This window comes from Lytechinus pictus, chromosome 5 (genome assembly GCF_037042905.1).
Source record: "Lytechinus pictus isolate F3 Inbred chromosome 5, Lp3.0, whole genome shotgun sequence".
NCBI lineage: Eukaryota > Metazoa > Echinodermata > Echinoidea > Temnopleuroida > Toxopneustidae > Lytechinus > Lytechinus pictus.
The window spans coordinates 10,077,252-10,136,742 of NC_087249.1; the positions used below are offsets into that span (position 1 = coordinate 10,077,252).

Consider the following 59,491-nt stretch of genomic DNA (forward strand, 5'->3'; position numbering starts at 1 on the left):
TCCCATTACAAGATCAACTCTCAAAACGAAAGCTGAAACAACTAGATCAAGTTATGAAAACTCAATAACTGGCTCCTTCGATTACATAACCAAATCAGTTATCTGAGAATCCATAATATAATTATAATAATTTCCCGCCGATTTTGTGATTATTTTGGTGGGAAAACTGTTAATCATGTGAGGTTTATCATGGAGGTTTATCGTGAATTATCTAACATATTAAGAGATTTAGGAAGGAAAAGTTGGATACATACCAAAATATGGCTTTATTCCGTCAAAATATCAAGTGTGTGTAATTCCCAATGACATTGGTTTATTTCGTCAGAAAAAGAAATACCCAATACTCTTGGAGACTATACTAGTCATAATATTGGCTGATAACCATTATGAAACCCATGGCTTTCAACAATTCCTGCTAGCTCAGTGAGTAAGGCGACTGACTGGAGATGTCTTGTTCTGAAGCAAGAGGTTCGACTCCAAGTTCCAACCGGAAGTGAGAAAAAAAAGGAAAAGAGAATGAAAGTAGGGGATTTTGGAGAAGTATTTTCAAAACTTGAATAGGGACATAAGGAAATCATTCCTAAAAAAACAGAGATCAATGGTCAATGGTATCAGGGAGCAATAAGCGGAAGGGATGACCAAAGGGGATGGGGGCACTCGAAAAAGAGTAGGCACCACCCCTTCAGAACTCCCGTCTGATCAAAGATCCCTGCGCCACGGCATAACTTACAAGAATACGACCACCCATGCGCAAAGATGATAAAAGAGCAATAAGCAGATAAAAATTAAATTGAATTAAGAATAAGCCAGTGAAGCAAAAGGAATAAAGCAATATAACTGACGTACACTCTTAAATCAGTAAAATAATGAGAAATTTATAAGCAATTGAATATGGCGATCACTAATGCTATGGAGCTCTCGGCAGTGCGACAAAGATGTGTGATGTCACAGGTGACCAACTTTCCGTTTGATGGACTATAAAATACCCCCAAAATGTCTATTTTGCTCTATCTTATGTGATCTCTTCATCCTAATGTATTCTTTGAAAATCTGTATTGCATGCCCTCCTATAGAAAGAATACATGATCTACTGATGGATGTCATAAAAGGGCAGTTTAAGTGAAATATAAATTATTAAACTGGAAAGTTGTTCACATGTGGCATCACACATCTTTGTCGCAGTGCCAATTGGAGGATCTACATTACAATAATTTCCAATGCTCACAAATTTCGTATTATTTAATCAATCTTTCTCAAACGTTTGTTGTCCTGTTTCTTTGATTTTCCTGTTTTCGTACAAGTTATCTTGTTCCAAAGGTTTCATTTTCCTTTAAGGTCGGAGATTGCTGGTATCAGTAGAAATAACTGGAGACACTTTCTATGGGTCACAAAGTCATCAATTCTGTGTATATTGATTTGTGTAAAGCAGGTGAGATTATTAAGAGTCATTCCACTTCAGAACAAAGAACTAAGTTTTCTCTTAAATTTATGTTCACTACAGATGGTATATAGAGCACTATTCACAAGAACACAGACCTAGAAAAGAGGTTCCATCTGGCAGAAGTGGCCCAGCCGGAAGCGCAAAATATGGAGATAGATCAAGAAAAAGCTGCCGTCATGCTGGAGGATGAACTCAAGAAATTCAGGTCAGATGTCCAGAACATGCCCAGAAACCATTGGTAAGTTGTGCAGTATTTATCATTATTATTTAGATGCATAGGGTTTTAGAGGCGCAGATATTTTTTGACGTCTGACGAGGTTGTTTCAAAGAGACAAAATGTTAAAACTGATTTTTAATGTGTATGCCTATGAAAACCATCCAATATTTTCCATATTGGATGAAATGAATATTTTGCCCTGCCCATAAGATTATCATTGGTTAATAAATGATTGTGCGCATGAAGCTATTGTTACGTCACAATGAAATTGCATTGTGTATTAGTTGCGCTTTTCATAATTATGCAGATGACGCGACAGTACAGCTAATTTATGTGCTAATAATAAATGATTATGCCCATGAAGCTATTACGTCACAATGAAATATCCTCGTGATTTACAGGATTGACATAAAATGATGAATGAAAACATTTTTTTGGCTTTATTAATTTATGTTTAAATTTGTGGGGGTATCTAAAATATATTGGATGACCAATTTTCCTGGGATGCATTGAAATATTGTTACTCGCTGAAGAACAATATTTGTATGCATCCCACTCAAGGCCATCCAATATTTCCTAATTGTCTTCACAGTGTGTCCCAGAAGAACGAAACTTAAAATTATATAGGATATTTTAACATAAATTAATAACATAAAATCTTCCACTTGTTGTAACTTTGGCAATAAGCCATTCATGTATGAGTTAGTAAAAATGAAAATCTAAAAATGGGATGCCCCAAAATCATTTCAACTTCAAAAAAAAAAAAATGCCTCAAAAGGTTTGATATGATACTTCAATCAAAGAAAAGGATCGAGGGATAATAAAGTTCTGGGGTGGTATTCTGAGATCCATTTTATCTCAGATAAAATTAAATATTTTTTTATCTCTATTAAAATCAATGAGATAAATTACCCTTAAAATCTCAGTATTCTGAGAACCATTTTATCTCTGTAAGACACACCTATTTTTGAAGCAATATCCAATGAGAAACATTGTTTTATAGCAGTCTCATCTCATTCAACCAATAAAAATCCATTCCGCCGGGAGGTGTGGCAAAGGTGCAAGATTGCGGCAATTTATTGAATTCAATATGCTTGCACTATACGCTAACGCGTCTCTCCAGAAATTTCTTTTAGAAAAATGACAATACTCTCATCCTTTTTGCGATGACAATATCACATCATTACAAGAATCATTTCAAAGACAATATTAGCAAGAAAAATCTTATGAAATAATTTCTCATTATAGGGGAATAATGTTAAGGTATTTCTCTCAACGATTATATAATTTTTCTTTATTTTTGTTCAAGCATTTAGAGCTAATTCGCTTAGAAACAAAGCTGAAACGGACATCACAGAGATAAAAGAGCCCCCACCCTATTTTAAGTAACTTTTATCTTTTCTTCAAAGTAACATGGGCGCAAGCACATATATATGTGTATCAATTGCTTGATATGCAATTGATGTATCTATGTAGGCTCTGCTCTGTGGGGTATAATCTTTAGATACACAAGATAAAAAGCTACGCTAGATAAAATTTGATATTTTATCTAAGAGATAAAATGTCATCTCAGAATACCAATTTCATTTTAAGAGATAAAATAAAATATTTTAAAGATAAAATGACCTCAGAATACCGCCTTACCTTTTGTCTAGTGGATCCGTCATACATGAACTGTCTGGTTCCAGTAGGGCAATGGATTAAAATAATGCTGAATTTCAGTGATTTTAGCAGATGAAGATGTTTGCATGGTAGTTGTCTGACTTTGCAACGCTCTGTTTTGTGGATGATCAGCACAGCATAAATTCTTTGTTAGTTATGGTTGGCAGTCCATTTGTTTAATGAATCAAAGATGAGCATTGTTTAAGGAAATAGGACTTGTTTTCCTAAACAATTTTCTATAAAATGGAAAACAGAAAATGCTTGGTATTTCAATATCACAGTCATTAATCCTGCACATGAGACTTACAGAGCCATTTCACTTCAGAATTGAGAATTGAATTTTATTGTATTTTGATATTTGTCTTTACAGAGGGCATATAGTGCTATTCACTAGAACAAGTCCCTGGAATCAAGGGTTCATCTGGCAGAAGTGGCCTAACGGGAAGCAGGGAATATGTAGCAAGATTAGGGAAAATTTGTTGCCATGCTGGAGGATGAACTCAACAAACTTGGGTCAATGGTCCAGAAAATGCGCTGCAATATGCCACCAGAACCAGTGGTAAGTTAGGCAGGTTTACAATTATTGTCTACAGAGTGCATCCCCAGAAAATAATGAACCCAGAATTATCGATGCTTTAGCCTATCCTTCGTAATCAGTATAACAGGGATATCAGGGAAAATTCACTTTTTCCAGTCAGGAAAAATCAGGGAATTAGATTTTTGAAAATACATCAGTTCAGGGAAAAATACCTCAAATGAGGGAAAAATCAGGGAATTTTGATCGGCCCAAAAGTCGGAAGCATGGTGGTCATTAAGACTCTTGTTTTATTTTGTTGCATATCAAAACAAAACCCATTGAATGACTGGTTATGGTGGTTTTTGTCTCGCCCACCAGAGGTGAAGGCGATACTTGGAGATCCAAATGTCGTCCGTCCGTCACAAGCCTTATGACACATAACTTTACAACCGTATGTCACTTTTCAACCAAACTTGGATGGTAGATGGACTTGGGGGACCTGCATGTTATGCTGCAGTCGGAGGTCACATGGTAAGGTCAAAGGTCATTTTCAGGTCAACGTTAAAGTTTACATGCAAGACTCTTATGACACCTAACTCCGCAACCGTAAGTAACTTTTCAACCAAACTTGGATGGTAGATGGACTTGGGGGACCTGCATGTTATGCTGCAGTCGGAGGTCACATGGTAAGGTCAAAGGTCATTTTCAGGTCAACATTAAAGTTTACATGCAAGACTCTTATGACGCCTAGAAAGAAAGAAACAATCTCAAGAAGGGATACCCCAAAATCATTAGGTGGACGGTATCTGAACTTCAAAAAACGAAATCACACATCACAAAAATTTAATATCTGCTCTGTGCTGTGTTCTGTGCTGATTTAAAAATCAGGGCGATACCAGCACTAAAACGTTGACACCAAAATCACCCAATGTCTTTTTTATCATCTCAAACGGATGTCTCAAAGCGTAGTGTTCATATAACATCTAGGCTGTGTCACACAGAGCTTAGCAATTGAGTATCTGAATATAAAAACGGCCCAAGTCCAATTTTTGGCAAAATTGAGTTAAATATGGGAAATTGTTCCTTATACAATGACTCATCTTGTGTATTAATGATAAATCTGAAATCATCTCAGAAATGCCTTTTATAATAAAGGAGGAAAATCTGGTATGAGTGTAAGAAAAGCCGAAGTCAGGACTTTTCTTACATTCATATCATAGCGCCCTCATTCCTTTACTACTTACTACAGAAGTCTACCATGTATATGAATTTAAGAATGCCAAGTCCATATGATTCTAAAAACGACCCAAGTGAAAAGTCATGGAATTGCAGTTACCTCTTGGCTATGGCAGCTTTCCAGTTTGCTGTGTTTCGCAACTCTCATACTCTGTGATCATACTCTGCTATTATAATTGGTGTTCATGATTTCCATTTTTCCCAGTTTTGTGACATCCCAAATTCTACATAACTCCTGGGACGTCATGGGAAGTCATGGAAAGCAGCAATTTAGTCATGGAACAAAAGTTGCAAATATACATACATGTATATCTGGGGAAATGAACATTATGCCTTAAATTGCAATATTCAGATGTCTTTGCTAAAAGATATCTAATGTAAAATACTAAATAAGCAAGTGAAGTTTTAAAGTGTTGTATATGCCAACTCGTTGAAAAAGTGTTTCTGTATAATCACACTGAATTACCATTAAGTGCATTTTTCCCAATGCAGATATTTCTGAGAAAAAGGAATGTTGTTCAAATAATGTGGAGCCTTGTGGCCCAGTGGATTAGTCTCCGGACTTTGAAACAGAGGGTCGTGGGTTCAAATCCCAGCCATGGCGTAGTTTCCTTCAGCAAGAAATTTATCCACATTGTGCTGCACTCAACCCAGGTGAGGTGAATGGGTACCTGGCAGGAATTTATTCCTTGAAACGCCGAGCGCTGGGAGCTAGCTGCTTGAGCTACAGCCGGGGTAATAATATCCAAGTCCTTTGGAAGCGCATGGAGACGCTATTCATAATGTGTTATGCGCTAAACAATAACTGACTATTTTTTTTTTTTCTTTCACTTTACTCTCGCAGTCTTATCACTTAGTGTACAACATGGATGCACCCCAATCTGATGTTAACCATCTGCCAACTAAAAATGAGAGAGATAAGTCTACCAGAGACAAGGAGATAACAGCATTCTTGAAGTCATCTTCTCCTAGAGGGAGTGTCTGGTTTGAAAATTATATACTGGTATATCAAATTGATTAAACCAATTATCAGTTTATTCAGAATTTGTTTTATCAAATATGAGACTGTATATATTCATTTTTGCTGTATGAACCCATATTTATACGCCCGTCCTAGACAGGACGTATTATGGTATCACGTTCAGTGTCCGTCCGTCTGTCTGTCCGTCCGTTAACTTTTCCTTGTAAATGCGATAACTTCCGTTTGACTTAACCTAGTCTCATATAATTGATTTTGAGGTCAAAGGTCAAGGTCACAGTGACATATTGTCATCTTACCCTTCTGCAGTCCTTGTAAACATGATAACTTCAGTTTAACTTAATCTAGGCTCATATAATTTGGTGTGTATGATATTAGCATAGATCCAAGGAAGCCTATTTATTTTTTTAGGTCAAAGGTCAATGTCACAGTGACATGTTTTCATACTACCCTTCTGCAGTCCTTGTAAATGCGGTAACTTTAGTTTAACTTAACCTAGGCTCATATAATTTGGTATGTATGATACTAGCATGGATCCCAGGAAGCCTATGGATTTTGAGGTCAAAAGGTCAAGGTCACACTGACAGGTTTCCATCTTACCCTTCTGAAGTCCTTGTAAACGAGATAACTTTAGTTTAACTTAACCTAGGCTCATATAATATGGTGTGTATGATACTAGCATGGATCCCAGGAAGCCTATGGATTTTGAGGGTCAAAAGGTCAAAGGTCAAGGTCACACTGACATGTTTTCATCTTACCCTTCTGAAGTCCTTGTAAACAAGATAACTTTAATTTAACTTAACCTAGGCTCATATAATTTGGTGTGTATGATACTAGCATGGATCCCAGGAAGCCTATTGATTTTGAGGTCAAAAGGTCAAAGGTGAAGTCACCACCTTCCACTTTTCTTGCTTGAACAATAACTCCATTTTCCCCGTTACGGGCGGGAGTATTATGTGCTTGCCTTAGCGACACTATTGTTATGTTTCTTATGATGACTTTTGTGCAGTTCCATGCAGCAGGTCCAAGCTATTATCTCTTTGCTGACATGTCATTGTTTCTGAATTGTATCTGTTGTTTTATTATTGGATGCATACTATGGAGGTGTTGTGAGAGCTGATAGTTTGCATGCACATTGCCTTGGACTTAGTCTACATATTGTATAATTTTATTTGTTTTTGAAAATTTCTATTGATTATGTATGCTAATTTATGCATAATTTGTATACTTTTTGCCTTAAAAAAAAGGGTCAAATTGTCCAAATTTTTGGTGTAGAAACTATTCTTGGTGTTGTTATCAAATGTTCGTGAAAAAAATTGCGATATCAAGACAATATTTTTTTAATTAGTTTGAAACTGCAATTTCCTTTTTGTTTTTTTACTTGCTTTTCATTGATTTTTGTCTCGTCATATAGCAGAGCGAGACTACATGTATAGGCGCTGATTTTCTGATGGCGGCGGCTTCATCAACATCAAATCTTAACCTAAGGTTAAGTTTTTTGAAGGACATCATAACTTAGAAAGTATATAGATCTAGTTCATGAAACTTACACATAAGGGTGATGAAGTATTTCTGAATATCATAGTGAAATGACTTGTCCTCGAACTGTTTGAGGGATCAGTTCTCACCTTTAAATCTGTGTCACTCAACCCAGGTTAAGACAAAAACCCACTTTAGATAGGTCTAGTATTATAATTGAGTTAGAAAGTGCTTTCATATTATTTGATATTTTACTTTCCTTTTTATTGTCTCGCCTGCATAGCAGAGGGAGACTATAGGGGCCTCTTTTCCAACGGCGACGACATCGTCAACATAGAATTCTTAACCAAGGTTAAGTTTTTGAAATGTCCTCATAACTTAGAATGTATTTGGACCTAGTTCATGAAACTTACACATAATGGTGATAGTGTATCACTGAAGATCCTGCTTGAGTTTTAGGTCACATGACCAAGGTCAAAGGTCAACAAACTTTGACCATGTTAGGGGGTATTTGTGGAATTGTCATAACTTTAAAAGTTTATAGGTCTAGTTCATGAAACTTGGACATAAGAGTAACCATGTATCCCTGAATATCCTGTGCGTGTTTCAGGTTACATGACCAAGATCAAAGGGTCATTTAAGGTCAATGAACTTTGTCCGTGTTGGGGGAATTTGTTGAATTGGCATCAGAACTTAGAAAGTTTATGGATCTACACATATAGTTCATGAAATATATTCTACGTAAGGGTAATCGAGTATGAATGATTGTATTGCACATGTCATAGGTCACATGATCATAGTCAAAGTTCATGTTGGGTCAATGGACATAGTATTTCATTATCATATGAGTGTTTTCTTTTGTGAGTAATCAATAGCCGTTTTCAAAGTCAGCGCTGCTGTTATATTGAATCGCTTAATGCAGGCGAGACAGCCAGAGGCGTTCCACTTGTTATTGTTTAGCAAAAAAATTCTAGGAATGTTTCACAAAAAACAAAATCTGACCTAAAGTCAAGTCATGCTGAAGCATTAACATGCTCATGATATTTGATATACACAGTATAATCGTAATCAATCGTAACTCTATGGAAATCCATTAGTTTCATAATTTTTTCCACAGGAAATTTGCAAAATGTCCTTCGTGAACGAAGGATAACTCACCAAATTGTCAAGAAATCAAGATACATGTATACATTCATATCTAGACATTTTTTTTAACAAACATGCATTTTATATGTTAACTTTGCTGGCTTTCCATAGTTGCAATTGATAGGATTAACCGCAACTCTATGTAAGACGGGGCCCTGTTATTTTCCACACGCAAGTAGAAATTTAATCACACTTAACTTTTTGTGAAACACCTCTTTAATTTGTTTCTTAAGGCCTCCGCACACCTTTCGAATGGTACACAATCTGATTTTGGAGCAAATCACATATTGTTAACTTTCTGAAATGTGAATAACAACTACCTTTTTTTTCGAGGCTTAAAATTAACTGTGAGTATACTAAATAATTTTGGCTGATTTTAAACCTTTATTTTTTTATTAGTAAAGGCCAAATTGACTTTAATTTGTAGTAAATTGTATGATTGCTGTGACATCACTTCAACTAGATGTTCATTTTTCAATGCAAACGATGATGCTAGTATAGTCACATATTTCAATATGAGTATTGGTAGGATGACTTTGTACAGCAAGATGTCACATGTACCCAACGTTTTTCTCGGAAATCGGGTCGCAGAACAATCAAAAGGTGTGCGGTGGCCTTTACATCTATGTCAGATAGCTTGGACCTGCCCTACAGTGTACAATTGTCTGTGCTATATACTATACTTGCTTTGTATTCGTGAGGTGTATTTTTTCCTTTTAAAAAAAAAATTGTAAGACCAGCAGCCTGGAAGACTTATTCAAGTTGCAGGACCATAGCAGTTGACCTCGATTGATGGTGGTAGGCCCTAAACCTTACAAGCATGGCTTCCTGTCTGGTTTGAGCTGAGGTCTTCTTGCCAGAATCACACAATTAGTGACATCACTACCAAGAGATCTATTTTTCAGTGTGCAGAGAAGGACACTGGACAATGTGGTGCATGGTATACAACTTACCACAATGTAAGTGCTTTAATTATGATTTTGTGTTGCCTAAAGTATGTGAGACAATGCAATAGGTTTCCCAGTAATTTATTGAGGGCAATAGAAAATATTGGGCGGCAATTTTACCCATATCAGGATTTCTGTCTTTCTTTATATACCTCCCAGTACTATTTGTGCCAGCTGTTGCTCTAACTTTATCTTTGTTTCACATTGTTGCAACATTATACATTCCATGACTGATTTAATGTGCTAAGAATTTAAACAATTTTTATAAGAAATTTATATATACAGACATTGATCCATTTTTTTTAGCTGTAGAGCAATGAAAGAGCAATGTGAATTATTTTGCAATATATACTCCTTTTCTGTATGTGTCATTTCAATTTGAAATACACTGTACAGTATTATTCCACACTTACTGCGGTCATTTTACCATGTACCTACATAAACCTCATGTTTGTGCTAATGCCAAAGGCACCACCAAAAACATAGCGTTTGTACAAGTGCCGAGTGTGTATCCATCATGACATCATGAATGTGAAGAGATAATGTGGACTGCACGAATGTTTAGATATGTGATGATAGATGGTAGGACCTAAAAATTGGTTTGTCTGCCCAAATCTTCAACTTCGGATATAAAATTTTCAACAATTTTTATGAGGGTGTGCACTTCAATGTTTTTTTCCACAATGTGTAAAAAAAAATGCTCCTTCAATCAGAGCAATATACATGTATGAATCTTGTTTCAGAAGTGCAATGTCAAATTTTTACTTCTAGAGCCTTGCCAATGTAGTGTTTCAAGTTGACCCATTATCCATATTGTATTTGAAATATTGACGGAGCAGTTTAGCCAATATGGCTTTGGAGCTAAGTGGCATTGATAAGATCGATCAAAACCTGGTTTGCTCTCCATATGGAGCAGGTAACCATTTTTTCTGCACAAAGAGAAGACAGAGGAACTGGTGATGAAAAGAGTGCTGCTGACTTTCAGAAGTTTATTTCAGTTGCGTGTGTCATCTTTATATTTGGTGTTTGGAATTGGGTAATGTTGCGATAATCTTCAAGTACTGTGTGACCACAGGGAATGGTGTTCCTTTCAGCTTACGCATGATATCCAGAGCTCTTCAAGACCTCTTTACAATTCACACGCCTCTTGGACTCACAAATGCTAATATCTTGTGAGAGTGTTGGCCTCTTTCTGGTGGCATTAGAGGAATTCTCAGTGGATCTAGTTCCAGTTAGTAATTTTTGTCTTTTCCAGCCATTTGATATTTTCCTGTGTTTATTGGATTTTCCCGGATTCATTTGACTCTGATGGAATGAAAGGCAATCTGAAGTCTTGGTATTATAGATTCAGAGACAACAAAGACTATTTTTTGCTCCTCATGCGTGCCGATCTTGCCACCAAAAGGGAATACATCTGATACATTTTCTGGCTTTGTAACTCTACTTTTTAAACCACAATCTACTTGTTTGAATTCTATAAAGGCAGATTCTTTAAGTCTTTGTCAATATTCATTTTCTGTGTCCAGGAGAAAACGCTCTTTCTTTGGAATGAATTTTGAATAGATTTCCTGTTCAGAGGAATCTTCATCATGTTCAGGCATTCAGAAATGTAATCCCTAAAAGTGAAGGGAACTTTCTGGCCCGTATTCTCATGTCAGGTTTAACTTAAACTCAGGCTTAAAGTTGTGGTTGAAGTATGGATAGCCAGTTACATAAATCACTTACAGTAGAGATATCATATTTCAGCTCATTTGGCTCTCAAATCATTCATAATTGTCTAGGAAGTATAAATAGATGATTGTTTTCACCATTGAAGAATCAGGAAAGAGCCCAGCAAACATCAGAAACATATAACTTAATAAAAATTTTGACACTTTTGGCTTCCCATAATTTTAGCACAGAGTTAGACCATGGTCTAAGACAGTTAAACCTGACTTCAGAATACGGGCCACTGTGTTTAACCCTACATAGCCCAGGCTATTTTGAAATTACATAGACAGTGGGTTGTCATCAATTTTTTTTGTCAATGAAAGTTGTCATCTCTATTTTCAGTCATAAATACATGAAATCAATAGCTTGTAAACAGCAAAGGTAAAAATGATGATACATTTATTAATTTTGGCTACATACAGAAATTGCAGTGAATTTTTCAAATTAAATCACAGGTTTTAGCAATTTTGGATCTGATATGCACTTACAAAACGTTGCCAAACTTTGTAACTGCATACCATCGCATTGTGAATTTTGTCTTAAAATTTGCATAAGAAATATTTCATTAAATGTGTCCTGATCTTTACAGATTGATCACGAAAAATATCATGTGGGGCTAAAAATAAGCCCCACCCCCCTACCCAGGCTAGATAGGGTTAAGGTACATGCTGAACATTACCAGTTACTGGAGAAGGGCCTCCACTCAATGATCAATTTGCGTATGATATGGTGCTATTTAAAAAATCTCTTAATGCGAATTGGTGAGTCTTTCACTTCCTTGCAGTGATCATACAATGCATAATTTGCAGACAATCGTAGAATTAGTTCCTTCTTGCTTATGTAGTTCCAATTATCATGTCAGAGAAGCTTGTCAGCCAGGTCCTGAAGCTTGACATGAAGTGATGCTAGCCTGCTCATTCATCCATTTTCTGTCTGGGTAGGACAGTGATTGGTAGATTTTTCCAACAGTGTCAATGTGGCTAAAGAAATGGTTTCCTATATCCAGCGGGTGCCGTGCGGTCCGTCAGATTTGAAAGTGCATGTTTTGGTAGATTTTCCTAACACTCCCATGACATTTTGGCAAAAGAAGTGGTTTTCTCCATCCAGTCTGGAACAACTTTGGGCAAGTCTATTGGGTGCTGTCTGTGAGAGTTCTCATTTGGTTCCTGATGACCATTCGGCTGAAGAAATGGTTTCTTATATCCATGGAAAGATTTTTTTGGAAATTTTATTGGGTGCTGTCTCTGAAATTTGACATTTCGCTTCACTACTATGGTTCATGCATTGTATTGTAATGATTGATGGGGAATTATAAACCATTGTGGGATATGAACTGGACTCCCTCAGGACAAGCCTATGTTGAAGTCCTAACCTCGTTAGATCTATCTATCATTGTCGGTGCCTCGCCTGATCTCTCAGAGTTCATGGTGGCATGATGGATACAGAATGCACGCAAACATTTGGTTCTTGTATGATGGTGAATGAATAGATTAGCTTGATAGGGGAAAACTTAATTATTTTTCCTGTTGGTTTCTATTTTGATAAAATGCAGTATTCATTGAAATTCATAGAAATGAAAATGCATCATGTACAGAAAAAGGTTTATTTATTTGCAGAATCGTAATAGATTTGCTCTTTTAAATGAAAAGCTCCCCCCCTAAAAAAAAAAAAGAAATAGCCAATCAAAATGTTTTAATGATATGAATTTAATAATAAAAATCTGAAATGTGAAAAAACGATTTGTTATACTAAAAAAGGATTTTATCCTCCCAAGTATAAACCATAAACAGAACACTGTGCGCTTAGAAACCCGTAGCAAGTGCCTTTTAAATGTTATGTATTTTTATTATGTGAAAATTTAAACATTGTAGTGTCAGTCATGGATAGTTAATGTTGAAAGGATGTGAAATGGATTGAAAATGGGCAGATACAGGGAGCATTTCATGACAAGTTTTGTTAGTGATTATCACTAATTGGCTCTTAACCAATCAGATGCAAGGAATTGGTGGTGAAAATCAGGGACAAACAATCTTCATGAAATGCCTCCCTGGATGAATAGTACAGGGAGGTATGGGAAGAAAGCACAATCAATGGAGAAGGGGGAGATGGTTGTAAGGAAGGGAGCAGATTAAAGGAAATGAGGTGGTGTTTTTTTCCAAGGGTGAATGAAAAGACTAAAAAGGAGATTGATAGATTCTTCCGGCAAGGAAGAGGGAAGGGGAGTAGTTGGGAAAGAGGATGGGGGGTGGGGGGGGGGGGGAGGAAATTTCTTTTTGTGAATGAAAGTTCCCCATAAAAAAAATGAACTGTTGCCCCCAAGAACATAATCAATTGGAAAGTTGATGCATTGTCTTGCATACTATTGGCTACACAAAATATTAACAAAGCACTGTCATGGAAAGTTGTATACCATGCATAACAGTATCCAGTCCGCTTCTTTGTGCACCAAAAAAATAGGTCTCAAGGAAATGTCACATATTGTGTGATTTTGTCAAGAAGAGCCCAGCTCATACGAGGCTGCTTGGTCATTTTGTGAGGGATGGGGTTTGCCCCATTGAATCAAGAGGTCATTAGCTGCTATGGTATCTTGTATATTGAATTAATCTTCTGGGCTGCTGGTCATTTTTTTTTTTGCTGTTTTTTTCTTTGAAAAATTCAATAAACGTTTTTGGAAAATGAAAATTCATTGCTGTTCAAATATGCTTACTCTGTCCCCTGTGAATATCATCTATACACCTGCCCCCTTTTCATCTATTATAAATCCCCCCTTTCCCCATGTAAAATGTGGCTTTGTTCCTTAAACCCCCTTGGCGGGCCCCATTACATCTACTATTACTGTTATTTTGCCATCCATCCAGTGGTGTAATGACCCCAAAAAATTTTAAGGGGGGGTCAGAAATGGTGTATGGGGAAAGTTTTTACTTTACCTCTTTTTGTCAATTTTTTTTTTGGAGGGGTCCATGGTATACCATTGGATGGCAAAATTACATTAATAGTATACACGCATTACACATCTAGGGCATTAGTAAGAATTACAAACACAGTGTGCCTTTGGGAAGGTTCTAACATGCCCAAGGCAGAGCTGAGGGTATTATGACCGTCTCAAAGGTAACAAGTATGTGTAATTATTCCAAGCAAAATGATGTGTATTATTTGTTTTATAAGATCATAGTGATGTGGATCCTTGTCATTTGATAAGCCACCCTCCTCTCAATAGGATTTTTTTCTTTATTTTCGGGGGCCACTTTTCACAACCTACTGCCTAAATCTGCAACATTGGACAAGCTTTAACATCGCAGTGAATGGAGGAATCTTTTAGGACTCTCGGGCATTTTAATAACGGCAAAACTCCTCCCAAGTCCAATTACCACCTCAAAACTCCATGACATAACTGGTCATGTGATTGAAATCAGCCAATCAAATGATAAGGATCCATATCACTATTTTATATTAAGTTTTATGCAACAGGACCCAGGGCCGTTATTCTGAATATTGTGTTATCTTAGCAACCCTTTTGTTAGCACGTATGTCATTTCCTCGCACAGTGAAGTTCTTTATTCTGTGAATAGGTCTTATTTGTTAAGTAACCACAAAATACCATTTAAAAAATTTTGTTTGGGTAAATAACACAGAAAATGTCATACAAAAGATAAAACAAATTTCAGATTACCGGCCAGCTTTTAGGTTGTCATGGCTGCTGTAAATATGCAGAAGGTAATCAAAATGTAGAAGGCTGATGTATATATATATTCAAATTGTTAAAATATAGGTTTCCTTTTTTTTCAAAGGAAATTCCTAAGTAGGACTGTATTTTCCTGGTACACTTTCCATCTTTTTCAAGTTTTCAGAAGAAATATAAAATTTCATTTTTATGCCTTCACTGAGTGATTTGTCACTGAATATTTTGGTGATCACTATAAAGGAATTTGCTTTTTATTTTCAATGACCCTCACGATTTGTTTCTGCACTGTACAAGCCAAATAACCTTCAATTAGCCACCCCCACGCGCCTCTTATCCAAATTCTTGTCTCTTTAGAAATGTTGCAAAATGGATTGAAATTGATGCAAACTTTTATTCCCTTAACAAATGATAGTTCATGATTATAGTAAGTACTTCGTTATCCCCTTATTTTTGTGTCATCAAATATCACAACCCAAATGAAAGTAAGCCCCAATTTTTTGGTTCATCATCATCCAAAAGAAAATTCATGAAGAGTAAAATGTTTAGTCATTGGTGAATGCCGCAATAACAAACACTTTGCAACATTCCAGGTATAATTAAAATTGAAAATATGGGGTACATTGTCTTATTTTATTTCACAAGAGTGAACTTCAGAAAAAGAACATGATTTTGTTGAAAGTTTTCAGGTTTTTTTTTTTTTTTACATTTATCATAGGGTTTGGATCTGAGGATAAATCGGAAGTTTGTTCAATTCCATTGCAGAAGTTATTAGATCAGGTTTTTCAATGTAAACATTCATTTTATGAAGTTCACTCTCATCTTCTTTGTTCATGCAGTGCAAAAACTCCGGTGTTGATTTAACACCAGCCCGGAATCTATATATGTCCACACCAGAGAAGTATTGAAACAACACCAGTTTGGAATCAAACCGATGCTGTTTTAATATTAATTGGTGTTGTTTAAACACCTATCTGGTGTTAGACCAAAACGAAAATGGTGTTGTTTAACACTTCTCTGGTGTGGTCATATATAGATTCCGGGCTGGTGTTAAATCAACACCAGAGTTTTTGCAGTGTGTGCCAAAAAAAAAGAACTGCCGAGGAAGGGAGAGAGGGAAGGAGAGGTGAGAGAGAGACAGGGGGGGGGGGGAGCGTGTGTGAAGATGTGAGGGGAATAAAACATGCAAAGGGAAATAAATCAAGAAAATTTGTCATAAAGAAGGTAAATGGGATGGAATTTTTTGACACGGGAGAGTGACAAATCCATGAATTTAAACGGGTACGCCGGGCTGAAAATATTTATATCTTAATAAATAGAGTAAAATTCACATAGCAAAATGCTGAAAATTTCATCAAAATCGGATAACAAATAACGAAGCTATTGAGTTTTAAACCCAGGGGGCCACCTACATTGACGAGTGGATACCATGCGCGACCAAAAAACACGTAAAAATTATGTCTTTTTCAAGATAGGGCACATTACGTACGTAACGTGAAAAGGGTGTCAAAAACACATAATTAATGAAAAAAGTGTATCTATTTCGCTTGGAAAGCTACGTGTTTAGGGTCAAATTTGAGGGGATGATAAAACAAAATTAAAATGTTTTATAAAGGATGTCCTTTTTGCTCCAACACTACGTGTTTAGAGTCCGATTTGCGCGACGTGTGGAAGGTAGGGCCGTCCTAAACCAAGTGATGTGTAAAAGTAACCGACGACCGACGGACCCGTGACATATAGCTGTACTTGTTTAGGGGTTCATTTCAGGGAATACTTGTCAAGAGTATCGTTTTGTTTCCAATACTTGTTAAGGGTAGGGTTTCACACGCCAATACTTGTTAAGGGGTGCATTTTCAGAATATGGAAAATACGTGTTTAGGGTGCTTTTCGAGACCCCATGGTCGCGCATGGTATCCACTCGTCAATGGAAGTGCCCCCCCCCCCCCCCCCGGGGTTTTAAAGTTTAGTAATATATTGTAAAAACAACTATATACACATTATCATGAATATTCATTGAGTGGGCTGATGATGTCACATCCCCACTTTCCTTTTTCTTATGTTATAACATGAAATCATAACTGTTTCATTTTTTCATACATGTGTGAATGATGTGTCTCCTTTATAATGAAATAAGTTGCAGCAATGAATATCTAATGCACTAAATCAGTTGTCAATCCAATTTTTCAGTTCTTGGTAGAAAAAAAATGGAATAAACCTAATTTCATATGATAAAATACAAAATAACAAGTGGGGATATGATATCATCACTTTGCTCATTTAATGTTCATGAAGACATGCCTAGAACTGTTTCATCGGAATAATGCAAATCTTTAAAATGCCAAACTTAATTATTCCTTGTCCGATTTTGATCAAATTTTTAGTGTTTTGTCTGATTTTCCTTTATCTGTTGAAATCATATGATTTTTAGCCTGGAGCATCCCTTTAAGTTGGATGTAATGGGAATAGAGTAAAAAGGGTAAGAATATTTTCAATGAATTGAAGTGGGAAGAGGTCAAGGGTTACCGAAGTTGAAATGCAAAATGAAAAAGGGGATGAGATATATAATAGGGCGGTCAAGATAATGGCCCTGAATGTGAAAGGGTAAAGAATTGACGAGGGGATTGATGGGGGATATTAGTAAAATAAAGTTTGAATTTGAATTAATAATGATGGACAGAAGAATGAACGGTTATTAGTTGATGATAGGAAAGATCGTCTTACGTAAAGAAGTGAGCTGAGGGAGGGGTATATAATTTTAATGGGTCACGAATGAAAGTTGAGAAGATTTACAGGGAAGGGAAGTGTTGAAATGATTAATGCTAATAAGTAGATGTGAGGAAGTATATAGATACAGAGGGTAAGAAATACGATTCAAGAAAACTCTTGAGCAATATCATGAATATAGAAGTAAATGAGAAATTGCAGAGTTTAGTGATGAAAATACAGCAAATATGAAGAGAGGTATCGTGAGAGAGAGAGGGAGATACTAAAAAGAGGATGAGACAGTAGGAGGGGTGAGAGAGGGATAAAGGTTTTTTAAGGAACAGGAACAAGAATAAATACAAGAAGCCAAAAGAAGGTGTAACACGATCATTTACTAATCAATCGTCCTGGGTGTTGTTCCATAAAGCTGTTTGTACACTATAAACACCGTGGTGTTCAAACTGATACCAGTTGGTGGTAATAGAGGACCACACCATGAGGTGTTAAAATTACACCCTAGAGATTGAACATAACACCAAAGAGTGTAAATGCAACAGCCAAATGTGTTGTAATAACACCTATAGGTGTTAAACTAACACCGTCAATTTAACACCGATGTAAAATAACTGGCGTGGTCCTCTACGCCGGTTAACACCACATTTTTTTGCTGTGTAAGTTACGAATGACTGGAACACGTTTTTAGGTGTTAAGTCAGCTATACATTCAGATATATCATTTTAGCACAAGAAAGGGTCGCCAGTTTCGTAACTTACAAAAGGCAGTGTGCAACAACACTCCAGACAACAAAAAACGAATTCGAACATTTAGTGCAAATATCTTCTTCTTCTTTTTTACAGGAACTTGTAGGTCCTACTAATTCGAATTACAAAGTGCAGAAAATAGACCCGTCTTAAAAGGTTGCGGAAGACACCAGCAAGTGAATACATAAAACATGTAAAATGAAACATTTTTACTTCTCGAATTCTATGCATAATTTATTTGTAATATTTTTGTTGGTCAAATTATAGCTTACCAGGTGATAATTCAAATTTTACCTCGCAAAACGCATTTTTTTTTTGGCGCTTTTATGCTCATGGAGTAGAGACGGTAAAAAAATATTTTAAAAGTTGTCTGCGTTTTTCATAATTGTTCTAACAGATTGGGAGAAGAATCAATTGAACTGCCGGCAATAAAAGCCAGTTTTTTTTAGTAACGGTAGCAAATATTTAATCTTATGAGAATCTGAAACCCCCAAAACAAAAACAAAAAATATTGCGAGTGAGCAAGGAGATTGGGCTAAAAAAAGTGAAATTTTAAACTCCTAGAACTTTATAAAAGATGCATTTACCTTTTGTATAAAAAAGATTCTGCGTTCTTTTCCCCATTTTTTTCTTGAGTTTCGGTGCCTGCTCAAATCGCCGCCTGTAAGTTACTTTTTTAGAACTGAATTTTCATCTTTTAAGAATGATGTAAACTCGTATTATGCCTATAAAATTGCAGATTTTAACAGGGCTGCAAAATTATGCGATCCGAGCTGTACAAAACATTACCCCTTAAAGGAGAATAAAACGCTTGTACATAACTCGTAGAAAACAGAAAAATCAACGAATAAGATCAATGAAAGTTTGAGAACATTAATGGCAAAACAATACGAAAGTTATGGGTATTTGAATGTTGAAATCACTTCTTTTATGGAGATCCTCCGATTGGCAATGCAACCATGATTTGTGATGTCACAGGACAAATCTCCCTTTCGTTACACTGATAATATAACCCAAATTAAAACATCTATCTTAGCCCATTCTTACTATTTGTTAATCTTAGTTTCTCAAACTTTCATTGATTTGTTTTCTGTTTTCACACAAGCTAACTCTTTTCCAGGGTGACATTCTCTTTTTAAAAGTATGTAAAGACTAGATTAATGCATTCACCTACAACCAATCGATAATGTGCCAGGAGCGGATCCAGGAGGGGGGGGGTCGGAAAGTAATTTGTGGGGTGCTTGTCAGTTTTTGTTGAGATCAAGCGCCTTTCATTTTGTGAGTGATGCCCGGGGGGCCACTTACATTGACGAGTGGATACCATGCGCGACCAAAAAAAACCACGTAAAAATGATGTCTTTTTCAAGCTTAGGGTACGTTACGTACGTAACGTAATAAGGGTGTCAAAAACACACACAAAATGAAAAAAGGGGATCTATTTCGCTAGGAAAGCTTTGTGTTTAGGGTCAAATTTGATAGGGTATAAAAAGACAAATGTTTTTTTAAGGATGTAAATTTTTGCCCAAACAGTCAACACTAGATCTACATGTTTAGAGTCCGATTTGCGCGAGGTGTGGGAGGTGGGGCCGTACTAAACCCAATGATGTAGGTCAAGGTAAAACCGACGTCCTTTGACATATAACAAATAAAAATATCGCTGTACTTGTTTAGGGGTTCAATAATTTAGGGAATACTTGCCAAGGGTATCGTTTTGTTTCCAATACTTGTTAAGGGTAGTGTTTTACACGGTAATACTTGTTACTTGTCAAAGAACAATTATGCACAATAAAGTGATGTGAAAATAAAAACGTCGTTGATGTCACTCATCACTATTTCTTTTTACTTTTTGTAGTGAAAGATTTGACAAGAGAGTAACGGAATCATAAGATAAAGGTTGCAACCATGATAATCCCTCACTTTCAAAAAGGAATCAAGCCAGGGGCGGATCCAGGCTTTTTCGAAAGAGGGGACACATATAAGAGGGGACACATATTCCCGAGGAAAAATTTGACAAAAAAAATGTTTTAACCAAAAATTTAAAAAAGCTGACAAGCAAAAAAAAGGGGTATTCACTTTCAAAAGGGGAAGGGGGCACACTTCTATTTTAACGGCATTCTTACATACAAATTCTAATTGTGCCTCTCAAAGTGGGGGGGGGGCGGCACGGGCCGGCTGTGCCCCCCACCCTGGATCCGCCAGTGAATCATGCATTGTATCACATTATAATGAAGAGAGATATCTCATAAAATACCATACAAAAGAAATAGTGAGTTGGTGATGTCATTGTGCAAATAACTGTTTTGTGAAAAATAAGCCCCCCCCCAAAAAAAAAAAAAAATTAATGCGTCATAACTTACTTATTTTACATCAAATTTTGATGAAGTTTTAAGCGTTGTGCCAGTTTCATTTTCCTATTTCCATGTAATTATTATTTTGCTTGAGGAGTTGCCGACCTGATAGTTTAATATACCGTCCCGGGAACATTTCCGTTGTCATGGTTGTGTAACGTAAAGGTCGTCGATCTCGGGACGGCTAAAGACCAACTGGATCCTTGATAACCCCTAAATGATGTGACTGCATCGGATGAACTTTCAAACCAAGGTATCAACATGCTATAGATTCGTCGATCAAAGTCCACCATCAACGTTCTACTCCTCGTAGTATAGTAGAGGAGTAATTTAGAGGACTTTTGATTAAAGGAAAATGAAACCCTTGAAACAAGATAGCTTGGGCAAAAACAGAAAAATCAAAGAAACGGGTAAACGAAAGTTTGAGAAATATTGAATGAATAATAAGAAATTTATGAGCATTTGAAGTTTAGATCATTATTGTAGTGTAGATCCTCCCATTGACAATGCGACATAGATGTGTGGTGTCACATGTGAACAACCTTCCCATTACTTTTCTATATATTTCACTTAAAATGCCTCTTTTATCACATCTATCAGTATATAGATATAGTATATAGATCACATTTTCTTTCTATAGGAGGGCATGTAATACAGATTTTCAAAAAATACATTATGGATAAAGAGTTTGTATCACCCTAAAAAGAGCAAAAATTGACATTTTCAGGGTATTTTATAGTTCATCAAAGGGAAAGTTGTTCACATATTACATCACAAATATTTGTCGCATTGCCAATAGGAAGATCTCCATATAATTTTGTGATCGCAATATTCAAATGCTCATAACTTTCTCATTATTTGTCCGATTTTTTTCAAACTTGCTTTGATCTTATTCTTTGATTTTTCTGTTTCCACAAAAGCCAACTTGTTTCAAACGTTTCATTCCCCTTTAAAACGAAAGAGGTACCAGTATCCGAATTTCGGAACATAAAGGAACCCCACATTTACCACATCAAACGTCTGGCAGTGCATCTCTGCTACATGACATCCCCTTTGATCACTATTAGATAATATGTATTTCCTCACACTATTGGATGATTTGGAGCTACAATAGAGAGTATCAAGTCACCTTTAGGTTTACACTATTTTTGAGAAGGAAAAACCTGTATTTTAAAAGGTCAAGTCCACCCAAGAAAATTGTTGATTTGAATAAAAAGAGAAAAATCAAAACTAGCATAACACTGAAAATTACATCAAAATCGGATGTAAAATAAGAAAGTTATGACATTTTAAAGTTTCGTTTTTTTTCACAAAACAGCTATACACGACTCGGTGACATGCAAATGAGTCAGCTGATGATGTCCATCACTCACTATTTTTTTTTGCTTTTTTGTTTGAATTATACAATATTTCATTTTTTTTTACATATTTGACAACTTGATTAGGACCAACTTGACTGAACCATATAGTATTAAACAATGCTCATTCCACATGTTCAGGGAGGAATTAATCGTTGTTTCACTTGACAATGAGGAGAAAATTAGAATATTTCATATTTCATATAATAAAATACAAAAGAAAAAGTGAGTGGATGACGTCATCAGTCTCCTCATTTGCATACCGTCCAGGATGAGCATTATGAAATTAAGCGAAACTTTAAAATGTCATAATTTTCTTATTTTACATCCTATTTTTATGAAATTTTCAGGGTTATGCTTGTTGGATTGTTCTCTTTTTATTCAAGTAGACATTTTGTTGGGGTGGACTTGTCCTTTAAGCAAAACATTACATTTTCTTAATTTTAATTTTATTTCTCTTTTTGTTACACTCTTGTCGTTTGTTCATGATAAAACTCATATTACAAACTGATGTTTGTATCTTTCTGACAAACTATCCACAAAGCATGAGGAAATCTGTAAAAGAAGAGAGTAATATTATCATATTTCCAGTATGAGAGAGTTTTTATACCCACAAGTTATGAATGCAATATTATACAAAACCACCATTTACGGCAAACCTTTTTTTATTCAACCTAATTCCTTTAAAAATCAATAAAAAATCGGGCGCTCCTTTTGGGCGTCCCAGCCTGTAGGGACTACATGTAGAAGAGATGCAATGTCAGACATTTACGTTTGGTAACTTGGGCCTTTTTTCCACATACTTGTTCCAATGTTCAGATACTGATACCTAGTATAGTTCGTTTGATAAAAAATCACCTTGCTGTCTGATTATAAAACTGGGTCCTAGCTCTCAAGTTTGGCCAGTCAACAATGACGTCAGACCTCATCTCACCGTAATAGATAACCACATCACATCCGGATGCCTTCTAAGCAACATTCTCCTATTCGCCTGACCCGCCATCACCTCCTGGTGAAATCTTTCCAAGTTCCTCACTAACCTGACTGCATGCATGATTGGCGGTTCGATCCACTTCCAATTCTGGGTCAGGATCGAAGGGGTGGAAGTCTTGGCCGACACCAGTTAATTCTTGCGCCGATGTAAAAAGAAAAGAGAACGAGCGAAACAATCTTATATTATTATGTTCCGTTTCTCTTCTAAATTTATATTATCCAACAAAATAACAGACCATGTAGGGCCCATTCTTCTAAGGTAACAGGGATCTGCAGCCAACCACAATAAAAGTTTCCATGATAGTTACAATAATACCAAATCAAACATAATTTGGACTTCTGGTATCAAATTAAAGTTGATTCATATCGACGCACACCATGCTGATTACATGTCTGTTGATATTTCTGTAATACAGGGGCCGCGGAACCGGGGGGCTGGGGGGCTTCAGCCCCCCCCACACTTTTTTCCATAACCGTGTACAAAAACGTAAAAATGACCATACGATTGTGATTTTTAGCATGGTCAGCCCCCCACTGTTGGCTCAGCCCCCCCCCCCACTTTGAAAACCGTTCCGCGGCCCCTGTCAGTACTATGAAAAAAATATTTATGTTTCGTAATTGTATAATTCACAAAATATTATTTTTCAACTTGCTAAACGAGATCTTTCCAAAAAGTTCCAGATCTCAATCCTACAATGATGTCAGTCTTTAATAAGAACATTTTATAAATGAAATACACTAACCGCAGAATCCTTAAAAAGCTGAAAAAAATTCCATGCTTTATAATATATACATTTTCTCTTGCTAGTGATACTTCAGTATGCCTGACATTGCAGCTTTTCTGTTATTACCAAGGGGTGCATGCTTGACTCGGGCATATCTATACTTACCATTGTCCCTTTAGCTCAACAGCAATTGGGTGATATCACTGCAGGAATGAGATCTGGGACTCTGGTTATAAGAAAAGTCCACCCCAAAAGTTGACCTGAATAGAAAGACTAAATCAAACAAATAAAACGCTGTAAACTTCATCAAAATCGGTTTTAAATCAATAAAGTTAACTTTTACAATTATATATACATGTACATGGTGATTAGCAATTGGGAGAGTTGCCGGAGAGTTGAAATTGAAATATTACAATTTTTGAATGTTCTAAAAAAGTGGTATTTCCCTTTGATATAGAAGTAAAATGAAATTAAAAGTCCAGTGAAATGTTGAGTAATCGTTAAAAACTAATAATTTGGCAGTTATTGAAGTTGTTTACCGGTATATATTTCAACTTCACTTATGCAGAATCCCTCACACCGGCCTCAAAGCATTTATGAAAATTTAGAAAATATAATTGGTTAAGTTCTGCGTGTGTGTGTGTGGATTTCTTTATGTATTTTTCTTATACACTCTCTAGAATTTCTCATTAGGTGCAAGGTAAAAAGGGCAGAGGTAAATGTGGCATGCAGAGGTAAAAATAACAGAGATAAAAATGGCAGAGGTAAAAATGGCAGAGGTAAAATGGCAGAGGTAAAAATGACAGAGGTAATATTTGCAGAGGTAAAAATGACAGAGGTAATAGTGGCAGAGGTAAAAATGGCACTATGGCAGAGGTAAAAAAGACAGAGATAAAATGGACAGAGATAAAATGGCCAGAGATAAAAATGACAGAGGTAAAAATGGCAGAGGTAAAAATGACAGAGGTAACGGTGGCAGAGGTAAAAATGACAGAGGTAATAGTGGCAGAGGTAAAAATGACAGAGGTAATAGTGGCAGAGGTAAAAATGACAGAGGTAATAGTGGCAGAGGTAAAAATGGCACTATGGCAGAGGTAAAATGGCAGAGGTAAAAATGACAGAGGTAACGGTGGCAGAGGTAAAAATGACAGAGGTAATAATGGCACTATGGCAGAGGTAATAATGGCAGAGGTAAAAATGACAGAGGTAACGGTGGCAGAGGTAAAAATGACAGAGGTAATAGTGGCAGAGGTAAAAATGACAGAGGTAATAGTGGCAGAGGTAAAAATGGCACTATGGCAGAGGTAAAATGGCAGAGGTAAAAATGACAGAGGTAACGGTGGCAGAGGTAAAAATGGCAGAGGTAAAAATGGCACTATGGCAGAGGTAATAATGGCAGAGGTAAAAATGACAGAGGTAACGGTGGCAGAGGTAAAAATGACAGAGGTAATAGTGGCAGAGGTAAAAATGACAGAGGTAATAGTGGCAGAGGTAAAAATGGCACTATGGCAGAGGTAAAATGGCAGAGGTAAAAATGACAGAGGTAACGGTGGCAGAGGTAAAAATGACAGAGGTAATAGTGGCAGAGGTAAAAATGACAGAGGTAATAGTGGCAGAGGTAAAAATGACAGAGGTAATAGTGGCAGAGGTAAAAATGGCACTATGGCAGAGGTAAAATGGCAGAGGTAAAAATGACAGAGGTAACGGTGGCAGAGGTAAAAATGACAGAGGTAATAATGGCAGAGGTAAAAATGGCACTATGGCAGAGGTAAAAAAAGACAGAGATAAAATGGACAGAGATAAAATGGCCAGAGATAAAAATGGCAGAGGTAAAATGGCAGAGGTAAAATGGCAGAGATAAAATGGACAGAGATAAAAATGACAGAGGTAAAAATGGCAGAGGTAAAAATGACAGAGGTAACGGTGGCAGAGGTAAAAATGACAGAGGTAATAGTGGCAGAGGTAAAAATGACAGAGGTAATAGTGGCAGAGGTAAAAATGACAGAGGTAATAGTGGCAGAGGTAAAAATGACAGAGGTAATAGTGGCAGAGGTAAAAATGACAGAGGTAATAGTGGCAGAGGTAAAAATGGCACTATGGCAGAGGTAAAATGGCAGAGGTAAAAATGACAGAGGTAACGGTGGCAGAGGTAAAAATGACAGAGGTAATAATGGCAGAGGTAAAAATGACAGAGGTAATAGTGGCAGAGGTAAAAATGACAGAGGTAATAGTGGCAGAGGTAAAAATGGCACTATGGCAGAGGTAAAAATGACAGAGCTAGTAACGGTGGCAGAGGTAAAAATGACAGAGGTAATAGTGGCAGAGGTAAAAATGGCACTATGGCAGAGGTAAAATGGCAGAGGTAAAAATGACAGAGGTAACGGTGGCAGAGGTAAAAATGACAGAGGTAATAGTGGCAGAGGTAAAAATGGCAGAGGTAAAAATGACAGAGGTAACGGTGGCAGAGGTAAAAATGACAGAGGTAATAGTGGCAGAGGTAAAATGGCAGAGATAAAATGGACAGAGGTAAAAATGGCAGAGGTAAAAATGACAGAGGTAACGGTGGCAGAGGTAAAAATGACAGAGGTAATAGTGGCAGAGGTAAAAATGACAGAGGTAATAGTGGCAGAGGTAAAAATGACAGAGGTAATAGTGGCAGAGGTAAAAATGACAGAGGTAATAGTGGCAGAGGTAAAAACGGCACTATGGCAGAGGTAAAATGGCAGAGGTAAAAATGACAGAGGTAACGGTGGCAGAGGTAAAAATGACAGAGGTAATAATGGCAGAGGTAAAAATGACAGAGGTAATAGTGGCAGAGGTAAAAATGACAGAGGTAATAGTGGCAGAGGTAAAAATGGCACTATGGCAGAGGTAAAATGGCAGAGGTAAAAATGACAGAGGTAACGGTGGCAGAGGTAAAAATGACAGAGGTAATAATGGCAGAGGTAAAAATGGCACTATGGCAGAGGTAAAAAAGACAGAGATAAAATGGACAGAGATAAAATGGCCAGAGATAAAAATGGCAGAGGTAAAATGGCAGAGGTAAAATGGCAGAGATAAAATGGACAGAGATAAAAATGACAGAGGTAAAAATGGCAGAGGTAAAAATGACAGAGGTAACGGTGGCAGAGGTAAAAATGACAGAGGTAATAGTGGCAGAGGTAAAAATGACAGAGGTAATAGTGGCAGAGGTAAAAATGACAGAGGTAATAGTGGCAGGAGTAAAAATGGCAGAGGTAAAAATGACAGAGGTAATAGTGGCAGAGGTAAAAATGACAGAGATAAAATGGACAGAGGTAAAAATGGCAGAGGTTAAAATGGCAGGGTTAATTTGGCAGGGGTTTAAAATGGTAGAGGTAAAGGAAAAGTCGCTACGTACGGAATAGTTTCAATACCTTTCTCATTGACAACATAAATTGCTTCTAGACCACGTAGAGGTACATATAATATATATTTGTTTCTATCGTGTTTTATCACGGGTATACAGATGGGGCTCGGGGACATGGACCCCCCAAAAAAAGAAAATTAAATAAAATAAAAATATAAATAAATAAAATTATACATGTACCAAGAAAATGGGATGGAAGGGATGGAATATGATATTATTTTTTTTATATGATGTTCAAGCCTATCACAAAATCAGACTTTTGTATGGCAAAGCCTTAATTTTTTGGGGGGCGGATGGGGGCTCATATATATCTCTATTTTGTATAGGTTTGACCAAAGTACACAGAATTTATACGATTGTAGGAAAAACAAAATGACTCCACTCGTATCCATATTGTGTCCACATGAAAACACATTTTACAATATTTTGTAGTCGATTATTTATCTCATGATTCATGTCATAATACGTTAATGACCATTTCTAGTCGATATCACCATGAAAATACTTTTTAAGGTTAAATATGCTCAATGATATTGTTAGGGGCGTAGATCCATTTTTGGATGACGGGAGGGGCAAAAGCGAGAAATTGTCCAAATTTCGGCGCACTCTGCGCGCTAAATTAACACAATTTTCACAAAATAATGATCAGATTATAGTTATGTTTTATATTGTATTTTAATGCCAGGTTTAATGGTTCTATAGCAGTGTATAATGCTTTTCCATGCTGTTTAAAACGTACATTTGCATTGCATTTTGTAAACATTTCTAGGTGTCAAAATTATTGGGGGAAATTTCCCCATATTCTCCCCACCAGGCCAGGATCGACACATCCATATCGCTAAGATATTAGGCCCCATTCATAACTGAAATCACGATTTATTTCAACATGACTTCTTAATTGTACTCGACCAACCCTTCTGGTAACTTTACCATTGTAGCAAACTGTCATCACGATGGCTAAGGGCAAATAAATCACAGGCTTCCCACATTGGCAATGTTATATTAAACCTACTTATGAAACAGACTCCTTGATTAATGTACCTCTTACAATGAATGCACAATTTCATTTATAAGGAGAACGACACTTTCACTTCCGAAAAAAATCTCATTATCATCTTCATAATTATCAAAGGAAATATCTCTTGAGGCCGCCACTTCCCTTTGTCTCATGAGGGTGCATGTACCACAACCAAATTCGGAGAAATATTTTATCTTTCTTGTGAGATTTCCCCCAAAGATTGCATAGTATAACTGACTGACTGACAAACACTTATGGTTTCCCTTTTGTTTTGATTTTATCGGTACTTGGTCTTGGCAATTAAAGGTCCCTTTACAAACATCTATTTTTTAGCCATTTTAAACCTTCCAAAATGTTGAACTCTCGTCTGCTTTGTCTTGCGTTAGTCAGCCTGTTTGCAGACTTGCTGTACTTCACCAACTTTCTTGGATTGTGGAGTCACTAAACCAGCAGGTTAAAAATAAGATATTGTACGATTTTTTGTGATAAAAAGTTTGTTCGAATTGTTAGAAAATAACCGTATTTCACATGTTTCACTTACCTGGTTTTCACCACAGTGCACTTTTCATCTTTCCCCTTGATATAGGCACAATTTCGGGAGAAGAAATCCTGGCTGGTATACAGTTTGAGAACAAATATCCGGTGTTTAAATTCTGTTGTCGTGTGCCGCTTTGGTCGGACATTTAAAATGCCATTGTTGTTTCCAAAGGCGGTCCTACTTGCATTCCTTTCGGCAAAATACATCCACATTCACCTGCCTATCAGCTACTAGTATTCAAAATGTTCCCGCCATTGTGCGCTCGATCGTTTCGCCCAAGTGCGTAACCATGGGCGTTTGCATGTCGTGATTGCCTGCGTCAATGTCGTTTATCACTTAAAAGACAGGTCCACCTCAACATAAAGTTGATTTGAATAAAAGGAGAAAAATTCAACAAGCATAACACTGAAAATTTCATCAAAATCGGATGTAAAATAAGAAATTTATGACATTTTAAAGTTTCGCTTAATTTCACAAAATAGTTATATGCACATCCCGGACGGTATGCAAATGAGGGAATGACATCACTCACTCACTATTTTTTTTGTATTTTATTATATGAAATATGAAATATTCTGATTTTCTCCTTATTGTCCTGTGAAACAAACTTGCCCTGAACATGTGTAATTAGCATTGCTTAACGTTTTACGGTTCAGTCAAGTTGGTTCTTATTGTCAAATCTGTAAAATTTGAAATATTGTATAATTCAAACAATAAAAAACAAAAGAAATAGTGAGTGAGGGTTATCATCAATTCTCTCATTTGCATGTGACTAAATTGTGCATATAACTATTTTGTGAAAAATAAGCGAAACTTTGAAATGTCATAACTTTCTTATTTTACAACCGATTTTGATGAAATCTTCAACACTTTGCTTGTCTGATTTTTCTTTATTGATACAAATCAACATTTCCTGAGGTGGACTTGACCTTTAAATACTTGATTACTGGAAAGGGGGGGGGGGGGGGGCTTCAGCCTGCCAAAGAAAATTCAACCAGGGTTTATTTCAAATTCAATAAAGGCGATATTACGTGAATTTAAAAGTTATTTTCTCTCTAACTCCATTTCTCGTAAAATTACGTTATGCATTTGGTCGCATTTCATAAGTTGGGTATATGCGAAAAGGGTGGCGGATGAACAAATTTCCACGCAGATCCGTGGATAAATTGTACCTACATCTCAGCCCCATGACCAAATTTGTTATGTGATGTCTCATTTTGAAACTAGAACTAAAGGCTGAATATATTGCTTTAAAATTAGATCAATACAATATCAGCAACAAAAACTACAGCGCATTAAGTTTGAAGTTACAGGGGTGCATGGCGGAGCCGGTGGATGCGGTGAATGATAATCATGTTGAAATGTGATGCTTGACTCACGATTTTTGTTCATTTAAAGCAAATTGTTGCATGGGTTAAATGCGGCTACTTTACAAGATAAAGTTCAATTATTGTCAAAAAACTTTTGGAATTATTTATATACAGTTAAATTATTAATGATCTGCCTAATTAATATACTCGATTAAAATGTTTGCCAATAATACAACTTTTTTCTTAATTTCTTTTAATTTCACTTTAATTTGCACTTTTTTAAGTTGATGTACATTTATATACAAGGTATAGGCATGTAGGTAGATTATGTTAAGTTGATTAAACTTAATTAAGTAACAACTTAAACATGTAGGCCTATTATTATGTCATAATATATTTTGATATGTATACTGACTGTCAGCCTCGTATTTAGTTTAAATGCAAAGAACAACTAAACTTGTATTTTTGCAATTTATAAGCTTTTTTTTCTGTCCATGGTACAGTGACTTTGCCAGTCATGTAAGTGTGACAGTCATTTGTTGTTGTTGAATAATTGCGAAATTAAACATTAAAAGTAGATGTAATTAATATGAATTTTTTCATCTCATTTCATTTATTTATTTCAAATTCTCATGAAAAACATACAACATACTGACGTGTAAACGTGTATTATTTTAGAAGGGGAGCGTGAATGACGAATCTTTGGAGAAATTATATGCAGTTCAAATCAAAAGCATTTATTCAAAGTTCGAGTATAGTTGAGTAGATATTACTGAAGAATCAAAATAAAGCAGGCGATGGAAACAAGTATTCAGAAGTATAATAGTTGATATTTAAACTTTAAGTCTTGAAGTCAGTCAGTATATCTGGATGAGTGTGGGTCTAGTAGTCGATGTCTCTATAATAATCAAGAGGTTTTATTTAAATAATTAGTTTTGGGGTGTAACAATTTAAGGTGGGAGTGATCTAAATTTCTTCTGATTGGTCTAAAGGTAACTGTCTATCAAACTTTCTCTGGTATAAGGGTGTTGTGATACTCTGTTCAGTGACTGGGGCTGGTATTATGAGTCATACTTCTTCTTAGAACTTTAGTTCCTCGAAGTTAGCTGACGTCACTGAGGGTTGGTCTTTTATGGTCAGGGTTTAGGAGTTAAATTGTATTGGGGGTTTTGGAATTCTAAGATGACATTGGGAGAGTTTTTAACAAGTGAAGGTGAATGACTGAAAGGATAACAGGAAGTTAAACTACATACTACATAACAATACAAATCAAAGATAAAGAATACATTGAATACAAATAAAGATACAAAAATGGAAATACATAAACAAGAGATTAAATGAGAAATTGGTTAGCCAGCATAGGCCTCTGGCCTTTCTAAGGCCGGGCTCCCAAAACTATGATAATAATCATAATCATAAGAGAGAGAGAATGTACTGTAAACATCTAAGAATGTGGGTGGGTGATGAGGCAATTACAATTATTTTCAGATTTATTTATAGGCGCCAATAAGGTATTTTTTCATAGCTGTTTTTGAAAGAGGCAAGATTTGGGCATCATTTTGATTTCTTTAGGTATTTTTTGTCCCATAAAATAACTCCGGCAGCATAATTGTACAGATTTTCTAGAAGTTTCATAGTTTAACAAAGGTAAATATAAATCACTAGATTGAATGGACATTTTCAGTCAGTTTAAAATATTTTGTGAATATGGGAGGAAGCAACTGGTGCTCAAACATATGCATAAAAGAAGCTATTTGTAAATTGTATAAATGCACAAAATTGTAAGAACTTTAAACTTGTAGAATAGTTGTCCAGAAGGCGTTCTTGGATGGGATGCTCGTAATAATGCTCTTTTCTGTACTGAGAACAAAGACTCTATTTAAACATGTTTTATAGCACAGCTACCCCAAGCCATCGTGCAGTAAGATAGGCCTAAATGTGGTAAAGTTGTTGCATTATCATGATAAATTAATATATATATAAAATTTGACGTTGTATAAATGTCTTATTCTAAATATAACACTAATAGCACAAGATATTTTTTGTAGAATTACTTCTACATGAGAAGACAAAGACAGGTTTTCATCAGAACGATTCCAAGAAAATTAATTGTACAAACTTGTAATATGTTTTTATCATTCAAGTCATATCACTACATAAGATTATTAAAAAGTTTCTTATTTTTTGTTTTGAATATCATATAATTTGTCTTTGAAGAGTTAATAACCCGAATTTTACAAGGGACCACTCTTCGACCCTATGTATTTCTACATTCAGGATAGAATTTAATTCGACAATACTTTTACCCGACAACAGCTTTACCTTAAAGGTCAAGTCCACCCCAGAAAAATGTTGATTTGAATAAATAGAGAAAAAATATAGCATAACGCTGAAAATTTCATCAAAATCGGATGTAATAACTAAGAAAGTTATGACATTTTAAAGTTTCGCTAAAAGTTTTCACAAACAGTGATATGCACAACTCAGTGACATGCAAATGAGACAGTCGATGATGTCCCTCACTCGCTATTTCTTTTGTGTTTTTTTAATGTTTGAATTATACAATATTCAATTTTTTACAGATTTGACAATGAGGACCAACTTGACTGAACCATATAGTATTGAAATGTACTAATTCCAGGGAGGAATTAATCGTATCACTTAACAGTGAGGGTAAGGTTACCCGGTATATTTACTCACTGCATGGACCTAAAAACAAGTCAAAACACATTAAAGCCCTATGCAGTGCAAGGTTTAATAGTGAACCCCAACCAGAAAATAAACATATTTAAAGTTCTGCCAAGTTATATTTATTTAATTGTGAAGTCATGTGATAAAATATTACGTTCAATAAGTTTGTTTCTCTGGGCTTGTCAAACATTGTAGTGTTGTCTCAGTGCATTCAACAACTCGGCATGAAGGAGTGCATTTTGTGGTGGAGTTCACTGAATTTTTTAGCACAACTGTGCGTGCTGTACAACATAAATCATGAAAAAACCTGAAAAAAGGCTGAAATTGGAAGTTATTGGGGCCGTAAATCAGGCAAAAGCCTGAAGACTGGTATCACTGAAAAGAATGGGTGCCGGAAGGGGGGGGGGTGGGACTGGACAGGGAGAAATACATCTAGAAGTAGGAAAATAACATGACGAAAATCTTGCTTCTAAACTTTAAACCCCTTTTGCTTTCCACCACTACTGGACAACCAAAGGTTCCGAAAGCCTAAAGAAAACAAAGGTAGAGAGAGAGATAAGCATGTTTGAGGGATCAAGGAAGTTCCATATGCCTAGTGCATACCGCAAGGAAGGTCAGTTTTTAGTTAAAATTGTTTATATCGCCATTTCTAGGTTGTTTTGGAGAATACATTAGTTTTAATGATAAATGAACGTAATAGAGGAAGAAAATGTGGTAAATAACTATTTTTTTCTTCACCGCAAGCTTCAGTTGACATTTCACATGCAGTATTCTACAATGTTGTATCACTCTGGAGTGAAGGCTATATAAAGGAAACTTGTGTGTGATTTGTTATTTTATTCAGAACTTCATTCATATGCATAACATTTTGTTACAATGTACTATCAGTAATACAAAAAAAACATAAAAATCATAACAAAATATATACATTAATACATTCAAATTAGTTATAAATAGCATGATTTATATTCATCTGCAGTAATTCAGGTATTTGTAACTTTCATAAGACCAAAAATGACATTCTCTTTTCTAAAACAATGTAATGAATGCTTTTTTTAACTTACCACATATTGCAATGAATTTTGTTATAAAATTACAAAAAAATTAATCATATATTCAATTTCCTATTTCATGATGTTAATTATTTTGTCTCATTCATTTTATTGTCATATCTTCATGTAAATGTTGATATTTGAGACATTAAATTACAAGGTGAGACTGTAATGGGTTAACTTTCCAACTTTGGTATCGGCATGGTGTAACCGTCAGTCATAGTCCTGCCCTTTCATTAGGGGTTCCAGGGTGGGGGGGGGGGGGGTGGGCCAAAGATGTTTCAACGATAAAATTGACATGTACATGTAATTTACTCAGATATATGACTCCTCCTTTTTATTCATGAGGACTTTACCTTGTTCTATATGCACATACCTCGTTACGTTGCTACCAAGAAAATAAATGCTCCTGTGCTTTTGACACAAATTTGATTCAACTATTGCCAAATCAAATTAGCACCCGACATCACACCTATTTCAACTTGCCCGAAATTAACATTTTGTACTTCTTCAGATAAATCCTCTCTCCCGTCTGCATATTGCATATTGATCATAAAAGTTTATAGAAAATATAATATTCATTGATAGTTTCATGGCGTTGATCACATATTTTGGCAAGAAAAAAAAATCACATAAGCCACTCTTTCCCAAACTCAGCCTCCAAAGAATTTTTTGTGCATTCTATACAACCCCATTATATCATATACATGTACCTTATTACGTTGCTACCAAGAACTAAAACACTCCTATGCTTTTGATTTATTAAAATCTAAATCAGAAATAGAAAATATATTCATTGATAGTTTCATAGCATTGATCACAAAATTTGGCAAGAAAAACAAATCAGATCAGCTCCTCTTTCCCAAACTCAGCCTCCCAAGAATTTTGAAAGATCAATTTTTGTTTAAAGGAGAATGAAACCTTTGGAATAAGATAGCTTGTGTGAAAATAGAAAAACCAAAGAAACACATAAACGAAAGTTTGAGAAAAATCAGACAAACAATGAGAAAGTTATGAGCATTTGAATATTGCGATCACTAATGCTATGGAGATCCTCACATTGGCAATGCGACAAAGATGTGTGATGTCACTTGTGAACAACTCTCCCCATTACTTTAGTATATATTTCACTTAAACTGCCTCTTTTATCACATCTATCAGTAGATCATGTGTTCTTTCTATCAGAGGGCATGTAATACAGATTTTTAAAGAATACATCATGAAAAAAGTGTTTATATCACCATAAGAAAAAACAAAAAGACACATTTTAGGGGTATTTTACAGTCCATCAAAGGGAAAGTTGTTCACATGTGACATCACACATCCCTGTCGCATTGCCAATGGGAGGATCTCCATAGCATTAGTGATTGAAATATTCAAATGCTCATAACTTTCTCATTATTTGTCTGATTTTTCTCAAACTTTCTTTGTTCTTATTCTTTGATTTTTCTGTTCCGACAAAAGCCTACTTGTTCCAAATATTTCATTCCCTTTTTTAAAGCTCCATGTAATTTCAAAATAGATGTGTCCATTATCAAAATGTTCACTTATTTTTTCCTGAAATAACGAAATAATAATATAACCTTTTATTTACCCAGGCTAGTTACTTCGGTTAAGAAACTGTTCTACCAGCAGACCCTGCATAACATACATGTATGTTCCCTCTCAAATAAACAATAAGCACCAAGCTAGAAGGCAGAAGGTCAAATTTTTAAAAGTCTTTGGTATAACTCAACCAGGGGATTGAACACATGACCTTGAGTTCATGAGGCCGGCACGTAATCACTTGACCAACATGCTCAGTCTTCATCCCCTTCATTTCATTCTACTGAAAGAAATTTGATGTAACATTTTCAGGGTGAGGTTCCTACATTAATGATGTCTGACAGACATTGTATACATGTGCAATTAAAGTAAAGTCTGCATTAGTCAAATTTTCATGAATAGAATATTAACTTTAATTCAAACATTTATTGCAGGTAACTTTGCCATTCAATGGTAAATCGCATTTAATCCTTGATTTTGATTGGCTGTTGATCATCATTACCATGGTAGTTACCATTGGATGGCAAAGTTACCATGAGAGTAACTTTTATGCAAAGGGGCACAGATCTTGAAAGACATATCCTATAAGTATTCTTCTCTTCAAAATTAAATTTCTCCTGGTCAAAGAGATGCTACTTTTGTAACCGTACTTTACCCTGTGAGTAGAAATAGAAACAACAAATCTTCGCAATCCTATCTGTTTTTGTTAGAATTAATCAACGGTGAATGCTCATCATCATAGTCATCACCATAGTCTGGTATGGCCGCATCTTGGATGCTTCCGGTAACCTGAGAATCGGCGACCCTCTCTTCTCTCGGTGAGTCTGATGAACCATCGTCATGGAAACACTGACACGGCAGGAAGGACAAGTCGAAGAGGTTGTTGTAGAGCGCAGTCCCGATCAGAAGAAACATGAATCCATCAACTGTGGAGAGAGAGAGAGAGACATGGCAAACGATCATGAATTAACAAATCTACACACCTCTAGATTAAAGATAAAAAATACCAGTAGTGGTAACGACCTCAAAATGAGTTCGAAAAGAATTCAATAAAATTACCACCCAAGTGTTTATATGTATAAATAGAAAATATGTGCCAAATGGCTCAGGAAGAAAATGCGAAATTGCTGAGAAATTAGCAAAATATGCACAGAATTCCATCAAATGTCAGGTATTTTTCCAAGCAATATTAATACACAATCCCACATATGCCATTCTGTGTTATTGATCATCAGAATTATCAGTTTTCAGCCAAGATTTCATGATATCAAAAAGATAAGTTTACACTAATGTACCAGATGTAGATCAATGATAACATTGTGACCTTGATTTAAAAGACTCTCATGAAATAATAGCTTGTTGCAATTAGTTTCTTTTACCTTTAATAGTAGAAAAGAAGGACACATGGACTTTGATTTTCCCCATCACCCCCCATGTGAAAAGGCTTGTAGGCAATACATTTTTATTGGTTTCAATGAAAAATGTACTTTTAGAGTTAACAGAAGTTTCAGAAATCGGAAAGATATTATCTTAAATCAATTGTTTGGCATCAAATTTAATTCACACTTTCATCTTTATTTTAACTTTATTTTCATATATTTTTTCTAGACACCACATGAAAAAAACCCAGCAATTTGTGAAAGTAATGAAAATACTTTGTTATTAACTTGAGGAGCAAAATATATGATCAATTGATCACTTAAAATGAAGGCATATCTCAACAACTTATTCAAGCATTCGACAGTACAATACAAACATTGAAAATCTGCATACAACATGCATCGAATGATCATTTTAGACAGTTCGAAACATACTTACTTTTAAGAATTCCATACGTAACATCAAAAGGTTCGCCAAACGAGGGATCAAATGCATAGTATATAACAAGACCCACTATCCACACAACAATGGTCCTACAAGCATCTATTAAGGTTCGGTGGACAGCTGTGTTAAAGAATAAGCAGAACAAATTTATTGTTCAGAAGTTGGCACAACTTTGAGAAGTTGGGCAATTCCATCCCAGAAAAATTCGCCATTTTCATGACTTTTTCAATCTGCTGGCCAAACAAATTAAGAAAGACAACTTGTATTGGGAAATACAAGTACTTGTAGGTAGCCTTGTACAAAAAAGACAAGCAACAAAAACATTTTTGTTTATGAATGAATTAGAGGTGAAAATGTTGCATGTCATATGGGACATCTCTGCATCCAGTATGACACGCAACATTTTCTCCTCTGATTTACCCTTAAACAACAAATTTTTGTTGGTTGTCATGTTTTCACAAGTTTACCCACTAGTACTTTATAATTACCACAAAACAAAGTTTTATTGTTCGAACATTCAGCCAAGTGACCTGAAACTGTTGTCTAAATTTCCAATATGACACCATGGAATTGCCCAGTTTCATAAGAGTAAAAGATGCTAATTCTATGGTAGAGGGGTATATATATATGATTGTTTAAAATATGTAAATTATCAATACAGCATGTTTTATTCGTACAAGATGGTATTTAGTATGTGGAAAATAGAGCCTGGTCATCTGAACCCCTCTCACACTCTCACAGCAGTTTGGGGGATGCAGGAAGGATCAGCCCAAACCCCGACCCCCCACCCCCATCTAGGGCATTTTTAAGCAACTGTTTTGTCCAACACTTAGGAACTGCATGCCCAGATGTAAATGAGTAATGTGTGTTCATCATTTACATTGGTGTCAATGTAATTTAACAGCATATTTTCTACAATATCTTTCCACAGAACGATAATTTCTTCCCCAAATTTTGCCTGAACGTGCAACATACAAAGTGTGTTTCAGAAACAACAATAACTCAAATTTGACTGATGTGTCACTTGCTTTCTTTTGCCAGAGTTGGGCAGTGCATGTTATCATTACCTGTTAGTGATTTTGTAACAGAAAGTCCAAAGTAGTTGTATCCTGAAATGGAAAGAAGATAAAGTAGACAGAAAGCCAGCAGCCTCGGACTGTTGCCAATTTGAAGCATAGCATCTATGCTGTCCTCGTAACGACCCGTGTATGCATTCTCATCAGGGATGAAGTATAATATAGGAAGAACAATCTGCAAAGAACAAGATAGAGTTTTTGTGATTCGATCCGAAAAGTTTGAATTGAACTTGATGCCAAGGCATTGAATGAAGATTATCTTCCCTATTTTTTAATCTTCTGTTTACTTTAAAATACATTTTGCAATTCATCGGCTCTCTTGTAAACCTAGAAGCCTATTAAATTTTTTTTTTCAGGAACAGGATTTGTTACAGATAGAGTAAAAAAAATATATGTTCATCATCATTGTGCCAATCAATGTCTCAAAAGTCTTGTGCATTACTTTACAAGCAGCTTTGTGAAGCACCCCCTCTCACCACCCTTGCTTGAGTCAATTGCTTCAGCTGTGAGAACCCAGCACTGACCACACTACAAATCGGACGCATCTGAGAATGAAGCAACAATGGTACGCCAGGCTTCGCGATCTGACATGAGAGTTGGTAAATTATGTAACAAATTACTTGTATCCTTACATATGTAATCAACAAAATTTAAAGGTCTCCGTCCTCTCGTTTTGTCGAGAGAGGTGCAACAAACGTACATCAGAAGTGACTTCCTTTTCACTGCGGAAACAGTGACCAGCAAGTCTCATACTACGTTTAATTACCGTGGTGGAGATATGTGGAAGATCTCCATAAATTTCATTTTTTGTTTTGTGATCTCTCCAACGAATATTTTGTACCCTCATTAAAAGTCGAGTATATGTGCCATCAAGTCTATCTTTTAAAGGACTTCTTGATTGTCCATGTTTCTATATACCATACAAAAGGATACTTTCTACACGTGCCCTAAACAGGAAGAGTTTTATCAACAGAGAAATATTTGATTCCCAAATCAAATGCAGCTTATTCCATGCAATAGCTTAACATGATCTGCATATCCACTTCTTTAAGCTTGGCCCTTTCCCTTGTCAGTATTGGCCCAGCATTTGTAGTAAAGGCCCGGTCCCACTGCACTTACGGATGCAAAGCGGATGTCAAACGTAAACGAATCTTGCCATCCGTTGGAAAATGCTATGCATCCATTGTGTACTCATTGCATACGTGCTTAATATGCTCTATATCCATCGAGCATCCGTCCACTGTGATTTCATCGTTCGCCCATTTTGTCCACTGTCTGGAGCGGATGAAAACGGATGGAGCCACCCCAAAATTTTGCTTATAAATATGTTGTGTCCATCGGCCAGTGGGACCGGGCCTCAAGTTACAACCATCATACAATCCCTGATACTACAGTCACACCAAGGAAACTGAATCCAAATTGACCGACGATATACCACTGATATTAACGTAATAGCTTTGGTCGGTCTCGAGTTGGATCATTTGGTGTGACCGGACCATAATGGTCTGTTAAAATGAACACTTACCAATCCCAAGATGAAGAATCCAAATATGCCCTCCATTCCTACCACCTGGAAAATAAACAAAATATTACTTTATTGACATGTTGTTTGTTTTGTGTTCTTCATCAAACCATCCTTTCATTCTGTCATTCTATCATGCTATTAATTCATGCCTCATTATCTCAACTACTGTTTCCATCTCCGTTCATAAGCTCACTATCATCATGTTTCCACCCCTGACCAGTTGTGTAAATATTGACCATGCTGTATTACCTCCACATACACAAAAGTTTGAGTGACATCATCAAGTTATATTGAAATGAAACCTTAGCCTGCAAGCACAGACTCATATTTGACACTTTCACCAACAGCAGGTCTAGAGTAAAGACTAGACGCCAAAGACTCTGTCTGTGCTTGGGTAGAGCCAGCCACACGGTACATAGTGAATGTAGTCTCACTACTTCAGACTCTGGATTATGGACTATGCGAATTGCGAAATCAAAGGGTCTGTGCGTGCAGACTAATGAAACCTATGGCAATAAATTTCATTGGCCCTTAGATCACTTGTGTGCTACATAAACATATCATAAAAATGACCATATGATTGTGATTTTTTCTGCATGGTCAGCCCCCCCCCCCCACTTTGAAAACCGTTCCGCGGCCCCTGCACATGACTATACTCTCATGATTGTATCACCATATTTCATATTGTGTTAACATAACGTATTTGTTACTATCTACACAATCAATTTTGAAGCAAGACAAACCTTAACTATAATTTTTTATGTGTTATAAGATTAGCCTCTACTGTGATAAATAAATAATATAAAATAATAAATAGACATCTGTAAGAAATAAAAAAGGCCATTTTGATGAACTTGAAGGAGCACTATATCCTCGTCTGTCCCCCATAAACCAAATCTCCTTAACCTGAGAAACAACCAAAAAAGACATTTCTTAACATTTTTCTAGAGACACATTTCATACCTGTAGTGGAGGATAAGCTCTCTTTTTAAGAAAGATTTCTTCAATAATCATCTGAACAGCATTCATCACTTGACCTCCTAATATTAACAAGATTCCTGGAATATAAAATAACAGTAAAAAAATGTCATGAAACTGGGCTTTATAGCATGCCCCTGCTAAATAAACATAATTAAATAATATAAGATTTTTATAGCGCATGTATTCACCTTGCTAGGTGCTCAAGGCGCTCCTATATTACCCCGGCTAAGCTAGTCTACCGATTCTGGTGCGCACAGCTTTTTGAGGAATTACTTGCTGTCGGTACCCATTTACCTCACCTGGGTCGAGTGCAGCACAATGCGGATAAATTTCTTGCTGGAGTAAAACATGCCATGGCTAGGATTCGAACCCACGACCCTCTGTTGGAAAGGCGAGAGTCAGAACCACTAGATCACGACGAACCCACACTAAAGCGCTAAACATTCTTTGCTTTTAGATGTTAGAGCTACGAGCTCCTAAATCGCATCTTTCTGGAGATGGTGATGATGAAATTTATAAAGTAGTCCAAAATAGACAGAATCACATCTGATTAAAATATGACTGCAACAGATCATACAATGCATATATGCACACAAATACATACAATACATTTTTCATAATTCAGGTTTACAAACCTCTATCTTTACTAAACTGCAAAAGCCCTATGCTAAAACCATCATATACATACACGTACATACATGACTTTCAGATTGGTATTTTCAAACTGCAACATATTTGTTTACACCATGTTTCAAGAACCTTTTTTTATCTTAATTTGCTAACCACTTTAATCAAATACTGAATACATGCTTCTATTCTACTGTATTTACTTACCTAAGACAGTTTGACCTACTTCTGAAGTTCCTTCCTCTGCAAATATTGTTGACATGCCAACTAACACTAGTCCAAACTAAATGAAAAAAAAAACAAAAAAACTAATGATTCAAAATAGGGGATGAAATACATAGAAAATATGTATAGGATTCTGACGAAACAATATCATGAATTAAATAAATTTGTTTACAATCTCTCCTCCAGAAGAGAAATATATCACCTAATTATCAAGCTTGCCTTCACCTTTCATGAGAAATGTGATACATAGAAAATTACCAATTAGTGCTGGGCCATATTTCAATATCAAAATTATGCAATATTGAAAAAATATTTAATATTCAATAATGGTATTAGGATAACTGCAGTAACATGATATGAACAAAATATTTTTGGTTATGAAAAGTTAACCACAATTCAATGACCAGAATGATGTTCTGTATTGCTTAACCCCAACTTAGAACTTTGTATTAAGTTTGTACCCAAATACCTCCTTTTCTGGCACAAGCTCCGATGAAAGCCTTACTTTCATTTCCCCCTTCCCTACTCTCACAGAATTGCAGCTCATAATGAATTTTCAGACTCTCCGATATATCGTGTTATCAGCGATATTTTGCTGGCGATTATTGAGTAACAATGAAATCTAAATATCGGCCAGCACTGTTACCTGGTACCCATCAAATAGAAATAAAATTTTACAATAGACATTTCAATTATGTGGCCTTCATTCTGAAGTCCACTTTATTTTTAATAGGCCATTGTCTTACTCTGCTAAAGTTATGGGAAGCTGAACACTGTTTACCCCATGCTTTAATGGTGAAGAATGTTATTTATTCTTGACAAAAAGTTATGAATAATTCAAGTTTCAAATGAGCTGATAAATTGAATAAATCGAACCAGTAGAGTTCAAGATTTGTGTCACAATTTGCTATCCATATTTAAACCATATTCTGTTCTAACAAGTCTATATATTCTAACTCTTTATACTCTCTTCATTTTTTTTTTTTTTCTTTTCAGGTTCTGCATTTGTGAACTTGAAACTGGATCAAAGTTCTTGCATTTCAGGGCATAATTTTAATTTTTATGATTGAATAGTTCATGTTGCTATGTAAGGGTTTTATGATGTTACATCTTGGCTATACACTTGAATGGATATCTTTTTGTCATATTCCTCATTCTTTGGTTCCTTTAAATGAAGGAAAGTTAAATTGCTTTAACTTTCTACTTTTAAGGGGGAGGTATGTCATGTACTTGTGCAATTTTTGTTAGCGCAAGAGGGCGCTCTGCGTAATAAAAGGAGATCCAAGGTAATCTTATGATTTATTGTCTTTATTTCCCTGTTTTCTTTTATATTGTTGATGGAGTAATTGTGATATAGTCATATCAGGAAGGGCATTTTCTGAAGCTCCCCCCTGATATGACATAATTAAATCAAACCAGAATTCAGAATAAAGGCCTACGTATCTTTCTGCTGTCCTTTATAGCACTAAGTATAGAATGCTACACATTTACCCTGCCAAGATAGAATATTGTATTTAAACAAAATGGTGCAATTTCTTACTTCTTTTTCTTAAATTTGTTTGTACTGATAACATACCCTTTTTATATCCGAATCTAACTTGGAGGGAGTTACTCTGCTCATAAATCACTCTTTCCTCTCCAATACTCACCACTGTAACACTCATTCCTGTCCAGTGAAACCACTTTAGCTGTCTTTTCAAGAAGATTTTCTGAAAGTTGAGAACAAAATTATGGATTATTGCAAACAAAAGAATAGAGATGGAATTACTATTTAACCCTTGAACCCCCAACATGAATCACTGACTATTAAAGGCTAATTTAAAGTTCTAAAAAAGCTAAGGAACATCATTGTGTAAAGAGTCGATGGGATATAATTGTTATGATGTGAATTCATAATTAACATAGAATTAAATGCAGAGACACAGAAATCATGGGTGCAGTTGCAATGAAATTTAATGTAACTCTCCCAGAATATACTGCGTAGCTTACATGTTGGTACAAGCCTCTTCGCAGATGTTGATTTATATTGCTTAGCTTAGATCAGGGATTCTCAAATGGTGGCGCACCGAGCCTTGCAGAGTGGCGCTTGGGAGCCGGTATAAAAAATAAATAAGATATGGAAAAATGGGGGTGCAAAAAATGTATCTACCAATAGGCCTAACCTGGAAATGAGGATTTGGTGATCATTTTATTACGAAAACAAACGGTTTCTGTGCCACACAAGTGATTTGAAAGCCCCGGTCATAGGATTGCTATTTCTACGGCGAGTAATTTTGCATTTCCAGAGTATATGTTTTGGTTTAGCTTTAAACATAAAATAATATGATATTCAAAGAAAATAGATAATGAATTTGAGACATATCAACAAGCATAAACTTTATTTCCGAAGCCGATTAAAATCAAAAGTTGTAAAAGTGAAATATGCTCCGATGTATTGTCTCTACCGTGATTGCCTGCATGCACTCTTGCTTAATATGAACTGAATGAAAGATACTGCACGTGAGTTGTAGAGAGGGGGGCAGTTTGGGGCGTTAGTGCAGTGCAACGCCTGATTTTTCAGCCCTTGCAAAATTAGGGAAATTATGGCATACAGATGGGGGTGGGGCTTGGGGGCTTCGCAAATGTTTCACAGCCGAGAAAAAAAGGAGAAAAAAGAAAATAAGGAAAGGGTAAGAGTGGAACGCTGTTTGATTTTCTACAGATTTCATACATTTTCATTTTCATACAGATGGGGGTGGGGCTTGGGGGCTTCGCAAATGTTTCACAGCCAAGAAAAAAAGGAGAAAAAGAAAATAAGGAAAGGGTAAGAGTGGAACGCTGTTTGATTTTCTTAATATTATGTCAAAATCTATCCAAAATATAGGTTTTGATATTGAAAAGCTCAACATTTTTTATCGCTCGCTGCGCTCGCTCGCATATTTTAAGAAATTTTGCTCCAGCCGCCATATCTGGCCCCCTCAATTTTTTACTCATTACGCCACTTGCTTCAGCCACTAGATCTGGTGCAGAACAGTCTGAACTAGTGGTATCACTCACTGTAAAAAGTATCTGTATTTTTACAACAAATGCTGTCAGCAGAGTTTCCATGATTGTGTGCAAAATTACAGAAGTGTTGTTTATTTTTTTCCTAGAAATATTCAAGAGAGAGAAACAATATACATTGGTCAGGACTAACACATTTCATCTGTTTTAACTATTGGCCTATTCTATAAAAACTCTGATTTTGTTATTTTTTCTTTCTTATTCATGGAAAAATTAACATCAATACAGTAAAAAGAAAATACACACATTTTATGGCGACTCTGCTGACATCAATTTTGCTGTAAGAATACAGATTTCTTTTGTCTACAATGCTGGTAGGCCAATATTGTGAAAACGTCACAAATCATTTTTCTTTTAATCAATTGTGTAGATTGTTGGCATTTGTATTTCTTCTATTGATATCAATTAGAGCCCATATTCCAAAGCTTCGGGGGCTCTGCCCCCTGGACCCCTTCCGCAATATTTCGCTTGTTTGCGTAATGGATAGTGGAGCATTATAGATTCTCAACAAGAAATGTGGAGCTTCAAAGAAAGTAATTGAGAATGGCTGGCTTAGATATATCTGAATGAGGCCTTAGTCCTAAAAGGGGAGCAAACTGTTTGTCGTCTTTCATTCACTGTGTCATAAATAGCTAGTCTTAAACAAGTGGAATGCCTCTGGCCGTCTCACCTGCATCACGCGATTCAATATAGCAGCAGTGCTGATTTTGAAAACTACTATAACTCGCACAAGATGTTCAGTGATACTTGGTTACTCTTATTTCCACGTTTTATGAACTAGACCAATACACTTATAGAGATATGATGGCAATTCAACAAATACCCCCAACATGGCCAAAGTTCTTTGACCTTACATGACCTTTGACCTTGATCATGTGACCTGAAACTTGCACAGGATGTTCAGTAATACTTGATTACTATTATGTCCAGGTTTCATGAATCAGATCCATAAACTTTCAAAGTTATGATGGTAATTCAACAGATACCCCCAATTCGGCCAAAGTTCATTGACCCTAAATGACCTTTGACCTTGGTCATGTGATGTGAAACTCATGCAGGATGTTCAGTGATACTTGATTAACCTTATGTATAAGTTTCATGAACTAGGTCCATATATTTTCTAAGTTATGATGACATTTCAAAAACTTAACCTTAGGTTAAGATTTTGATGTTGATTCCCCCAACATGGTCTAAGTTCATTGACCCTAAATGACCTTTGACCTTGGTCATGTGACATGAAACTCAGGCAGGATGTTCAGTAATACTTGATTAACCTTATGGCCAAGTTTCATGAACTAGGTCCATATACTTTCTAAGTTATGCTGTCATTTCAAAAACTTAACCTCAGGTTAAGATTTGGTGTTGACGCCGCCGTCGCCGTCGGAAAAGCGGCGCCTATAGTCTCACTCTGCTATGCAGGTGAGACAAAAATGCCTTTTTTGAGATAACTATCAATAATATAGAGCATAAATTAGCCAACAATTTTTCTTGTATAAAGAAACAAATTGATTTGAGGGAAAGCACTGTTAACCTACTCAGTAACACAATTATTGTGGTAGAAATATATTGTGTTGTGAATAAGCATGTCATTAACATTTCAATGGGCCTGAATCACAAGACTAAACTGCTCAGAATGTTGCATTATGGGTTAGCAACCTGACCAGATATAGGTGTTTAGGGGCTTGAGATGGTTACCGGTTTGTATCTGCTTTAAAAGATCAAAATAAACGATTAAAACAAAACCTTGCTGAATCAGTCCAGTTACTGATGGAACTTCATTCTCTAGATCATAATAATAATAAATTTAATAAGCATTTATACTGTATCATCTTTCTAGAAATCATCTATTCAAAGGCGCATTGTTATTATCATTACGCCAGCTTTAGCTCAAGCAGCCTTCCAGCAGTCAGTGCATTTCAAGGAATTAATCCTGCTGGGTACCCATCCACCTCACCTGGGTTGAGTGCAGCACAATGTGGGTAAATTTCTTGCTGAAGGAAAACACATCATGGCTAGGAATCGAACCCAAGTCCCTGTGATTGAGAGACGGGAGTCGTAACCACTAGACCACGATGCCCCCGCAATGGGAGAAAAAAGTTAACAGGTAACTCCATCCATGAAATCCTCCTTAGTCCATGATCCACCATGATCCACCCATGTCAAATATCTTTGGACCACAGACATCTGTTCTACTTACAGGAGGCAATACATCATGCATCATTGATTGATCCGATTAACCTCAACTATGGAAAGCCAGCAACGTCAACAGATAAAATGCATATTTGCTCAAAATGATTTCTACATCTATCTTTTTCTTTTGACAATTGAGTATGCAAAGGACATTGTGCAAATTTCCTTCAGGAAAAATTATGACATTGGGCGGTGCTGCACCAGCCCGAGTTTGCTCAATCTCAAGATTTTAGCCCGATCGGCCCTCTTCGCGATTAATCTTGAGATTCCAGAAACCCTGTCTCCACCAGCGCAAGAACAGCAATTTGTGCTCGAGCGAGGCATCGATGCATTATGGTGTGACGCAGTGAATAAATAATCCTGAGTGAGTCTGCACCTGTGAATTAGCGGGATAATTTGTAAAATAGCACGCTATTTTGCAAATAATCCCAAGTTGACTTGGGATTGCAATTTGAGATTAATCCAGCGACTAGCGCAATATTTGCCTCTCCATTACAAATAATCTCAAAATTTTTCAGATCGGGATAATTTACCAGATCAGAAATAGCGCGCTAATTTGAAAACTCGGGCTGGTGCAGACGGCCCTATTGATGGATTTCCATTTAGTTGAAAATGATCGGATCAATCACAACTCTTTGTAAGGTGGGGCCCTGGTCCCAAAACTTGCTTTGACTGAGGCGATTATTCCACTTTATACAGAACGTCCACTTATGCGGATTTGACAATATTCTCAAACTTACCGAGAGTATTCCAGTGAAGATGATGATGGAACCTCGGAGCATTTGCCACACCGATGCCGAGACGTAGAGGAGACCTATACCAGCTAGTGTCGTCCCAAGAAGGTCACAGAGGGTCGGTAAAACGATGATGGGTTGAAAGATTCTGCATAACAAAAATGTGATTATATACAACTGGTTATTATTATGTATGGTAACACCTGAAAGCTTCTTTTGATACAGGTGTATCAAACAAGGGAAACCAAAGATTCACATGAGATGAGATATTTATTAAATACGTTGTGATCAAACTAAATTATATCATTACAAAGTAGGCATTCAAAGATATCTAGATCAACTCAGCCCTAGTAAATTTACTTAAGTTTGAAAAAGTCTAGATTTGATAAACTATACATTCTAATTAATGTGGATACCATGCCAAAAATTATTTTTTATTTATTTTCAGGGGCTACAATTACTTTTCATTTTCACAACCTGTTGCCAAAATGTTGAATTGTTAGGCACCCTGATCATTCCTTGGATATATGCACATTTTAAAAATTATTATTATTATTAAATCTGTTACAATGGATATGATTTAACACTGCATTGAAAAGGGATTATCAGGGGCCTTTTTTAATTTCCAGTGCTTTTTTTTATAGCATTTTGGCGGGGGTCAAAATTGCCTTGAGCCCCCATTTATTTTTTGTACCTGGTGGGTACCTACCTTGGTTGTTTCAGCATGACACCAGCAGGTGGTGCATCTTGAAAATGGGTCTCCCTGAGCTGAAAAAAATAGAGATAGAATCATACGAATCATATATTAAAAGCACTACTTTTAAATCTAAGTTTGATATAGGGGACTGCTACCTACAAGCAGCAGTCCTCTCCATACCCAATCTGTTATATAAACTACCTATTGTACATTATGAACTGGTTGTTTACTTGAATTATATTTGTTTGTTGGATGGATATGGAAACAAATGAAATGAATGAAATATGCTATGTCATCTTCACAAATGAGTTCCTTTTTATCAAAATAACCAGTGACAAACAAATTTCTATAATTTCACAGCCTGCCCCTTCTCCCCTTCCTCGCCTTGCCCCTCTCCTCTCTTCACCTCTTGTCTTCTATTTCTTTTCATCTCTTCATTCCATCTTCTTTTATCCTTTTTTTTTTTTTTTTTTTTGTGTGTGATCAATTATGAGTTATAAAATTGCAAAATATGAAAATCAGAGTATCCATAATAGTACCTTAATCGTCATAATGTCATTAAAGTTATCAGTATTGCCAATATCTATAGACTACAGAGCAGCAGAAATACTTTCATATTTTCTTACAAAGTACCAAAAAAATTTAACTTTGCTCTCACTTAAGTTACTGTACCTGTCTTCTAAATGCTTCTCTTTCGTGACGTCTGGCAATCAGCAATCCCAACAAGCACAAGCTTTCCCCTGGGGAGACAGAAATGAATGAAAATAATGAATACAATGTCTTTTCATTTACGTAAATATTTTGCATGCAAGCTATAATTTCAACAGACTTTAATTCAGTATTTGATATTATTATACACTTGATAAATATTCATGGCTGAAAAGGATATTGATACTGAGTTGGCAGATGAACATGATGATATGAACAGGCTAAGTATATTGTGGGAGAGAAACAAAAGAAATCTATATAAAGGTAGAGCAAAACCAAAGAAAGAAAAGATGGGGAGAGTGAAAGTGGGGGGGAGTTGTCAAAATTTTCCTGTACAAAATGATGCCCCCCCCCCTGGAAAATTCTGATTCCACCCCTGGATGGGTAAATATTGATTATCTACAATATATTACCATTTTTATATTGCATGAAACTATAAATCTTTGATAAAATAAACAGTCATGTATATTCACCCATGAACATGATGATGGTTTGAAACCAGGGATGATCAAATTCATGCTCTGTTGCAGTCTTTGTTCCATTCGGCCCTTGGGGAATGGCTACTCCCTTCACACTACACAAATGAAAAACAATGATATAAAATGGATGAAGACATGAAGAAGTGGCTTCCTATTAAGTGATTGTTATTTTAAAAACTAATGAATTGTCATATTCCCAACATACTGTATGAAGATGAAACAATATAGACCCCAGAAATCTGTTTTGAACATTTTAATTTTTTTGTTTTGTTCCTCTAGAAGAAGTCCAGCCATGCCAGAAGAATTCACAGATGAAACAGAAACTGATGCTATTGATCTAGCATTAGATCTACGTTACATTGAGTTCCAATCCTTAGAAAATGTAATTAATAGCATAATTATTGAATTCATTTTTAGGAGGAAGGTTAAATTTGATAAGTAGACCTACTCCAACCAAAAAAAAGAAGAAAAAACGAAACAGCATTTCTACTAAAAAGCATTACCCTGATATATTCTTTATTAGCATTATTAATAATAAAAATATATTATCACAAACATTGCTCAAAACTTACCTCAAAGTTTCCTAAATAGTGTGCTGGAAATGCATGTATGCATACTGGTCCCTATACTGTGTGGGCTAGTGGCTTGAAATAGGTATTTTAAAGTCTTTTTTATGCTGACCTAGGACTGTGTGTGACTCTGAGAGGAGCCGTGGAAACATGTGACATCAACAAATTATCACCTTGCCTGTCAGAAAATGTAACGATGTCGCTAAATGTAACTACATGGTTCACTTAAATTCAAAATATATTTAAAGAACAGTTGGGGCCAACTCACGTATTGACTTTTGGGGCACATTTCTATACTACAGCAGTAACAGCACACATCTAGTGCCAGTGCCTACCCTAAATTTGAATAAATTAACATTTTCAATGGAATGGAATCTTGATTGATTGATTGATTCATTTATTTCCACACTTCATAAAAAGAACAATACAGAGTAAAGATGGTATTACAAAATACAGTACAATATATTCCGATGCATAAAGAGAACATACACTACACAAAACAATATACCAAAATATGAACAATACTTAAATCAGACAAGAAGAGAAACAGTATATGTAAATGTGGGGGATCATTTAAAAAGTTAAAAACTTATAACATAATCCCAATTTTGTCAATAAAAGTTTGAGTTTTGCAGAGAAAGACTAGAAGAAAAAAAAAAAAGAAAAAAAAAATGTAATTGAGGTAACTTAGTCTAGGAAATTAAAGTTTTTGTAGAAGAAATGTTTTAAGTTTATATTTAAATACATTAAGGGATAGAGAACTTTTGACATTTTCAGGGAGACTGTCCCAGAATACAGGACCATTATGAATGATTGACTTTCGGGATAATGATAATTTCCCACATGATACACGGTAATCAGATTTTCTTCTAGTATCATAATTGTGAATATCAGAATTTTCTTAAGTAATTTCTTATAGTATAAATACATAAAGATACCAAGATTGTAACTATATAATTTATACACAGGCAATATTTTAAACTTAAGAAATCTTCAATTGGATCACTTGTTCATGCTTATTTCATCAGAAGAGCAACTACAGTGGGCTACGCTTCAGGAAAGAAGGGCACAACAGCGAGCTAGCATGGTCTACTGCATCATCAACAAGATTATTGTCTGACGAGTACGATAATATGCCAACGGCAGTCTGTACTTTAATATAGGAAGAAGAAGAAGAACAGGAAAAATATTTTGACAACACGTGCATGACATTGTGATTGTCACAGGGATTGTCAGTGACAATTATACCGGATTCCCATTATTCATATCACCATCATCATTCGCAGTACTCTCATGAGCTACTACCAGTGGTTGAACCTTCATCACTCACACATGCATGCGACTGTTAGATATACTAACCTCGCACAATTGATTTGACTATGGATTTTGACATTTTCATTCATCCGCAAAAGCCCATGAAAGATTTGCATGTGTCGCGTGCATCATGTGCATTTGATATTCCTTCGCACGCGAGAAGTGGGACCCATGACTCATGAGTGAACCTTCATATGACATAGTTTTTTTTATTGTTTTTTTTTAAATCTTTTTACTTTTTAATCAAAGACTAATTAAAACAGTTGTACTACAGATCTAATTACAAATTTGTATATTTTAGAACAGAAGTGGAGTAACTAAGGTCTATGAATATGATCAGTTTTGTTGTTGACAGACTAAGTAATCATCATCATGTTATTTAAGGGCTCTGCAATGCAGCCTATATCTCAAATTTTGAATGACGGAATATATAATTTATATATTCCGCCATTCAAAATTCGAGATAAAGGCTGCATTGCAGAGCCCTTTAAATAATATGATGAAGATTATAGATGATGATGATGATGATGATTACTTAGTCTGTCAACAACAAAACTTATCATATTCATAGACCTTAGTTACTCCACTTCTGTTCTAAGACTAAGAGTAAGACTACCGGTACTCGGTAGTACTATAGTATAGTATATTACAAGAAGTAAGAGTCTTTAGAAATGATTTTAAAAATTAGTTGAAAGAGCATCGAGATCGAGCATTCATTACTCACTGACAGTCATTCTGGGCTTTCTTGCTAAGAGTATTGATGCTTCCTGTAACAAGCATTCCTACAGCTAGTAGAATCTGGTAGCACGACAGTCCCATCTTAGATCTCGACTTCCTCTACCAGCCGACATTGACAGTACACCTACAGCTGAGCTTAATTTCGCTAGCGACACGCCACAAAAGTCATCGGGACAGTTCCCGGCAGCAGCGATCCGAGCGCTCGCTATTGTAACCCGAGCGCGAATCGTCCAAGAAATCTCGCAGTCACATGATCATGAGATCTCTGATCACATGACAATGATGAGTACAGTCCATTGTTTAACTGATCACGCCCCGCCCGTTTCTAGTTGAGTTAACCCGATAGAGATATATATCTCTATGGTTGCCCCACCCCCTTTTATGAAGAAGGTAAACAAAAAACGCAAAACAAAATCGACAAATGAATGGAAAAGTTGAAGATGAATTGGTAAAATAGATAAATATAGAAAAAAAGAAGGAAGAACAAAAAAGAGAAAGGCAAAGAAAGAAGGAAGTAAAAAGAAAGTCAAACAAGTCTGTTTTTACCAATCTTCATACAATGAGTTTTATGAATTTTGTTATCATGGTAGTAAAGAGTTCAAGCTTCGAAGTTTTTATATGCATAAAATGATAAAGAAAATAACATGATTAATACGTAGTTTCTACTATCCCGATTCGCGCTGATTGAAACCATTTTCTAAATCATGAAGTAATTATAGTGATCTTATCAGATCTTGAGGTCAATTGTGACAATGGCGATTGTAAAAGAAATTTTGGACAGCTAAAAAATCTTCATGATCACTTACGAAAGGCCAATCGTAACAGATCGAACAGTGGAAATCGGGTATGTATGCATTCTTTCAAAAAATTAAATAAGCAAAACATATTTTGCTCATGCTTTTTCTATCTTCAAAAATCTGAATTATTAAGTAACCGTACTGAAAATTTTTGTCAATCAAGAGCTTAGGATAAATAAAATTTTATACTTTCATCTTTTAAATGATTTAGAAAACCCCAACTGAACCTAAAAAACATCAATGTCTATGTCCCCTCCCATTTATCTACCCCCTCCCCCTTTCTTTACTTTCTCCCTCTCCTTTCTTCCCCTCTCACTTTATCTTTCTCTCCTCACATCTCACCAGGCCTCTTCCCTCTCTCTGTATCCCCAAAGTAAAAATGACAGTAAATTAAAGTATCTTTTTAAAACTGAAGCATGACAAAATTTAATCAAATTATCACAAAAGCATCAAAATATTGCACACTGACAAATGAACAGTAATAGTTAGTTAAAGAGCACACAACAAATGATAGCACAGTCGATTGTGTTCAGTACATGGTAACCCACCCCCCCCCCCCCTAAAAAAGAAAAAGAAAGGGGAACCCCATTACTTGGTAGATAAAGAACATTACCCCCCTTTCCTTAATTATTATGACAATATTCAAACAAACATCTTACCAACAGACATTAGTCAAAGTGTATGTTCAATCTGACTTAAATAAACCTGAACGTAATACAGGTACTACCAATTTCATTAATTGGTGAATACCAATATAATAAGAACCAATATGAATGGGGAATTTCAAGACTTACATTTATTATTAAAACACACAAAATGATAAAACGTGATTTTCAGCGTATGATTTAGGAGCATTTAACCTGTTTGCACCAATAATCCTTTTTCACATACTTGAGTAGCTACCCAAATTCAAAGGCATTTTGTTGGGCTACATGTAAAGGAAACCTAAAAAATATAATATTTTGGTTGCGGCACAATATTAGCACTACAATCCACTGAAAATTAGACATCGCTATTTCTTGTTTCAAACCGTCTATATTATTGGCCGGATTTACTTGAAACAATAATCATTCAGTTTCTGCTACAATGCCAATTGAATTATCGGAAGGGTTGGGTTGCTGTATGAAGTTAAATTGTCTTTAACATTCTTGTGAAATTGAACTTTTTCAATAAAAAATAAATAAATGAAATACATTACAACAATCTTTAATAAAACAAAACATTATACCTCACACACACTTTACGTCTAAACTCACAAAAATTATACCAAATATATCAACTATAGCTTTGTAAACTGCATATGTCACATCTATAATCTCTAACAGTCACATTTTATATATTTTTTTTCCAATGAGTTCAAATGTTAATATGAAACAGACATTTATCTTCCAAAGAAGTCCACCTTGATATACATATACAATTTTATTTAAAGCAGAAAAGTGAGAGAATCATTCATCAATAAGGCAAAAATCCATGAAATTAAACAAAAAGGTTATGAATTCTTGATGTTTAATTTTGTGGTGTAAAATGCGAGCAGCTCCCCCATTAGTTATTTGATATAATCTATAAAGTGACACTTTTTAATGGTTCATGATGAGATGTTAACTGATTTCATATGATCCATGATATAATAGGAGAATAACTTCCATGTGATGTCACACACGTTAATTTGATATTTAAAAAAACCTTTTACTCTGTTTAATATTCTTCAATTTTCATCAAACCATTGGTAATGTGCTCCTACCATGTTTTTCTGCTTTTGAGAAAAAACAAACATGACATCAAGGTTGACTTCTTATATTGTTCTACCCAAGACACTATAGTAACATCAATAGACAAATTTAAATTCAACTTAAAGGAGAATGAAACTCTTGGAGCAAGTTAGCTTTTGTGAAAGCAGAAAAATCAAAGAATAAGATCAACAAAAGTTTGAGTAAAATAGGACTAGCAATAGAAGAGTTATGAGCATTTGAATGTCGAGATCACTAATGCTGAACAACTCTCCCCTTTTGGACACTGAAAATATACCCCAAAACATCTCTTTTTGCTCATTCTAATCATATGACAAACGATTCAATGATATAATGTTGTGAAACCTCTGTACTTGTCCTCTCATAAAGAGAACACCTCACCTTGTGATAGACTCTGTATAAAGTGAGAATATAAGTGAAATAAGTACTAAAGTAATGAGGGAGTTGTACGTGTGTGACATCACAGATCTTGGATGCATTGCCAATGGGAGGATCTACATGGCATTAGTGATCGCGACATTCAAATGCTCATAACTTTCTTATTATTCATTCAATCTTCCTCAAACTTTCAACAATATGTTTCTTTGATTTTTCTCTTTGATTTGGATTCAGCTGGTTTCAAGGGTTTCATTCTACTTTAATGTGTCAAGAAACATACCAATGGCTAAAATTCCACTGTACAGTGCGTCCCAGAAAAAACGAAACCGAGATTAAGCGATGATTTATCATAGCTTAATCACAAATAGAATAGTCAAATGACCTACCAATGTAAAGCTTAGAATCTCCCCTTTCATCTGATATTACGTAGATTATTCCCCATTCACGCATGAGTGAGCAAAAACAATTTGAAGAAAGGATACCAAAAACTCATTTGGCGGGGGGTATCTGAATTTCAAAAGAAAATCACATGCCTAACCAGTTCAATATCTGCTCTTTTATTTGATACCTTAATCACAAAAAATGGTCAAGAAGTAAAAAAGTTATGTTCCCTCGAAACAATGCTTGTATTTCCATAATTTCAATAAATAAACGTGTTTTCACCGGTTTCCCACAGAAGCTATCGCATGGTTAAAAAAAAACTTAATGCATGGCTGATCGTCAACAAAACGGAGTGTCAAGTGAGTTTGAACGCTAGCCTAACGCTAATTTAATGAAATTATTGAAATTCAAGCCTTACATGTATTTCAAATAACCAGAACTTTGTTATTTCTTGACCATTTTCTGTAATTGAGATATCAAATTAAAGAGCAGATATTGAACTTTTTTAAAATGTGGTTTTCTTTTTGAAACCCAGATACAGCCCACCAAATGACTTTTTGGTATCCCCTTTTCATATTGTTTTTGCTCACTCATGCGTGAATGAGAACTAATCCAAGTAATTTCAGATGAAAGAGGAGATTCTAAGCTTTACAATGGTAGGTCATTTGTCTATTGTATTTGTGATTAAGTTATGATATATCATCGATAAATCTCGGTTTCGTTTTTTGTGGGACGCACTGTATAGTGTATTCTACCCCTAGTTTGTATACATGAAGATTTTGTGCAAAATAGACATTAATAACAAGTCATGCATCAAGGTTGACTTCTTGTAATGCTCTACCCAAGACACTATAAAGTAACATCAATAGATAAATTCAAATTCATCTTTATGTGTTGAGAAACATACCAATGGCTAAAAATTCCATTGTATAGTATTGTATAGTGTAATATACCCCTAGTTTGTATACATGAAGATTTTGTGCAAAATAGACATTAATAACAAGTCAAGGTGATCACAAACACTGTCTCGTATAGTCAATAAATCACATTTAAAAGGCACAATTGAAAGCATCAATAATACTACATGTATGATAGAGCATCAACATTAAAAGCAAAAAAATGAAATATTGTTGAATGATAATTGAAAAATAACTTTTGTCCGGATATTATGTACATGTAAACTACATTCAATGAGCACAAAGAATGTGAAATTTGCATGAGACCTTATAAAAATAGTACATATACCATATTGTCATTCATGAGAATAATTAAAATGAAGACAAATCAAGTGTTATTTTCAACAAAATATGAGTACTTATGTAGACAGATTATGTGCACAGAGAGACATGTACGTATACAAGTCACATCAAACCATGTCCCTTTTGCTCTAAATTAAATGTTTGCTTCATTGGTATTTAATCTTTTTGTGAACCAGATTTGATCAAATGATACTCCCCTATTTTAGAAATTTACAACACAATCAGTATAGGTCTATATTGTAATTTTTCCGGCTAAAAAAGGGTAGTTTAATATCCAACTCATCTACTTTCCCATATTTTTTAAGCCTCATATTTAAGTAAATACATGTAATAAAGTTGATTATCCCATTTTGTTCACACCACTTCAGTCATCAATTTTGTAATATGACAATCTTTAAAAAAAAAAAAAAATTCCACAGAAGATAAAAAAAAAAAAAAAAAAAAAAAATCACTTTTTTTTCTTCTAAACAACATCAAAGAGTCAGACCAGCTGTCCCTTCTAGTTTTGTTGTTTTGCTTTCATGATAAATGGACACTATGGATCCTCATTTGACCATCACAATCGTTTTATCTAATGTCTTGATTTTTACTACATTTTAAACTTTTGTTTTTAGAATGGAAAATGCAGTTCCAATACAAGTGCATAAATAAAGAATTAAGTACGCCAATATTAGAGTAATTTGTGTGATACTACGTAAATAGAATACTTTAATTACATGTACACATAACAATCAAAATAGTTCTTTTTTAAACAGTACTGCTTGAATTATAATAAAACTGCAGTGCAATTTTTTTGTGTCACATCAAGTTAACATATAAATAAAAATACAATAAGCTGTTTATCTCTAGAGTAATCTAATTGGAATGTAGATAAAATAAAATTCACTACTCTTTAATATTTACACTGGCATACTTTAAACACAACAGTATTTCACAAACTCTACACACTGACCCTTTATACAAGAATACATATGAATTTGCATATCAAGTTGTTCAATACTCTCCAAGAAAGAAAGTTATAAAACCATTCACCATAATTAAGTAGATAAAAGACGAGAATATCACATAAACATGATTTTTTTTTAAATAAATAAAATGCCCATGCCTGCATGATCACAAACTCATAGCAGCTGTGTACAGAAAGACTTAAAGCACATCAAAATCAATAAATCAATTAGCTAACGATAATGCCTCTTTTAAAATGTTGAAAGCAAATATTTTCTCAGTTAGGAAGAAGAAAAAGAGGTAGGACATAACAATAGAAAGATGAGAATACTGAGCATAATACAAGTAAGATTGTTGATATTTATTCAAGGAGAAAGGGTGAGCAGGTCCTTTAACCTTGGCTAATAATACGGTGACAAGACATTTGCTTCGGGCTTAATTTCATCGAAGATATAGGGTAAGGGTGGCAATAGGGTTTTATGTTAGGTCTTGGATAGGGTAGGGGAGACCGGGGTTAGTTGGAACATGGGGTAAGTTGAAACATTGTAATTTTCTTTAACGTCTTTAAATAAATTTCTGCAATACTGCCCTCAAGTTATTGTCATTATCAAGAGCCATCCACCATATTACAGACAACACATGTGCAACAAGCCTGGTGAAGTTAGAAACAATTTTTTGTTTTTTGACCTTCTGAGTAATTTTTTTCTCGTTCAGAAATGTTTGATTATCTCAGAGAAGTTTATAGATCAAGTTGGCCAGTTTGGGGGTATAATAGACACTTATACCAAGCTACAAAATGAGGTTATTAATATGCCATGGTGAAGTCCCTTTTTTGTGCTGTAAGCTTATAAATGTCAAATGGGCCTCCGGGGTTAGTTGGAACAAAGTTGAAGGGGCTAGTTGGAACATGTTCCAACTTACCCTAAACATCATAATCAAACATCATAATTTTTCAACCAAAAGTCTTAAATGTATGATTTACTTTTGCTGGTTCAAATAGATTCATTTTATACTATTTATGATCGCAAAAGACTCCTGACAAAGTCCATCGGAAAAAACAAAGTTCGGAAAACAAAAATACAAATAAAAAAATAATAATAATAAATACATAATAAATTATATTTTTTGAATTTTTGGTGGATATTTGTTATAAATGTAAAAATTGATACTCTCACCAAAAATTAGCATTCTACTAGCTTAATAAATAGAGTTAAAGGCAAAAACATACCAAAAAAAGCAAATTTCAGGAAAATTTTATATGCTTATTTGCATAATTAATTATGAAAAAAATATAAACAATTAATTTTTGTCTTATAAATTTGATGCAGAAGTACATGAAATTGCTGAGAGTACACCTAATTGCATGTAAACTCAAATGCACCCAAATATGCGGAATTCTACTACACAGTCTGCTTGTGTGAGTGGCTGTATAATAGAAAGCCTAAATTTCAATGAATCCACACTTTAATATTTTGAACTTGAATAAGATAAAGCAAATAGGCTAAAACCATGTGATATTACAGTTTTAAGTAGTTTAAGTATAATTCTTAATTGACCATGCAGTGTTCCAAATTACCCCATACCATGTTCCAACTTACCCCGATATGGGGGTAAGTTGGAACGTTTGCGATGGTCTTGTTCAAGTTGGATTTTTTTCAGTAACCATAATGGAGTTAAAAATTTTATGGGGTACATTTGAAGCCCTGAGATATATGCTTCAAGCTGATATATCGATTGTTTCTCGAATAAAATCTATTTGGATTTTACAAACATTTCTGTCAAAAATGTTCCAACTAACCCCGGTCTCC

At 35.4% G+C, this 59,491-nt stretch overlaps 1 protein-coding gene and 2 long non-coding RNA genes across 5 annotated transcripts; 1 reads left to right on the forward strand and 2 right to left on the reverse strand.

The window, feature by feature from the left end:
- Positions 1-1,497: 1,497 nt before the first annotated feature.
- LOC135154236 (uncharacterized) lies at positions 1,498-13,042 on the forward strand. The gene is made up of 3 exons (XR_010293622.1): positions 1,498-1,679; positions 3,691-3,879; positions 5,918-13,042. It is a non-coding gene; the product is annotated as an uncharacterized LOC135154236 (long non-coding RNA).
- A 6,604-nt stretch (positions 13,043-19,646) lies between these two features.
- Positions 19,647-29,172, reverse strand: LOC135154237 (uncharacterized). Its single transcript, XR_010293623.1, has 3 exons — positions 28,849-29,172; positions 24,067-24,174; positions 19,647-23,312 (listed from the first exon to the last, which is right to left on the reverse strand). It is a non-coding gene; the product is annotated as an uncharacterized LOC135154237 (long non-coding RNA).
- Positions 29,173-33,665: 4,493 nt separating this feature from the next.
- Positions 33,666-52,478, reverse strand: LOC129262447 (solute carrier family 35 member F6-like). 3 transcript variants are annotated; one of them, XR_010293624.1, is made up of 13 exons: positions 52,159-52,370; positions 49,546-49,646; positions 49,037-49,104; positions 48,377-48,435; positions 47,674-47,815; positions 43,351-43,410; positions 41,684-41,759; positions 40,832-40,926; positions 39,869-39,913; positions 38,335-38,518; positions 37,262-37,387; positions 35,423-36,369; positions 33,666-34,977 (listed from the first exon to the last, which is right to left on the reverse strand). XR_010293624.1 is itself a non-coding variant. In XM_064099778.1 (13 exons), exons 3-13 carry the CDS (start codon positions 49,553-49,555, stop codon positions 36,137-36,139), a joined length of 1,098 nt encoding a protein of 365 aa, XP_063955848.1. In that variant the 5' UTR covers positions 49,556-49,646; positions 50,124-50,298; positions 52,159-52,310; the 3' UTR covers positions 35,375-36,136. The 3 variants fall into 3 exon arrangements, 2 of the variants coding, with proteins under 2 accessions (XP_063955848.1, XP_054756544.2); XM_064099778.1 differs by lacking the exon at positions 33,666-34,977 and adding an exon at positions 50,124-50,298 and having other exon boundaries at positions 35,375-36,369; positions 52,159-52,310; XM_054900569.2 differs by lacking the exon at positions 33,666-34,977 and having other exon boundaries at positions 35,375-36,369; positions 52,159-52,478.
- Between the last annotated feature and the right edge of the window lie 7,013 nt (positions 52,479-59,491).

Coding starts and splice junctions, on each gene's coding strand:
- LOC129262447 (XM_054900569.2), bottom strand. CDS start 52,253: ATGGGACTGTCGTGCTACCAGATTCTACTAGCTGTAGGAATGCTTGTT. Junction 43,411..47,673: donor TCTTCACTGGAATACTCTCG/GTAAGTTTGAGA, acceptor CTCAACTTTCAG/AAAATCTTCTTGAAAAGACA. Junction 39,914..40,831: donor GAGCTTATCCTCCACTACAG/GTATGAAATGTG, acceptor TTTATTTTCCAG/GTGGTAGGAATGGAGGGCAT.